The sequence below is a fragment of the Anopheles coustani genome, unplaced genomic scaffold (genome assembly GCF_943734705.1).
Source record: "Anopheles coustani unplaced genomic scaffold, idAnoCousDA_361_x.2 scaffold_13_ctg1, whole genome shotgun sequence".
NCBI lineage: Eukaryota > Metazoa > Arthropoda > Insecta > Diptera > Culicidae > Anopheles > Anopheles coustani.
The window spans coordinates 103,534-173,160 of NW_026525388.1; positions in this window are offsets into that span (position 1 = coordinate 103,534).

Below are 69,627 nucleotides of genomic sequence, written 5' to 3' on the forward strand. Positions count from 1 at the left end.
ATACGTAGAAAGTGCTTTGGAGCCCCTTGGAAGTTGTTTGGATGAGGTTGAAAAAACGTAGAAAGAGCTTTGGAGCCACTTGGAAGTTGTTTGGATGAGGTTGAAAATACGTAGAAAGTGCTTTGGAGCCCCTTGGAAGTTGTTTGGATGAGGTTGAAAAAACGTAGAAAGTGCTTTGGAGCCACTTGGAGGTTGTTTGGATGAGGTTGAAAATACGTAGAAAGTGCTTCGTAGCCGCTTGGAAGTTGTTTGGATGAGGTTGAAAATACGTAGAAAGTGCTTTGGAGCCACTTGGAAGCTGTTTGGATCAGGTTGAAAAAACGTAGAAAGTGCTTCGTAGCCACTTGGAAGTTATTTGGATGAGGTTGAAAATACGTAGAAAGTGCTTTGGAGCCACTTGGAAGTTGTTTGGATGAGGTTGAAAATACGTAGAAAGTGCTTTGGAGCCCCTTGGAAGTTGTTTGGATGAGGTTGAAAATACGTAGAAAGTGCTTTGGAGCCACTTGGAAGTTGTTTGGATGAGGTTGAAAATACGTAGAAAGTGCTTTGGAGCCACTTGGAAGCTGTTTAGATGAGGTTGAAAATACGTAGAAAATGCTTCGTAGCCACTTGGAAGCTGTTTGGATGAGGTTGAAAATACGTAGAAAGTGCTTCGTAGCAACTTGGAAGCTGTTTGGATCAGGTTGAAAATACGTAGAAAGTGCTTCGTAGCCGCTTGGAAGTTGTTTGGATGAGGTTGAAAATACGTAGAAAATGCTTCGTAGCCACTTGGAAGTTGTTTGGATGAGGTTGAAAATACGTAGAAAGTGTTTTGGAGTCCCTTGGAAGTTGTTTGGATGAGGTTGTAAATACGTAGAAAGTGCTTTGGAGTCCCTTGGAAGTTGTTTGGATGAGGTTGAAAATACGTAGAAAGTGCTTCGTAGCCGCTTGAAAGTTATTTGGATGAGGGTGAAAATACGTAGAAAATGCTTTGGAGCCACTTGGAAGCTGTTTGGATGAGGTTGAAAATACGTAGAAAATGCTTCGTAGCCACTTGGAAGCTGTTTGGATGAGGTTGAAAATACGTAGAAAGTGCTTCTTAGCCCCTTGGAAGTTGTTTGGATGAGGTTGAAAATACGTAGAAAGTGCTTCGTAGCCATTTGGAAGTTGTTTAGATAAGGTTGTTAATACGCAAAAAGTGTTTTGGAGTCCCTTGGAAGTTGTTTGGATGAGGTTGAAAATACGTAGAAAGTGCTATGGAGCCCCTTGGAAGCTGTTTGAATGAGGTTGAAAATACGTAGAAAATGCTTCTTAGCCACTTGGAAGCTGTTTGGATGAGGTTGAAAATACGTAGAAAGTGCTTCGTAGCCACTTGGAAGTTGTTTGGATGAGGTTGAAAATACGTAGAAAGTGTTTTGGAGTCCCTTGGAAGTTGTTTGATTGAGGTTGAAAATACGTAGAAAATGCTTCGTAGCCCCTTGGAAGCTGTTTGGATGAGGTTGAAAATACGTAGAAAGTGCTTCGTAGCCACTTGGAAGTTGTTTGGATGAGGTTGAAAATACGTAGAAAGTGTTTTGGAGTCCCATGGAAGTTGTTTGGATGAGGTTGAAAATACGTAGAAAGTGCTTCGTAGCCGCTTGAAAGTTATTTGGATGAGGGTGAAAATACGTAGAAAGTGCTTCGTAGCCACTTGGAAGTTATTTGGATGAGGTTGAAAATACGTAGAAAGTGCTTTTGAGCCACTTGGAAGTTGTTTGGATGAGGTTGAAAATACGTAGAAAGTGCTTTGGAGCCCCTTGGAAGTTGTTTGGATGAGGTTGAAAGTACGTAGAAAGTGCTTCGTAGCAACTTGGAAGCTGTTTGGATGAGGTTGAAAATACGTAGAAAGTGCTTCGTAGCCGCTTGGAAGTTGTTTGGATGAGGTTGAAAATACGTAGAAAGTGCTTTGGAGCCACTTGGAAGCTGTTTGGATCAGGTTGAAAATACGTAGAAAGTGCTTCGTAGCCACTTGGAAGTTATTTGGATGAGGTTGAAAATACGTAGAAAGTGCTTTGGAGCCACTTGGAAGTTGTTTGGATGAGGTTGAAAATACGTAGAAAGTGCTTTGGAGCCCCTTGGAAGTTGTTTGGATGAGGTTGAAAATACGTAGAAAGTGCTTTGGAGCCACTTGGAAGTTGTTTGGATGAGGTTGAAAATACGTAGAAAGTGCTTTGGAGCCACTTGGAAGCTGTTTAGATGAGGTTGAAAATACGTAGAAAATGCTTCGTAGCCACTTGGAAGCTGTTTGGATGAGGTTGAAAATACGTAGAAAGTGCTTCGTAGCAACTTGGAAGCTGTTTGGATCAGGTTGAAAATACGTAGAAAGTGCTTCGTAGCCGCTTGGAAGTTGTTTGGATGAGGTTGAAAATACGTAGAAAATGCTTCGTAGCCACTTGGAAGTTGTTTGGATGAGGTTGAAAATACGTAGAAAGTGTTTTGGAGTCCCTTGGAAGTTGTTTGGATGAGGTTGTAAATACGTAGAAAGTGCTTTGGAGTCCCTTGGAAGTTGTTTGGATGAGGTTGAAAATACGTAGAAAGTGCTTCGTAGCCGCTTGAAAGTTATTTGGATGAGTGTGAAAATACGTAGAAAGTGCTTCGTAGCCACTTGGAAGTTATTTGGATGAGGTTGAAAATACGTAGAAAGTGCTTTGGAGCCACTTGGAAGTTGTTTAGATGATGTTGAAAATACGTAGAAAGTGTTTTGGAGTCCCTTGGAAGTTGTTTGGATAAGGTTGACAATACGTAGAAAGTGCTTCGTAGCAACTTGGAAGCTGTTTGGATGAGGTTGAAAATACGTAGAAAGTGCTTCGTAGCCGCTTGGAAGTTGTTTGGATGACGTTGAAAATACGTAGAAAGTGCTATGGAGCCCCTTGGAAGCTGTTTGAATGAGGTTGAAAATACGTAGAAAGTGCTTCGTAGCCACTTGGAAGTTATTTGGATGAGGTTGAAAATACGTAGAAAGTGCTTTGGAGCCACTTGGAAGTTGTTTGGATGAGGTTGAAAATACGTAGAAAGTGCTTTGGAGCCCCTTGGAAGTTGTTTGGATGAGGTTGAAAGTACGTAGAAAGTGCTTCGTAGCAACTTGGAAGCTGTTTGGATGAGGTTGAAAATACGTAGAAAGTGCTTCGTAGCCGCTTGGAAGTTGTTTGGATGACGTTGAAAATACGTAGAAAGTGCTATGGAGCCCCTTGGAAGCTGTTTGAATGAGGTTGAAAATACGTAGAAAGTGCTTCGTAGCCACTTGGAAGTTATTTGGATGAGGTTGAAAATACGTAGAAAGTGCTTTGGAGCCACTTGGAAGTTGTTTGGATGAGGTTGAAAATACGTAGAAAGTGCTTTGGAGCCCCTTGGAAGTTGTTTGGATGAGGTTGAAAATACGTAGAAAGTGCTTTGGAGCCACTTGGAAGTTGTTTGGATGAGGTTGAAAATACGTAGAAAGTGCTTTGGAGCCACTTGGAAGCTGTTTAGATGAGGTTGAAAATACGTAGAAAGTGCTTCGTAGCCACTTGGAAGCTGTTTGGATGAGGTTGAAAATACGTAGAAAGTGCTTCGTAGCAACTTGGAAGCTGTTTGGATCAGGTTGAAAATACGTAGAAAGTGCTTCGTAGCCGCTTGGAAGTTGTTTGGATGAGGTTGAAAATACGTAGAAAATGCTTCGTAGCCACTTGGAAGTTGTTTGGATGAGGTTGAAAATACGTAGAAAGTGTTTTGGAGTCCCTTGGAAGTTGTTTGGATGAGGTTGTAAATACGTAGAAAGTGCTTTGGAGTCCCTTGGAAGTTGTTTGGATGAGGTTGAAAATACGTAGAAAGTGCTTCGTAGCCGCTTGAAAGTTATTTGGATGAGTGTGAAAATACGTAGAAAGTGCTTCGTAGCCACTTGGAAGTTATTTGGATGAGGTTGAAAATACGTAGAAAGTGCTTTGGAGCCACTTGGAAGTTGTTTGGATGAGGTTGAAAATACGTAGAAAGTGCTATGGAGCCGCTTGGAAGCTGTTTGAATGAGGTTGAAAATACGTAGAAAATGCTTCGTAGCCACTTGGAAGCTGTTTGGATGAGGTTGAAAATACGTAGAAAGTGCTTCGTAGCCGCTTGAAAGTTATTTGGATGAGGTTGAAAATGCGTAGAAAGTGCTTTAGAGCCCCTTGGAAGTTGTTTGGATGAGGTTGAAAATACGTAGAAAGTGCTTCGTAGCCACTTGGAAGTTGTTTAGATGAGGTTGTAAATACGTAGAAAGTGCTTTGGAGTCCCTTGGAAGTTGTTTGGATGAGGTTGAAAATACGTAGAAAGTGCTTCGTAGCCGCTTGGAAGTTGTTTGGATGAGGTTGAAAATACGTAGAAAGTGCTTCGTAGCCACTTGGAAGTTGTTTGGATGAGGTTGAAAATACGTAGAAAGTGTTTTGGAGTCCCTTGGAAGTTGTTTGGATGAGGTTGAAAATACGTAGAAAGTGCTTCGTAGCCGCTTGGAAGCTGTTTGAATGAGGTTGAAAATACGTAGAAAGTGCTTCGTAGCCGCTTGAAGGTTATTTGGATGAGGTTGAAAATGCGTAGAAAGTGCTTTGGAGCCCCTTGGAAGTTGTTTGGATGAGGTTGAAAATACGTAGAAAGTGCTTCGTAGCCACTTGGAAGTTGTTTAGATAAGGTTGTAAATACGTAGAAAGTGTTTTGGAGCCCCTTGGAAGCTGTTTGGATGAGGTTGAAAATACGTAGAAAATGCTTCGTAGCCCCTTGGAAGCTGTTTGAATGAGGTTGAAAATACGTTGAAAATGCTTCGTAGCCCCTTGGAAGCTGTTTGGATGAGGTTGAAAATACGTAGAAAGTGCTTCGTAGCCGCTTGAAAGTTATTTGGATGAGGTTGAAAATGCGTAGAAAGTGCTTTAGAGCCCCTTGGAAGTTGTTTGGATGAGATTGAAAATACGTAGAAAGTGCTTCGTAGCCACTTGGAAGTTGTTTAGATGAGGTTGTAAATACGTAGAAAGTGCTTTGGAGTTCCTTGGAAGTTGTTTGGATGAGGTTGAAAATACGTAGAAAGTGCTTCGTAGCCGCTTGAAAGTTATTTGGATGAGGGTGAAAATACGTAGAAAGTGCTTCGTAGCCACTTGGAAGTTGTTTGGATGAGGTTGAAAATACGTAGAAAGTGCTTTGGAGCCACTTGGAAGCTGTTTGGATGAGGTTGAAAATACGTAGAAAGTGCTATGGAGCCCCTTGGAAGCTGTTTGAATGAGGTTGAGAATACGTAGAAAATGCTTCGTAGCCACTTGGAAGCTGTTTGGATGAGGTTGAAAATACGTAGAAAGTGCTTCGTAGCCACTTGGAAGTTGTTTGGATGAGGTTGAAAATACGTAGAAAGTGCTTCGTAGCCACTTGGAAGTTATTTGGATGAGGTTGAAAATACGTAGAAAGTGCTTCGTAGCCGCTTGAAAGTTATTTGGATGTGGATGAAAATACGTAGAAAATGCTTCGTAGCCACTTGGAAGCTGTTTGGATGAGGTTGAAAATACGTAGAAAGTGCTTCGTAGCCGCTTGAAAGTTATTTGGATGAGGGTGAAAATACGTAGAAAGTGCTTCGTAGCCACTTGGAAGTTATTTGGATGAGGTTGAAAATACGTAGAAAGTGCTTTGGAGCCACTTGGAAGTTGTTTGGATGAGGTTGAAAATACGTAGAAAGTGCTATGGAGCCCCTTGGAAGCTGTTTGAATGAGGTTGAAAATACGTAGAAAATGCTTCGTAGCCACTTGGAAGCTGTTTGGATGAGGTTGAAAATACGTAGAAAGTGCTTCGTAGCCACTTGGAAGTTGTTTGGATGAGGTTGAAAATACGTAGAAAGTGCTTCGTAGCCACTTGGAAGTTATTTGGATGAGGTTGAAAATACGTAGAAAGTGCTTCGTAGCCGCTTGAAAGTTATTTGGATGTGGATGAAAATACGTAGAAAGTGCTTCGTAGCCACTTGGAAGTTATTTTGATGAGGTTGAAAATACGTAGAAAGTGCTTCGTAGCCCCTTTTAAGTTGTTTGGATGAGGTTGAAAATACGTAGAAAGTGCTTTGGAGCCACTTGGAAGCTGTTTGGATCAGGTTGAAAATTCGTAGAAAGTGCTTCGTAGCCGCTTGAAAGTTATTTGGATGAGGTTGAAAATGCGTAGAAAGTGCTTTAGAGCCCCTTGGAAGTTGTTTGGATGAGGTTGAAAATACGTTGAAAGTGCTTCGTAGCCACTTGGAAGTTGTTTAGATAAGGTTTTAAATACGTAGAAAGTGTTTTGGAGCCCCTTGGAAGTTGTTTGGATGAGGTTGAAAATAGGTAGAAAGTGCTATGGAGCCCCTTGGAAGCTGTTTGAATGAGGTTGAAAATACGTAGAAAATGCTTCGTAGCCCCTTTTAAGTTATTTGGATGAGGTTGAAAATACGTAGAAAGTGCTTTGGAGCCACTTGGAAGCTGTTTGGATCAGGTTGAAAATACGTAGAAAGTGCTTCGTAGCCGCTTGAAAGTTATTTGGATGAGGTTGAAAATGCGTAGAAAGTGCTTTAGAGCCCCTTGGAAGTTGTTTGGATGAGGTTGAAAATACGTAGAAAGTGCTTCGTAGCCACTTGGAAGTTGTTTAGATGAGGTTGTAAATACGTAGAAAGTGCTTTGGAGTCCCTTGGAAGTTGTTTGGATGAGGTTGAAAATACGTAGAAAATGCTTCGTCGCCCCTTGGAAGCTGTTTGAATGAGGTTGAAAATACGTTGAAAATGCTTCGTAGCCACTTGGAAGCTGTTTGGATGAGGTTGAAAATACGTAGAAAGTGCTTCGTAGCCGCTTGAAAGTTATTTGGATGTGGATGAAAATACGTAGAAAGTGCTTCGTAGCCCCTTTTAAGTTGTTTGGATGAGGTTGAAAATACGTAGAAAGTGCTTTGGAGCCACTTGGAAGCTGTTTGGATCAGGTTGAAAATTCGTAGAAAGTGCTTCGTAGCCGCTTGAAAGTTATTTGGATGAGGTTGAAAATACGTAGAAAGTGCTTTAGAGCCCCTTGGAAGTCGTTTGGATGAGGTTGAAAATACGTAGAAAGTGCTTCGTAGCCACTTGGAAGTTGTTTAGATAAGGTTGTAAATACGTAGAAAGTGTATTGGAGTCCCTTGGAAGTTGTTTGGATGAGGTTGAAAATAGGTAGAAAGTGCTATGGAGCCCCTTGGAAGCTGTTTGAATGAGGTTGAAAATACGTAGAAAATGCTTCGTAGCCACTTGGAAGCTGTTTGGATGAGGTTGAAAATACGTAGAAAGTGCTTTGGAGCCACTTGGAAGCTGTTTGGATGAGGTTGTAAATACGTAGAAAGTGTTTTGGAGTCCCTTGGAAGTTGTTTGGATGAGGTTGAAAATACGTAGAAAGTGCTTTGGAGCCACTTGGAAGCTGTTTGGATGAGGTTGAAAATACGTAGAAAGTGCTTCGTAGCCACTTGGAAGTTGTTTGGATGAGGTTGAAAATACGTAGAAAGTGCTTCGTAGCCGCTTGAAAGTTATTTGGATGAGGGTGAAAATACGTAGAAAGTGCTTCGTAGCCACTTGGAAGTTATTTGGATGAGGTTGAAAATACGTAGAAAGTGCTTTGGAGCCACTTGGAAGCTGTTTGGATCAGGTTGAAAATACGTAGAAAGTGCTTCGTAGCCGCTTGAAAGTTATTTGGATGAGGTTGAAAATGCGTAGAAAGTGCTTTAGAGCCCCTTGGAAGTTGTTTGGATGAGGTTGAAAATACGTAGAAAGTGCTTCGTAGCCACTTGGAAGTTGTTTAGATAAGGTTGTAAATACGTAGAAAGTGTTTTGGAGTCCCTTGGAAGTTGTTTGGATGAGGTTGAAAATACGTAGAAAATGCTTCGTAGCCCCTTGGAAGCTGTTTGAATGAGGTTGAAAATACGTTGAAAATGCTTCGTAGCCACTTGGAAGCTGTTTGGATGAGGTTGAAAATACGTAGAAAGTGCTTCGTAGCCGCTTGAAAGTTATTTGGATGTGGATGAAAATACGTAGAAAGTGCTTCGTAGCCCCTTTTAAGTTGTTTGGATGAGGTTGAAAATACGTAGAAAGTGCTTTGGAGCCACTTGGAAGCTGTTTGGATCAGGTTGAAAATTCGTAGAAAGTGCTTCGTAGCCGCTTGAAAGTTATTTGGATGAGGTTGAAAATACGTAGAAAGTGCTTTAGAGCCCCTTGGAAGTTGTTTGGATGAGGTTGAAAATACGTAGAAAGTGCTTCGTAGCCACTTGGAAGTTGTTTAGATAAGGTTGTAAATACGTAGAAAGTGTATTGGAGTCCCTTGGAAGTTGTTTGGATGAGGTTGAAAATAGGTAGAAAGTGCTATGGAGCCCCTTGGAAGCTGTTTGAATGAGGTTGAAAATACGTTGAAAATGCTTCGTAGCCACTTGGAAGCTGTTTGGATGAGGTTGAAAATACGTAGAAAGTGCTTCGTAGCCGCTTGAAAGTTATTTGGATGTGGATGAAAATACGTAGAAAGTGCTTCGTAGCCCCTTTTAAGTTGTTTGGATGAGGTTGAAAATACGTAGAAAGTGCTTTGGAGCCACTTGGAAGCTGTTTGGATCAGGTTGAAAATTCGTAGAAAGTGCTTCGTAGCCGCTTGAAAGTTATTTGGATGAGGTTGAAAATACGTAGAAAGTGCTTTAGAGCCCCTTGGAAGTTGTTTGGATGAGGTTGAAAATACGTAGAAAGTGCTTTGGAGCCACTTGGAAGCTGTTTGGATGAGGTTGTAAATACGTAGAAAGTGTTTTGGAGTCCCTTGGAAGTTGTTTGGATGAGGTTGAAAATACGTAGAAAGTGCTTTGGAGCCACTTGGAAGTTGTTTGGATGAGGTTGAAAATACGTAGAAAGTGCTTCGTAGCCACTTGGAAGTTGTTTGGATGAGGTTGAAAATACGTAGAAAATGCTTCGTAGCCACTTGGAAGCTGTTTGGATGAGGTTGAAAATACGTAGAAAGTGCTTTGGAGCCACTTGGAAGCTGTTTGGATGAGGTTGTAAATACGTAGAAAGTGTTTTGGAGTCCCTTGGAAGTTGTTTGGATGAGGTTGAAAATACGTAGAAAGTGCTTTGGAGCCACTTGGAAGCTGTTTGGATGAGGTTGAAAATACGTAGAAAGTGCTTCGTAGCCACTTGGAAGTTATTTGGATGAGGTTGAAAATACGTAGAAAGTGCTTTGGAGCCACTTGGAAGCTGTTTGGATCAGGTTGAAAATACGTAGAAAGTGCTTCGTAGCCGCTTGAAAGTTATTTGGATGAGGTTGAAAATGCGTAGAAAGTGCTTTAGAGCCCCTTGGAAGTTGTTTGGATGAGGTTGAAAATACGTAAAAAGTGCTTCGTAGCCACTTGGAAGTTGTTTAGATGAGGTTGTAAATACGTAGAAAGTGTTTTGGAGTCCCTTGGAAGTTTTTTGGATGGGGTTGAAAATACGTAGAAAGTGTTTTGGAGCCCCTTGGAAGTTGTTTGGATGAGGTTGAAAATACGTAGAAAGTGCTTTGGAGCCACTTGGAAGCTGTTTGGATCAGGTTGAAAATACGTAGAAAGTGCTTCGTAGCCGCTTGGAAGTTATTTGGATGAGGTTGAAAAAACGTAGAAAGTGCTTTGGAGCCACTTGGAAGCTGTTTGGATCAGGTTGAAAATACGTAGAAAATGCTTTGGAGCCACTTGGAAGTTGTTTGGATGAGGTTGAAAATACGTAGAAAGTGCTATGGAGCCCCTTGGAAGCTGTTTGAATGAGGTTGAAAATACGTAGAAAATGCTTCTTAGCCACTTGGAAGCTGTTTGGATGAGGTTGAAAATACGTAGAAAGTGCTTCGTAGCCACTTGGAAGTTGTTTAGATAAGGTTGTAAATACGTAGAAAGTGTTTTGGAGTCCCTTGGAAGTTGTTTGGATGTGGTTGAAAATAGGTAGAAAGTGCTATGGAGCCCCTTGGAAGCTGTTTGAATGAGGTTGAAAATACGTAGAAAATGCTTCGTAGCCACTTGGAAGCTGTTTGGATGAGGTTGAAAATACGTAGAAAGTGCTTCGTAGCCGCTTGAAAGTTATTTGGATGTGGATGAAAATACGTAGAAAGTGCTTCGTAGCCCCTTTTAAGTTGTTTGGATGAGGTTGAAAATACGTAGAAAATGCTTCGTAGCCCCTTGGAAGCTGTTTGAATGAGGTTGAAAATACGTTGAAAATGCTTCGTAGCCACTTGGAAGCTGTTTGGATGAGGTTGAAAATACGTAGAAAGTGCTTCGTAGCCGCTTGAAAGTTATTTGGATGTGGATGAAAATACGTAGAAAGTGCTTCGTAGCCCCTTTTAAGTTGTTTGGATGAGGTTAAAAATACGTAGAAAGTGCTTTGGAGCCACTTGGAAGTTGTTTGGATGAGGTTGAAAATACGTAGAAAGTGTTTTGGAGTCCTTTGGAAGTTGTTTGGATGAGGTTGAAAATACGTAGAAAATGCTTCGTAGCCACTTGGAAGCTGTTTGGATGAGGTTGAAAATACGTAGAAAGTGCTTTAGAGCCACTTGGAAGCTGTTTGGATGAGGTTGTAAATACGTAGAAAGTGTTTTGGAGTCCCTTGGAAGTTGTTTGGATGAGGTTGAAAATACGTAGAAAGTGCTTTTAGCCACTTGGAAGCTGTTTGGATGAGGTTGAAAATACGTAGAAAATGCTTCGTAGCCACTTGGAAGCTGTTTGGATCAGGTTGAAAATACGTAGAAAGTGCTTCGTAGCCGCTTGAAAGTTATTTGGATGAGGTTGAAAATGCGTAGAAAGTGCTTTAGAGCCCCTTGGAAGTTGTTTGGATGAGGTTGAAAAAACGTAAAAAGTGCTTCGTAGCCACTTGGAAGCTGTTTGGATGAGGTTGAAAATACGTAGAAAGTCTTTTGGAGCCCCTTGGAAGTTGTTTGGATGAGGTTGAAAATACGTAGAAAGTGCTTTGGACCCACTTGGAAGCTGTTTGGATCAGGTTGAAAATACGTAGAAAATGCTTTGGAGCCACTTGGAAGTTGTTTGGATGAGGTTGAAAATACGTAGAAAGTGCTTTGGAGCCCCTTGGAAGTTGTTTGGATGAGGTTGAAAATACGTAGAAAGTGCTTCGTAGCCGCTTGAAAGTTATTTGGATGAGGGTGAAAATACGTAGAAAGTGCTTCGTAGCCACTTGGAAGTTGTTTAGATAAGGTTGTAAATACGTAGAAAATGCTTTGGAGCCACTTGGAAGTTGTTTGGATGAGGTTGAAAATACGTAGAAAGTGCTATGGAGCCCCTTGGAAGCTGTTTGGATCAGGTTGAAAATACGTAGAAAGTGCTTCGTAGCCACTTGGAAGTTATTTGGATGAGGTTGAAAATACGTAGAAAGTGCTTTGGAGCCACTTGGAAGTTGTTTGGATGAGGTTGAAAATACGTAGAAAGTGTTTTGGAGCCCCTTGGAAGTTGTTTGGATGAGGTTGAAAATACGTAGAAAGTGTTTTGGAGCCACTTGGAAGCTGTTTGGATCAGGTTGAAAATACGTAGAAAGTGCTTTGTAGCCGCTTGAAAGTTATTTGGATGAGGGTGAAAATACGTAGAAAGTGCTTCGTAGCCACTTGGAAGTTATTTGGATGAGGTTGAAAATACGTAGAAAGTGCTTTGGAGCCACTTGGAAGCTGTTTGGATCAGGTTGAAAATACGTAGAAAATGCTTTGGAGCCACTTGGAAGTTGTTTGGATGAGGTTGAAAATACGTAGAAAGTGCTTTGGAGCCCCTTGGAAGTTGTTTGGATGAGGTTGAAAATACGTAGAAAGTGCTTCGTAGCCGCTTGAAAGTTATTTGGATGAGGGTGAAAATACGTAGAAAGTGCTTCGTAGCCACTTGGAAGTTGTTTAGATGAGGTTGTAAATACGTAGAAAGTGTTTTGGAGTCCCTTGGAAGTTGTTTGGATGTGGTTGAAAATAGGTAGAAAGTGCTATGGAGCCCCTTGGAAGCTGTTTGAATGAGGTTGAAAATACGTAGAAAATGCTTCGTAGCCACTTGGAAGCTGTTGGGATGAGGTTAAAAATACGTAGAAAGTGCTTTGGAGCCACTTGGAAGTTGTTTGGATGAGGTTGAAAATACGTAGAAAGTGTTTTGGAGTCCTTTGGAAGTTGTTTGGATGAGGTTGAAAATACGTAGAAAATGCTTCGTAGCCACTTGGAAGCTGTTTGGATGAGGTTGAAAATACGTAGAAAGTGCTTTAGAGCCACTTGGAAGCTGTTTGGATGAGGTTGAAAATACGTAGAAAGTGCTTCGTAGCCACTTGGAAGTTATTTGGATGAGGTTGAAAATACGTAGAAAGTGCTTCGTAGCCACTTGGAAGCTGTTTGGATGAGGTTGAAAATACGTAGAAAGTGCTTCGTAGCCACTTGGAAGTTGTTTAGATGAGGTTGTAAATACGTAGAAAGTGTTTTGGAGTCCCTTGGAAGTTGTTTTAATGAAGTTGAAAATACGTAGAAAGTGTTTTGGAGCCCCTTGGAAGTTGTTTGGATGAGGTTGAAAATACGTAGAAAGTGCTTTGGACCCACTTGGAAGCTGTTTGGATCAGGTTGAAAATACGTAGAAAATGCTTTGGAGCCACTTGGAAGTTGTTTGGATGAGGTTGAAAATACGTAGAAAGTGCTTTGGAGCCCCTTGGAAGTTGTTTGGATGAGGTTGAAAATACGTAGAAAGTGCTTCGTAGCCGCTTGAAAGTTATTTGGATGAGGTTGAAAATACGTAGAAAGTGCTTTGGACCCACTTGGAAGCTGTTTGGATCAGGTTGAAAATACGTAGAAAATGCTTTGGAGCCACTTGGAAGTTGTTTGGATGAGGTTGAAAATACGTAGAAAGTGCTATGGAGCCCCTTGGAAGCTGTTTGAATGAGGTTGAAAATAAGTAGAAAATGCTTCGTAGCCACTTGGAAGTTGTTTAGATAAGGTTGTAAATACGTAAAAAGTGTTTTGGAGTCCCTTGGAAGTTGTTTGGATGAGGTTGAAAATACGTAGAAAGTGCTATGGAGCCCCTTGGAAGCTGTTTGATTGAGGTTGAAAATACGTAGAAAATGCTTCTTAGCCACTTGGAAGCTGTTTGGATGAGGTTGAAAATACTTAGAAAGTGCTTCGTAGCCACTTGGAAGTTGTTTGGATGAGGTTGAAAATACGTAGAAAGTGTTTTGGAGTCCCTTGGAAGTTGTTTGAATGAGGTTGAAAATACGTAGAAAATGCTTCGTAGCCCCTTGGAAGCTGTTTGGATGAGGTTGAAAATACGTAGAAAGTGCTTCGTAGCCACTTGGAAGTTGTTTGGATGAGGTTGAAAATACGTAGAAAGTGTTTTGGAGCCCCTTGGAAGTTGTTTGGATGAGGTTGAAAATACGTAGAAAGTGCTTCGTAGCCGCTTGAAAGTTATTTGGATGAGGTTGAAAATACGTAGAAAATGCTTTGGAGCCACTTGGAAGCTGTTTGGATGAGGTTGAAAATACGTAGAAAGTGTTTTGGAGCCCCTTGGAAGTTGTTTGGATGAGGTTGAAAATACGTAGAAAGTGCTTCGTAGCCACTTGGAAGTTATTTTGATGAGGTTGAAAATACGTAGAAAGTGCTTTGGAGCCCCTTGGAAGTTGTTTGGATGAGGTTGAAAAAACGTAGAAAGTGCTTTGGAGCCACTTGGAAGCTCTTTGGATGAGGTTGAAAGTACGTAGAAAGTGCTTTTGAGCCACTTGGAAGTTGTTTGGATGAGGTTGAAAATACGTAGAAAGTGCTTCGTAGCCACTTGGAAGTTATTTTGATGAGGTTGAAAATACGTAGAAAGTGCTTTGGAGCCACTTGGAAGTTATTTGGATGAGGTTGAAAAAACGTAGAAAGTGCTTTGGAGCCACTTGGAAGTTGTTTGGATGAGGTTGAAAATACGTAGAAAGTGCTTTGGAGCTCCTTGGAAGTTGTTTGGATGAGGTTGAAAAAACGTAGAAAGTGCTTTGGAGCCACTTGGAAGCTCTTTGGATGAGGTTGAAAATACGTAGAAAGTGCTTTGGAGCCACTTGGAAGTTATTTTGATGAGGTTGAAAATACGTAGAAAGTGCTTTGGAGCCACTTGGAAGTTGTTTGGATGAGGTTGAAAATACGTAGAAAGTGCTTCGTAGCCACTTGGAAGTTATTTTGATGACGTTGAAAAAACGTAGAAAGTGCTTTGGAGCCACTTGGAAGCTCTTTAAATGAGGTTGAAAATACGTAGAAAGTGCTTTGGAGCCCCTTGGAAGTTGTTTGGATGAGGTTGAAAATACGTAGAAAGTGCTTCGTAGCCACTTGGAAGTTATTTGGATGAGGTTGAAAATACGTAGAAAGTGCTTTGGAGCCACTTGGAAGTTGTTTGGATGAGGTTGAAAAAACGTAGAAAGTGCTTTGGAGCCACTTGGAAGCTCTTTGGATGAGGTTGAAAATACGTAGAAAGTGCTTTGGAGCCCCTTGGAAGTTATTTTGATGAGGTTGAAAATACGTAGAAAGTGCTTTGGAGCCCCTTGGAAGTTGTTTGGATGAGGTTGAAAATACGTAGAAAGTGCTTCGTAGCCACTTGGAAGTTATTTTGATGACGTTGAAAATACGTAGAAAGTGCTTTGGAGCCACTTGGAAGTTGTTTGGATGAGGTTGAAAATACGTAGAAAGTGCTTCGTAGCCACTTGGAAGTTATTTTGATGAGGTTGAAAATACGTAGAAAGTGCTTTGGAGCCACTTGGAAGCTCTTTAAATGAGGTTGAAAATACTTAGAAAGTGCTTTGGAGCCCCTTGGAAGTTGTTTGGATGAGGTTGAAAATACGTAGAAAGTGCTTCGTAGCCACTTGGAAGTTATTTGGATCAGGTTGAAAATACGTAGAAAGTGCTTTGGAGCCACTTGGAAGTTGTTTGGATGAGGTTGAAAAAACGTAGAAAGTGCTTTGGAGCCCCTTGGAAGTTGTTTGGATGAGATTGAAAAAACGTAGAAAGTGCTTTGGAGCCACTTGGAAGCTCTTTGGATGAGGTTGAAAATACGTAGAAAGTGCTTTGGAGCCACTTGGAAGTTGTTTGGATGAGGTTGAAAATACGTAGAAAGTGCTTCGTAGCCACTTGGAAGTTATTTTGATGACGTTGAAAATACGTAGAAAGTGCTTTGGAGCCACTTGGAAGTTGTTTGGATGAGGTTGAAAATACGTAGAAAGTGCTTCGTAGCCACTTGGAAGTTATTTTGATGAGGTTGAAAATACGTAGAAAGTGCTTTGGAGCCACTTGGAAGCTCTTTAAATGAGGTTGAAAATACGTAGAAAGTGCTTTGAAGCCCCTTGGAAGTTGTTTGGATGAGGTTGAAAATACGTAGAAAGTGCTTTGGAGCCACTTGGAAGTTGTTTGGATGAGGTTGAAAATACGGAGAAAGTGCTTTGGAGCCACTTGGAAGTTGTTTGGATGAGGTTGAAAATACGTAGAAAGTGCTTTGGAGCCACTTGGAAGTTATTTGGATGAGGTTGAAAAAACGTAGAAAGTGCTTTGGAGCCACTTGGAAGTTGTTTGGATGAGGTTGAAAATACGTAGAAAGTGCTTTGGAGCCCCTTGGAAGTTGTTTGGATGAGGTTGAAAAAACGTAGAAAGTGCTTTGGAGCCCCTTGGAAGTTATTTTGATGAGGTTGAAAATACATAGAAAGTGCTTTGGAGCCACTTGGAAGTTGTTTGGATGAGGTTGAAAATACGTAGAAAGTGCTTTGGAGCCACTTGGAAGTTGTTTGGATGAGGTTGAAAAAACGTAGAAAGTGCTTTGGAGCCACTTGGAAGTTGTTTGGATGAGGTTGAAAAAACGTAGAAAGTGCTTTGGAGCCACTTGGAAGCTCTTTGGATGAGGTTGAAATTACGTAGAAAGTGCTTTGGAGCCCCTTGGAAGTTGTTTGGATGAGGTTGAAAAAACGTAGAAAGTGCTTTGGAGCCACTTGGAAGCTCTTTGGATGAGGTTGAAAATACGTAGAAAGTGCTTTGGTGCCCCTTGGAAGTTGTTTGGATGAGGTTGAAAAAACGTAGAAAGTGCTTTGGAGCCACTTGAAAGTTGTTTGGATGAGGTTGAAAAAACGTAGAAAGTGCTTTGGAGCCACTTGGAAGTTGTTTGGATGAGGTTGAAAATACGTAGAAAGTGCTTCGTAGCCACTTGGAAGTTATTTTGATGACGTTGAAAATACGTAGAAAGTGCTTTGGAGCCACTTGGAAGTTTTTTCGATGAGGTTGAAAATACGTAGAAAGTGCTTCGTAGCCACTTGGAAGTTATTTTGATGAGGTTGAAAATACGTAGAAAGTGCTTTGGAGCCACTTGGAAGCTCTTTAAATGAGGTTGAAAATACATAGAAAGTGCTTTGGAGCCCCTTGGAAGTTGTTTGGATGAGGTTGAAAATACGTAGAAAGTGCTTTGGAGCTCCTTGGAAGTTGTTTGGATGAGGTTGAAAAAACGTAGAAAGTGCTTTGGAGCCACTTGGAAGCTCTTTGGATGAGGTTGAAAATACGTAGAAAGTGCTTTGGAGCCCCTTGGAAGTTATTTTGATGAGGTTGAAAATACGTAGAAAGTGCTTTGGAGCCACTTGGAAGTTGTTTGGATGAGGTTGAAAATACGTAGAAAGTGCTTCGTAGCCACTTGGAAGTTATTTTGATGACGTTGAAAAAACGTAGAAAGTGCTTTGGAGCCACTTGGAAGCTCTTTAAATGAGGTTGAAAATACGTAGAAAGTGCTTTGGAGCCCCTTGGAAGTTGTTTGGATGAGGTTGAAAATACGTAGAAAGTGCTTCGTAGCCACTTGGAAGTTATTTGGATGAGGTTGAAAATACGTAGAAAGTGCTTTGGAGCCACTTGGAAGTTATTTGGATGAGGTTGAAAAAACGTAGAAAGTGCTTTGGAGCCACTTGGAAGCTCTTTGGATGAGGTTGAAAATACGTAGAAAGTGCTTTGGAGCCCCTTGGAAGTTATTTTGATGAGGTTGAAAATACGTAGAAAGTGCTTTGGAGCCCCTTGGAAGTTGTTTGGATGAGGTTGAAAATACGTAGAAAGTGCTTCGTAGCCACTTGGAAGTTATTTTGATGACGTTGAAAATACGTAGAAAGTGCTTTGGAGCCACTTGGAAGTTGTTTGGATGAGGTTGAAAATACGTAGAAAGTGCTTCGTAGCCACTTGGAAGTTATTTTGATGAGGTTGAAAATACGTAGAAAGTGCTTTGGAGCCACTTGGAAGTTGTTTGGATGAGGTTGAAAATACGTAGAAAGTGCTTCGTAGCCACTTGGAAGTTGTTTGGATGAGGTTGAAAAAACGTAGAAAGTGCTTCGTAGCCACTTGGAAGTTATTTTGATGACGTTGAAAATACGTAGAAAGTGCTTTGGAGCCACTTGGAAGCTCTTTGGATGAGGTTGAAAATACGTAGAAAGTGCTTTGGAGCCCCTTGGAAGTTGTTTGGCTGAGGTTGAAAATACGTAGAAAGTGCTTTGGAGCCACTTGGAAGTTGTTTGGATGAGGTTGAAAATACGTAGAAAGTGCTTCGTAGCCACTTGGAAGTTATTTGGATGAGGTTGAAAATACGTAGAAAGTGCTTTGGAGCCCCTTGGAAGTTGTTTGGATGAGGTTGAAAAAACGTAGAAAGTGCTTTGGAGCCACTTGGAAGTTGTTTGGATGAGGTTGAAAATACGTAGAAAGTGCTTTGGAGCCCCTTGGAAGTTGTTTGGATGAGGTTGAAAAAACGTAGAAAGTGCTTTGGAGCCCCTTGGAAGTTATTTTGATGAGGTTGAAAATACATAGAAAGTGCTTTGGAGCCACTTGGAAGTTGTTTGGATGAGGTTGAAAAAACGTAGAAAGTGCTTTGGAGCCACTTGGAAGTTGTTTGGATGAGGTTGAAAAAACGTAGAAAGTGCTTTGGAGCCACTTGGAAGTTGTTTGGATGAGGTTGAAAAAACGTAGAAAGTGCTTTGGAGCCACTTGGAAGCTCTTTGGATGAGGTTGAAAATACGTAGAAAGTGCTTTGGTGCCCCTTGGAAGTTGTTTGGATGAGGTTGAAAAAACGTAGAAAGTGCTTTGGAGCCACTTGGAAGCTCTTTGGATGAGGTTGAAAATACGTAGAAAGTGCTTTGGTGCCCCTTGGAAGTTGTTTGGATGAGGTTGAAAAAACGTAGAAAGTGCTTTGGAGCCACTTGAAAGTTGTTTGGATGAGGTTGAAAAAACGTAGAAAGTGCTTTGGAGCCACTTGGAAGTTGTTTGGATGAGGTTGAAAATACGTAGAAAGTGCTTCGTAGCCACTTGGAAGTTATTTTGATGACGTTGAAAATACGTAGAAAGTGCTTTGGAGCCACTTGGAAGTTTTTTCGATGAGGTTGAAAATACGTAGAAAGTGCTTCGTAGCCACTTGGAAGTTATTTTGATGAGGTTGAAAATACGTAGAAAGTGCTTTGGAGCCACTTGGAAGCTCTTTAAATGAGGTTGAAAATACATAGAAAGTGCTTTGGAGCCCCTTGGAAGTTGTTTGGATGAGGTTGAAAATACGTAGAAAGTGCTTTGGAGCTCCTTGGAAGTTGTTTGGATGAGGTTGAAAAAACGTAGAAAGTGCTTTGGAGCCACTTGGAAGCTCTTTGGATGAGGTTGAAAATACGTAGAAAGTGCTTTGGAGCCCCTTGGAAGTTATTTTGATGAGGTTGAAAATACGTAGAAAGTGCTTTGGAGCCACTTGGAAGTTGTTTGGATGAGGTTGAAAATACGTAGAAAGTGCTTCGTAGCCACTTGGAAGTTATTTTGATGACGTTGAAAAAACGTAGAAAGTGCTTTGGAGCCACTTGGAAGTTGTTTGGATGAGGTTGAAAATACGTAGAAAGTGCTTCGTAGCCACTTGGAAGTTATTTGGATGAGGTTGAAAATACGTAGAAAGTGCTTTGGAGCCACTTGGAAGCTCTTTAAATGAGGTTGAAAATACGTAGAAAGTGCTTTGGAGCCCCTTGGAAGTTGTTTGGATGAGGTTGAAAATACGTAGAAAGTGCTTCGTAGCCACTTGGAAGTTATTTGGATGAGGTTGAAAATACGTAGAAAGTGCTTTGGAGCCACTTGGAAGTTATTTGGATGAGGTTGAAAAAACGTAGAAAGTGCTTTGGAGCCACTTGGAAGCTCTTTGGATGAGGTTGAAAATACGTAGAAAGTGCTTTGGAGCCCCTTGGAAGTTATTTTGATGAGGTTGAAAATACGTAGAAAGTGCTTTGGAGCCCCTTGGAAGTTGTTTGGATGAGGTTGAAAATACGTAGAAAGTGCTTCGTAGCCACTTGGAAGTTATTTTGATGACGTTGAAAATACGTAGAAAGTGCTTTGGAGCCACTTGGAAGTTGTTTGGATGAGGTTGAAAATACGTAGAAAGTGCTTCGTAGCCACTTGGAAGTTATTTTGATGAGGTTGAAAATACATAGAAAGTGCTTTGGAGCCCCTTGGAAGTTGTTTGGATGAGGTTGAAAATACGTAGAAAGTGCTTTGGAGCCCCTTGGAAGTTGTTTGGATGAGGTTGAAAAAACGTAGAAAGTGCTTCGTAGCCACTTGGAAGTTATTTTGATGACGTTGAAAATACGTAGAAAGTGCTTTGGAGCCACTTGGAAGCTCTTTGGATGAGGTTGAAAATACGTAGAAAGTGCTTTGGAGCCCCTTGGAAGTTGTTTGGCTGAGGTTGAAAATACGTAGAAAGTGCTTTGGAGCCACTTGGAAGTTGTTTGGATGAGGTTGAAAATACGTAGAAAGTGCTTCGTAGCCACTTGGAAGTTATTTGGATGAGGTTGAAAATACATAGAAAGTGCTTTGGAGCCCCTTGGAAGTTGTTTGGATGAGGTTGAAAAAACGTAGAAAGTGCTTTGGAGCCACTTGGAAGTTGTTTGGATGAGGTTGAAAATACGTAGAAAGTGCTTTGGAGCCCCTTGGAAGTTGTTTGGATGAGGTTGAAAAAACGTAGAAAGTGCTTTGGAGCCCCTTGGAAGTTATTTTGATGAGGTTGAAAATACATAGAAAGTGCTTTGGAGCCACTTGGAAGTTGTTTGGATGAGGTTGAAAAAACGTAGAAAGTGCTTTGGAGCCACTTGGAAGTTGTTTGGATGAGGTTGAAAAAACGTAGAAAGTGCTTTGGAGCCACTTGGAAGTTGTTTGGATGAGGTTGAAAAAACGTAGAAAGTGCTTTGGAGCCACTTGGAAGCTCTTTGGATGAGGTTGAAATTACGTAGAAAGTGCTTTGGAGCCCCTTGGAAGTTGTTTGGATGAGGTTGAAAAAACGGAGAAAGTGCTTTGGAGCCACTTGGAAGCTCTTTGGATGAGGTTGAAAATACGTAGAAAGTGCTTTGGTGCCCCTTGGAAGTTGTTTGGATGAGGTTGAAAAAACGTAGAAAGTGCTTTGGAGCCACTTGAAAGTTGTTTGGATGAGGTTGAAAAAACGTAGAAAGTGCTTTGGAGCCACTTGGAAGTTGTTTGGATGAGGTTGAAAATACGTAGAAAGTGCTTCGTAGCCACTTGGAAGTTATTTTGATGACGTTGAAAATACGTAGAAAGTGCTTTGGAGCCACTTGGAAGTTTTTTCGATGAGGTTGAAAATACGTAGAAAGTGCTTCGTAGCCACTTGGAAGTTATTTTGATGAGGTTGAAAATACGTAGAAAGTGCTTTGGAGCCACTTGGAAGCTCTTTAAATGAGGTTGAAAATACATAGAAAGTGCTTTGGAGCCCCTTGGAAGTTGTTTGGATGAGGTTGAAAATACGTAGAAAGTGCTTTGGAGCTCCTTGGAAGTTGTTTGGATGAGGTTGAAAAAACGTAGAAAGTGCTTTGGAGCCACTTGGAAGCTCTTTGGATGAGGTTGAAAATACGTAGAAAGTGCTTTGGAGCCCCTTGGAAGTTATTTTGATGAGGTTGAAAATACGTAGAAAGTGCTTTGGAGCCACTTGGAAGTTGTTTGGATGAGGTTGAAAATACGTAGAAAGTGCTTCGTAGCCACTTGGAAGTTATTTTGATGACGTTGAAAAAACGTAGAAAGTGCTTTGGAGCCACTTGGAAGTTGTTTGGATGAGGTTGAAAATACGTAGAAAGTGCTTCGTAGCCACTTGGAAGTTATTTTGATGAGGTTGAAAATACGTAGAAAGTGCTTTGGAGCCACTTGGAAGCTCTTTAAATGAGGTTGAAAATACGTAGAAAGTGCTTTGGAGCCCCTTGGAAGTTGTTTGGATGAGGTTGAAAATACGTAGAAAGTGCTTCGTAGCCACTTGGAAGTTATTTGGATGAGGTTGAAAATACGTAGAAAGTGCTTTGGAGCCACTTGGAAGTTATTTGGATGAGGTTGAAAAAACGTAGAAAGTGCTTTGGAGCCACTTGGAAGCTCTTTGGATGAGGTTGAAAATACGTAGAAAGTGCTTTGGAGCCCCTTGGAAGTTATTTTGATGAGGTTGAAAATACGTAGAAAGTGCTTTGGAGCCCCTTGGAAGTTGTTTGGATGAGGTTGAAAATACGTAGAAAGTGCTTCGTAGCCACTTGGAAGTTATTTTGATGACGTTGAAAATACGTAGAAAGTGCTTTGGAGCCACTTGGAAGTTGTTTGGATGAGGTTGAAAATACGTAGAAAGTGCTTCGTAGCCACTTGGAAGTTATTTTGATGAGGTTGAAAATACATAGAAAGTGCTTTGGAGCCCCTTGGAAGTTGTTTGGATGAGGTTGAAAATACGTAGAAAGTGCTTTGGAGCCACTTGGAAGTTGTTTGGATGAGGTTGAAAAAACGTAGAAAGTGCTTCGTAGCCACTTGGAAGTTATTTTGATGACGTTGAAAATACGTAGAAAGTGCTTTGGAGCCACTTGGAAGCTCTTTGGATGAGGTTGAAAATACGTAGAAAGTGCTTTGGAGCCCCTTGGAAGTTGTTTGGCTGAGGTTGAAAATACGTAGAAAGTGCTTTGGAGCCACTTGGAAGTTGTTTGGATGAGGTTGAAAATACGTAGAAAGTGCTTCGTAGCCACTTGGAAGTTATTTGGATGAGGTTGAAAATACATAGAAAGTGCTTTGGAGCCCCTTGGAAGTTGTTTGGATGAGGTTGAAAAAACGTAGAAAGTGCTTTGGAGCCCCTTGGAAGTTGTTTGGCTGAGGTTGAAAATACGTAGAAAGTGCTTTGGAGCCACTTGGAAGTTGTTTGGATGAGGTTGAAAATACGTAGAAAGTGCTTTGGTGCCCCTTGGAAGTTGTTTGGATGAGGTTGAAAAAACGTAGAAAGTGCTTTGGAGCCACTTGGAAGTTGTTTGGATGAGGTTGAAAAAACGTAGAAAGTGCTTTGGAGCCACTTGGAAGTTGTTTGGATGAGGTTGAAAATACGTAGAAAGTGCTTTGGAGCCCCTTGGAAGTTGTTTGGATGAGGTTGAAAATACGTAGAAAGTGCTTCGTAGCCGCTTGAAAGTTATTTGGATGTGGATGAAAATACGTAGAAAGTGCTTCGTAGCCCCTTTTAAGTTGTTTGGATGAGGTTGAAAAAACGTAGAAAGTGCTTTGGAGCCCCTTGGAAGTTGTTTGGCTGAGGTTGAAAATACGTAGAAAGTGCTTTGGAGCCACTTGGAAGTTGTTTGGATGAGGTTGAAAATACGTAGAAAGTGCTTTGGTGCCCCTTGGAAGTTGTTTGGATGAGGTTGAAAAAACGTAGAAAGTGCTTTGGAGCCACTTGGAAGTTGTTTGGATGAGGTTGAAAAAACGTAGAAAGTGCTTTGGAGCCACTTGGAAGTTGTTTGGATGAGGTTGAAAATACATAGAAAGTGCTTTGGAGCCCCTTGGAAGTTGTTTGGATGAGGTTGAAAAAACGTAGAAAGTGCTTTGGAGCCACTTGGAAGCTCTTTGGATGAGGTTGAAAATACGTAGAAAGTGCTTTGGAGCCCCTTGGAAGTTATTTTGATGAGGTTGAAAATACATAGAAAGTGCTTTGGAGCCCCTTGGAAGTTGTTTGGATGAGGTTGAAAATACGTAGAAAGTGCTTTGGAGCCCCTTGGAAGTTGTTTGGATGAGGTTGAAAAAACGTAGAAAGTGCTTCGTAGCCACTTGGAAGTTATTTTGATGACGTTGAAAATACGTAGAAAGTGCTTTGGAGCCACTTGGAAGCTCTTTGGATGAGGTTGAAAATACGTAGAAAGTGCTTCGTAGCCCCTTGGAAGTTGTTTGGCTGAGGTTGAAAATACGTAGAAAGTGCTTTGGAGCCACTTGGAAGTTGTTTGGATGAGGTTGAAAATACGTAGAAAGTGCTTTGGTGCCCCTTGGAAGTTGTTTGGATGAGGTTGAAAAAACGTAGAAAGTGCTTTGGAGCCACTTGGAAGTTGTTTGGATGAGGTTGAAAAAACGTAGAAAGTGCTTTGGAGCCACTTGGAAGTTGTTTGGATGAGGTTGAAAATACGTAGAAAGTGCTTCGTAGCCACTTGGAAGTTATTTTGATGACGTTGAAAATACGTAGAAAGTGCTTTGGAGCCACTTGGAAGTTTTTTCGATGAGGTTGAAAATACGTAGAAAGTGCTTCGTAGCCACTTGGAAGTTATTTTGATGAGGTTGAAAATACGTAGAAAGTGCTTTGGAGCCACTTGGAAGCTCTTTAAATGAGGTTGAAAATACATAGAAAGTGCTTTGGAGCCCCTTGGAAGTTGTTTGGATGAGGTTGAAAATACGTAGAAAGTGCTTCGTAGCCACTTGGAAGTTATTTGGATGAGGTTAAAAATACGTAGAAAGTGCTTTGGAGCCACTTGGAAGCTCTTTAAATGAGGTTGAAAATACATAGAAAGTGCTTTGGAGCCCCTTGGAAGTTGTTTGGATGAGGTTGAAAATACGTAGAAAGTGCTTCGTAGCCACTTGGAAGTTATTTGGATGAGGTTGAAAATACATAGAAAGTGCTTTGGAGCCCCTTGGAAGTTGTTTGGATGAGGTTGAAAATACATAGAAAGTGCTTTGGAGCCCCTTGGAAGTTATTTTGATGAGGTTGAAAATACATAGAAAGTGCTTTGGAGCCACTTGGAAGTTGTTTGGATGAGGTTGAAAATACGTAGAAAGTGCTTTGGAGCCCCTTGGAAGTTGTTTGGATGAGGTTGAAAAAACGTAGAAAGTGCTTTGGAGCCACTTGGAAGCTCTTTGGATGAGGTTGAAAATACGTAGAAAGTGCTTTGGAGCCCCTTGGAAGTTATTTTGATGAGGTTGAAAATACATAGAAAGTGCTTTGGAGCCCCTTGGAAGTTGTTTGGATGAGGTTGAAAATACGTAGAAAGTGCTTTGGAGCCCCTTGGAAGTTGTTTGGATGAGGTTGAAAATACGTAGAAAGTGCTTCGTAGCCACTTGGAAGTTATTTTGATGACGTTGAAAATACGTAGAAAGTGCTTTGGAGCCACTTGGAAGCTCTTTGGATGAGGTTGAAAATACGTAGAAAGTGCTTTGGAGCCCCTTGGAAGTTGTTTGGCTGAGGTTGAAAATACGTAGAAAGTGCTTTGGAGCCACTTGGAAGTTGTTTGGATGAGGTTGAAAATACGTAGAAAGTGCTTCGTAGCCACTTGGAAGTTATTTGGATGAGGTTGAAAATACATAGAAAGTGCTTTGGAGCCCCTTGGAAGTTGTTTGGATGAGGTTGAAAAAACGTAGAAAGTGCTTTGGAGCCACTTGGAAGTTGTTTGGATGAGGTTGAAAAAACGTAGAAAGTGCTTTGGAGCCACTTGGAAGTTATTTGGATGAGGTTGAAAAAACGTAGAAAGTGCTTTGGAGCCCCTTGGAAGTTGTTTGGCTGAGGTTGAAAATACGTAGAAAGTGCTTTGGAGCCACTTGGAAGTTGTTTAGATGAGGTTGAAAATACGTAGAAAGTGCTTCGTAGCCGCTTGAAAGTTATTTGGATGAGGTTGAAAAAACGTAGAAAGTGCTTTGGAGCCCCTTGGAAGTTGTTTGGCTGAGGTTGAAAATACGTAGAAAGTGCTTTGGAGCCACTTGGAAGTTGTTTGGATGAGGTTGAAAATACGTAGAAAGTGCTTTGGTGCCCCTTGGAAGTTGTTTGGATGAGGTTGAAAAAACGTAGAAAGTGCTTTGGAGCCACTTGGAAGTTGTTTGGATGAGGTTGAAAAAACGTAGAAAGTGCTTTGGAGCCACTTGGAAGTTGTTTGGATGAGGTTGAAAATACGTAGAAAGTGCTTTGGAGCCCCTTGGAAGTTGTTTGGATGAGGTTGAAAAAACGTAGAAAGTGCTTTGGAGCCACTTGGAAGCTCTTTGGATGAGGTTGAAAATACGTAGAAAGTGCTTTGGAGCCACTTGGAAGTTGTTTGGATGAGGTTGAAAATACGTAGAAAGTGCTTTGGAGCCCCTTGGAAGTTGTTTGGATGAGGTTGAAAAAACGTAGAAAGTGCTTTGGAGCCACTTGGAAGCTCTTTGGATGAGGTTGAAAATACGTAGAAAGTGCTTTGGAGCCCCTTTGAAGTTGTTTGGCTGAGGTTGAAAATACGTAGAAAGTGCTTTGGAGCCACTTGGAAGTTGTTTGGATGAGGTTGAAAATACGTAGAAAGTGCTTTGGTGCCCCTTGGAAGTTGTTTGGATGAGGTTGAAAAAACGTAGAAAGTGCTTTGGAGCCACTTGGAAGTTGTTAGGATGAGGTTGAAAATACGTAAAAAGTGCTTCGTAGCCACTTGGAAACTGTTTGGATGAGGTTGAAAATACGTAGAAAATGCTTTGGAGCCACTTGGAAGTTGTTTGGATGAGGTTGAAAATACGTAGAAAGTGCTTCGTAGCCGCTTGAAAGTTATTTGGATGTGGATGAAAATACGTAGAAAATGCTTCGTAGCCACTTGGAAGTTGTTTAGATGAGGTTGTAAATACGTAGAAAGTGCTTTGGAGTCCCTTGGAAGTTGTTTGGATGAGGTTGAAAATACGTAGAAAGTGCTTCGTAGCCACTTGGAAGTTATTTTGATGAGGTTGAAAATACGTAGAAAGTGCTTTGAAGCCACTTGGAAGTTGTTTGGATGGGGTTGAAAATACATAGAAAGTGCTTTGGAGCCCCTTGGAAGTTGTTTGGATGAGGTTGAAAATACGTAGAAAGTGCTTCGTAGCCACTTGGAAGTTATTTGGATGAGGTTGAAAATACGTAGAAAGTGCTTTGGAGCCACTTGGAAGCTCTTTAAATGAGGTTGAAAATACATAGAAAGTGCTTTGGAGCCCCTTTGAAGTTGTTTGGATGAGGTTGAAAATACGTAGAAAGTGCTTCGTAGCCACTTGGAAGTTATTTGGATGAGGTTGAAAATACATAGAAAGTGCTTTGGAGCCCCTTGGAAGTTGTTTGGATGAGGTTGAAAATACGTAGAAAGTGCTTTGGAGCCCCTTGGAAGTTATTTTGATGAGGTTGAAAATACATAGAAAGTGCTTTGGAGCCACTTGGAAGTTGTTTGGATGAGGTTGAAAATACGTAGAAAGTGCTTTGGAGCCCCTTGGAAGTTGTTTGGATGAAGTTGAAAAAACGTAGAAAGTGCTTTGGAGCCACTTGGAAGCTCTTTGGATGAGGTTGAAAATACGTAGAAAGTGCTTTGGAGCCCCTTGGAAGTTATTTTGATGAGGTTGAAAATACATAGAAAGTGCTTTGGAGCCCCTTGGAAGTTGTTTGGATGAGGTTGAAAATACGTAGAAAGTGCTTTGGAGCCCCTTGGAAGTTGTTTGGATGAGGTTGAAAAAACGTAGAAAGTGCTTTGGAGCCACTTGGAAGTTGTTTGGATGAGGTTGAAAATACGTAGAAAGTGCTTTGGAGCCCCTTGGAAGTTGTTTGGATGAGGTTGAAAAAACGTAGAAAGTGCTTTGGAGCCACTTGGAAGCTCTTTGGATGAGGTTGAAAATACGTAGAAAGTGCTTTGGAGCCCCTTTGAAGTTGTTTGGCTGAGGTTGAAAATACGTAGAAAGTGCTTTGGAGCCACTTGGAAGTTGTTTGGATGAGGTTGAAAATACGTAGAAAGTGCTTTGGTGCCCCTTGGAAGTTGTTTGGATGAGGTTGAAAAAACGTAGAAAGTGCTTTGGAGCCACTTGGAAGTTGTTAGGATGAGGTTGAAAATACGTAAAAAGTGCTTCGTAGCCACTTGGAAACTGTTTGGATGAGGTTGAAAATACGTAGAAAGTGCTTTGGAGCCACTTGGAAGTTGTTTGGATGAGGTTGAAAATACGTAGAAAGTGCTTCGTAGCCGCTTGAAAGTTATTTGGATGTGGATGAAAATACGTAGAAAATGCTTCGTAGCCACTTGGAAGTTGTTTAGATGAGGTTGTAAATACGTAGAAAGTGCTTTGGAGTCCCTTGGAAGTTGTTTGGATGAGGTTGAAAATACGTAGAAAGTGCTTCGTAGCCACTTGGAAGTTATTTTGATGAGGTTGAAAATACGTAGAAAGTGCTTTGAAGCCACTTGGAAGTTGTTTGGATGAGGTTGAAAATACGTAGAAAGTGCTTTGGAGCCCCTTGGAAGTTATTTTGATGAGGTTGAAAATACATAGAAAGTGCTTTGGAGCCACTTGGAAGTTGTTTGGATGAGGTTGAAAATACGTAGAAAGTGCTTTGGAGCCCCTTGGAAGTTGTTTGGATGAAGTTGAAAAAACGTAGAAAGTGCTTTGGAGCCACTTGGAAGCTCTTTGGATGAGGTTGAAAATACGTAGAAAGTGCTTTGGAGCCCCTTGGAAGTTATTTTGATGAGGTTGAAAATACATAGAAAGTGCTTTGGAGCCCCTTGGAAGTTGTTTGGATGAGGTTGAAAAAACGTAGAAAGTGCTTTGGAGCCACTTGGAAGCTCTTTGGATGAGGTTGAAAATACGTAGAAAGTGCTTTGGAGCCACTTGGAAGTTGTTTGGATGAGGTTGAAAATACGTAGAAAGTGCTTTGGAGCCCCTTGGAAGTTGTTTGGATGAGGTTGAAAAAACGTAGAAAGTGCTTTGGAGCCACTTGGAAGCTCTTTGGATGAGGTTGAAAATACGTAGAAAGTGCTTTGGAGCCCCTTTGAAGTTGTTTGGCTGAGGTTGAAAATACGTAGAAAGTGCTTTGGAGCCACTTGGAAGTTGTTTGGATGAGGTTGAAAATACGTAGAAAGTGCTTTGGTGCCCCTTGGAAGTTGTTTGGATGAGGTTGAAAAAACGTAGAAAGTGCTTTGGAGCCACTTGGAAGTTGTTAGGATGAGGTTGAAAATACGTAAAAAGTGCTTCGTAGCCACTTGGAAACTGTTTGGATGAGGTTGAAAATACGTAGAAAATGCTTTGGAGCCACTTGGAAGTTGTTTGGATGAGGTTGAAAATACGTAGAAAGTGCTTCGTAGCCGCTTGAAAGTTATTTGGATGTGGATGAAAATACGTAGAAAATGCTTCGTAGCCACTTGGAAGTTGTTTAGATGAGGTTGTAAATACGTAGAAAGTGCTTTGGAGTCCCTTGGAAGTTGTTTGGATGAGGTTGAAAATACGTAGAAAGTGCTTCGTAGCCACTTGGAAGTTATTTTGATGAGGTTGAAAATACGTAGAAAGTGCTTTGAAGCCACTTGGAAGTTGTTTGGATGGGGTTGAAAATACATAGAAAGTGCTTTGGAGCCCCTTGGAAGTTGTTTGGATGAGGTTGAAAATACGTAGAAAGTGCTTCGTAGCCACTTGGAAGTTATTTGGATGAGGTTGAAAATACGTAGAAAGTGCTTTGGAGCCACTTGGAAGCTCTTTAAATGAGGTTGAAAATACATAGAAAGTGCTTTGGAGCCCCTTTGAAGTTGTTTGGATGAGGTTGAAAATACGTAGAAAGTGCTTCGTAGCCACTTGGAAGTTATTTGGATGAGGTTGAAAATACATAGAAAGTGCTTTGGAGCCCCTTGGAAGTTGTTTGGATGAGGTTGAAAATACGTAGAAAGTGCTTTGGAGCCCCTTGGAAGTTATTTTGATGAGGTTGAAAATACATAGAAAGTGCTTTGGAGCCACTTGGAAGTTGTTTGGATGAGGTTGAAAATACGTAGAAAGTGCTTTGGAGCCCCTTGGAAGTTGTTTGGATGAAGTTGAAAAAACGTAGAAAGTGCTTTGGAGCCACTTGGAAGCTCTTTGGATGAGGTTGAAAATACGTAGAAAGTGCTTTGGAGCCCCTTGGAAGTTATTTTGATGAGGTTGAAAATACATAGAAAGTGCTTTGGAGCCCCTTGGAAGTTGTTTGGATGAGGTTGAAAATACGTAGAAAGTGCTTTGGAGCCCCTTGGAAGTTGTTTGGATGAGGTTGAAAAAACGTAGAAAGTGCTTCGTAGCCACTTGGAAGTTATTTTGATGACGTTGAAAATACGTAGAAAGTGCTTTGGAGCCACTTGGAAGCTCTTTAAATGAGGTTGAAAATACATAGAAAGTGCTTTGGAGCCCCTTGGAAGTTGTTTGGATGAGGTTGAAAATACGTAGAAAGTGCTTCGTAGCCACTTGGAAGTTATTTGGATGAGGTTGAAAATACATAGAAAGTGCTTTGAAGCCCCTTGGAAATTGTTTGGATGAGGTTGAAAAAACGTAGAAAGTGCTTTGGAGCCACTTGGAAGTTGTTTGGATGAGGTTGAAAAAACGTAGAAAGTGCTTTGGAGCCACTTGGAAGTTGTTTGGATGAGGTTGAAAATACGTAGAAAGTGCTTTGGAGCCCCTTGGAAGTTGTTTGGATGAGGTTGAAAAAACGTAGAAAGTGCTTTGGAGCCACTTGGAAGCTCTTTGGATGAGGTTGAAAATACGTAGAAAGTGCTTTGGAGCCCCTTGGAAGTTATTTTGATGAGGTTGAAAATACATAGAAAGTGCTTTGGAGCCCCTTGGAAGTTGTTTGGATGAGGTTGAAAAAACGTAGAAAGTGCTTCGTAGCCACTTGGAAGTTATTTTGATGACGTTGAAAATACGTAGAAAGTGCTTTGGAGCCGCTTGGAAGCTCTTTGGATGAGGTTGAAAATACGTAGAAAGTGCTTTGGAGCCCCTTGGAAGTTGTTTGGCTGAGGTTGAAAATACGTAGAAAGTGCTTTGGAGCCACTTGGAAGTTGTTTGGATGAGGTTGAAAATACGTAGAAAGTGCTTTGGTGCCCCTTGGAAGTTGTTTGGATGAGGTTGAAAAAACGTAGAAAGTGCTTTGGAGCCACTTGGAAGTTGTTTGGATGAGGTTGAAAAAACGTAGAAAGTGCTTTGGAGCCACTTGGAAGTTGTTTGGATGAGGTTGAAAATACGTAGAAAGTGCTTCGTAGCCACTTGGAAGTTATTTTGATGACGTTGAAAATACGTAGAAAGTGCTTTGGAGCCACTTGGAAGTTTTTTCGATGAGGTTGAAAATACGTAGAAAGTGCTTCGTAGCCACTTGGAAGTTATTTTGATGAGGTTGAAAATACGTAGAAAGTGCTTTGGAGCCACTTGGAAGCTCTTTAAATGAGGTTGAAAATACATAGAAAGTGCTTTGGAGCCCCTTGGAAGTTGTTTGGATGAGGTTGAAAATACGTAGAAAGTGCTTTGGAGCCACTTGGAAGTTGTTTGGATGAGGTTGAAAATACGTAGAAAGTACTTCGTAGCCTCTTGGAAGTTATTTTGATGACGTTGAAAATACGTAGAAAGTGCTTTGGAGCCACTTGGAAGTTTTTTCGATGAGGTTGAAAATACGTAGAAAGTGCTTCGTAGCCACTTGGAAGTTATTTTGATGAGGTTGAAAATACGTAGAAAGTGCTTTGGTGCCCCTTGGAAGTTGTTTGGATGAGGTTGAAAAAACGTAGAAAGTGCTTTGGAGCCACTTGGAAGCTCTTTGGATAAGGTTGAAAATACGTAGAAAGTGCTTTGGAGCCACTTGGAAGTTGTTTGGATGAGGTTGAAAATACATAGAAAGTGCTTTGGAGCCACTTGGAAGTAGTTTGGATGAGGTTGAAAATACGTAGAAAGTGCTTTGGAGCCACTTGGAAGTTGTTTGGATGAATTTGAAAATACGTAGAAAGTGCTTTGGAGCCACTTGGAAGCTGTTTGGATGAGGTTGAAAAAACGTAGAAAGTGCTTTGGAGCCACTTGGAAGTTGTTTGAATGAGGTTGAAAAAACGTAGAAAGTGCTTTGGAGCCACTTGGAAGTTTTTTCGATGAGGTTGAAAATACGTAGAAAGTGCTTCGTAGCCACTTGGAAGTTATTTTGATGACGTTGAAAATACGTAGAAAGTGCTTTGGAGCCACTTGGAAGTTTTTTCGATGAGGTTGAAAATACGTAGAAAGTGCTTCGTAGCCACTTGGAAGTTATTTTGATGAGGTTGAAAATACGTAGAAAGTGCTTTGGAGCCACTTGGAAGCTCTTTAAATGAGGTTGAAAATACATAGAAAGTGCTTTGGAGCCCCTTGGAAGTTGTTTGGATGAGGTTGAAAATACGTAGAAAGTGCTTCGTAGCCACTTGGAAGTTGTTTGGATGAGGTTGAAAATACGTAGAAAGTGCTTTGGAGCCACTTGGAAGTTGTTTGGATGAGGTTGAAAATACGGAGAAAGTGCTTTGGAGCCACTTGGAAGTTGTTTGGATGAGCTTGAAAATACGTAGAAAGTGCTTTGGAGCCACTTGGAAGTTAGTTGGATGAGGTTGAAAAAACGTAGAAAGTGCTTTGGAGCCACTTGGAAGCTCTTTGGATGAGGTTGAAAATACGTAGAAAGTGCTTTGGAGCCCCTTGGAAGTTATTTTGATGAGGTTGAAAATACATAGAAAGTGCTTTGGAGCCCCTTGGAAGTTGTTTGGATGAGGTTGAAAATACGTAGAAAGTGCTTTGGAGCCACTTGGAAGTTGTTTGGATGAGGTTGAAAAAACGTAGAAAGTGCTTTGGGGCCACTTGGAAGCTCTTTGGATGAGGTTGAAAATACGTAGAAAGTGCTTTGGAGCCACTTGGAAGTTGTTTGGATGAGGTTGAAAATACGTAGAAAGTGCTTTGGAGCCACTTGGAAGTTATTTGGATGAGGTTGAAAAAACGTAGAAAGTGCTTTGGAGCCACTTGGAAGTTGTTTGGATGAGGTTGAAAATACGTAGAAAGTGCTTTGGAGCCCCTTGGAAGTTGTTTGGATGAGGTTGAAAAAACGTAGAAAGTGCTTTGGAGCCACTTGGAAGCTCTTTGGATGAGGTTGAAAATACGTAGAAAGTGCTTTGGTGCCCCTTGGAAGTTGTTTGGATGAGGTTGAAAAAACGTAGAAAGTGCTTTGGAGCCACTTGGAAGTTGTTTGGATGAGGTTGAAAAAACGTAGAAAGTGCTTTGGAGCCACTTGGAAGCTCTTTGGATGAGGTTGAAAATACGTAGAAAGTGCTTTGGTGCCCCTTGGAAGTTGTTTGGATGAGGTTGAAAAAACGTAGAAAGTGCTTTGGAGCCACTTGGAAGTTGTTTGGATGAGGTTGAAAATACGTAGAAAGTGCTTCGTAGCCACTTGGAAGTTATTTTGATGAGGTTGAAAATACGTAGAAAGTGCTTCGTAGCCACTTGGAAGTTATTTTGATGAGGTTGAAAATATGTAGAAAGTGCTTTGGAGCAACTTGGAAGTTGTTTGGATGAGGTTGAAAATACGTAGAAAGTGCTTTGGAGCCACTTGGAAGCTCTTTGGATGAGGTTGAAAATACGTAGAAAGTGCTTTGGTGCCCCTTGGAAGTTGTTTGGATGAGGTTGAAAAAACGTAGAAAGTGCTTTGGAGCCACTTGGAAGTTGTTTGGATGAGGTTGAAAATACGTAGAAAGTGCTTCGTAGCCACTTGGAAGTTATTTTGATGACGTTGAAAATACGTAGAAAGTGCTTTGGAGCCACTTGGAAGTTGTTTGGATGAGGTTGAAAATACGTAGAAAGTGCTTCGTAGCCACTTGGAAGTTATTTTGATGAGGTTGAAAATACGTAGAAAGTGCTTTGGAGCCCCTTGAAAGTTGTTTGGATGAGGTTGAAAAAACGTAGAAAGTGCTTTGGAGCAACTTGGAAGCTCTTTGGATGAGGTTGAAAATACGTAGAAAGTGCTTTGGTGCCCCTTGGAAGTTGTTTGGATGAGGTTGAAAAAACGTAGAAAGTGCTTTGGAGCCACTTGGAAGTTGTTTGGATGAGGTTGAAAAAACGTAGAAAGTGCTTTGGAGCCACTTGGAAGCTCTTTGGATGAGGTTGAAAATACGTAGAAAGTGCTTTGGAGCCACTTGGAAGTTGTTTGGATGAGGTTGAAAATACGTAGAAAGTGCTTCGTAGCCACTTGGAAGTTATTTTGATGAGGTTGAAAATACGTAGAAAGTGCTTTGGAGCCACTTGGAAGTTATTTTTATGAGGTTGAAAAAACGTAGAAAGTGCTTTGGAGCCACTTGGAAGTTGTTTGGATGAGGTTGAAAATTCGTAGAAAGTGCTTTGGAGCCACTTGGAAGTTATTTTGATGAGGTTGAAAATACGTAGAAAGTGCTTTGGAGCCACTTGGAAGTTGTTTGGATGAGGTTGAAAATACGTAGAAAGTGCTTCGTAGCCACTTGGAAGTTATTTTGATGACGTTGAAAATACGTAGAAAGTGCTTTGGAGCCACTTGGAAGTTGTTTGGATGAGGTTGAAAATACGTAGAAAGTGCTTCGTAGCCACTTTGAAGTTATTTTGATGAGGTTGAAAATACGTAGAAAGTGCTTTGGAGCCCCTTGGAAGTTGTTTGGATGAGGTTGAAAAAACGTAGAAAGTGCTTTGGAGCAACTTGGAAGCTCTTTGGATGAGGTTGAAAATACGTAGAAAGTGCTTTGGTGCCCCTTGGAAGTTGTTTGGATGAGGTTGAAAAAACGTAGAAAGTGCTTTGGAGCCACTTGGAAGTTGTTTGGATGAGGTTGAAAATACGTAGAAAGTGCTTTGGAGCCACTTGGAAGCTCTTTGGATGAGGTTGAAAATACGTAGAAAGTGCTTTGGAGCCACTTGGAAGTTGTTTGGATGAGGTTGAAAATACGTAGAAAGTGCTTCGTAGCCACTTGGAAGTTATTTTGATGAGGTTGAAAATACGTAGAAAGTGCTTTGGAGCCACTTGGAAGTTATTTGGATGAGGTTGAAAAAACGTAGAAAGTGCTTTGGAGCCACTTGGAAGTTATTTTGATGACGTTGAAAATACGTAGAAAGTGCTTTGGAGCCACTTGGAAGTTGTTTGGATGAGGTTGAAAATACGTAGAAAGTGCTTCGTAGCCACTTGGAAGTTATTTTGATGAGGTTGAAAATACGTAGAAAGTGCTTTGGAGCTCCTTGGAAGTTGTTTGGATGAGGTTGAAAAAACGTAGAAAGTGCTTTGGAGCAACTTGGAAGCTCTTTGGATGAGGTTGAAAATACGTAGAAAGTGCTTTGGAGCCCCTTGGAAGTTGTTTGGATGAGGTTGAAAATACGTAGAAAGTGCTTCGTAGCCACTTGGAAGTTATTTTGATGAGGTTGAAAATACGTAGAAAGTGCTTTGGAGCCCCTTTGAAGCTGTTTGGATGAGGTTGAAAATACGTAGAAAGTGCTTCGTAGCCACTTGAAAGTTATTTTGATGAGGTTGAAAATACGTAGAAAGTGCTTTGGATCCCCTTGGAAGTTGTTTGGATGAGGTTGAAAAAACGTAGAAAGTGCTTTGGAGCCACTTGGAAGTTGTTTGGATGAGGTTGAAAATACGTAGAAAGTGCTTTGGAGCCCCTTGGAAGTTGTTTGGATGAGGTTGAAAAAACGTAGAAAGTGCTTTGGAGCCACTTGGAAGCTCTTTGGATGAGGTTGAAAATACGTAGAAAGTGCTTTGGAGCCCCTTGGAAGTTGTTTGGATGAGGTTGAAAATACGTAGAAAGTGCTTTGGAGCCACTTGGCAGCTGTTTGGATGTGGTTGAAAAAACGTAGAAAGTGCTTTGGAGCCCCTTGGAAGTTGTTTGGATGAGGTTGAAAATACGTAGAAAGTGCTTCGTAGCCCCTTGGAAGTTGTTTGGATGAGGTTGAAAATACGTAGAAAGTGCTTTGGAGCCACTTGGAAGTTGTTTGGATGAGGTTGAAAATACGTGGAAAGTGCTTTGGAGCCCCTTGGAAGTTGTTTGGATGAGGTTGAAAAAACGTAGAAAGTGCTTTGGAGCCACTTGGAAGATGTTTTAATGAGGTTGAAAATACGTAGAAAGTGCTTTGGAGCCCCTTGGAAGTTGTTTGGATGAGGTTGAAAATACGTAGAAAGTGCTCCGTAGCCACTTGGAGGCTGTTTGGATGAGGTTGAAAATATGTAGAAAGTGCTTTGTAGCCCCTTGGAAGTTGTTTGGATGAGGTTGAAAATACGTAGAAAGTGCTTCGTAGCCCCTTGGAAGTTGTTTGGATGAGGTTGAAAATACGTAGAAAGTGCTTTGGAGCCCCTTGGAAGTTGTTTGGATGAGGTTGAAAATACGTAGAAAGTGCTTTGGAGCCACTTGGAAGTTGTTTGGATGAGGTTGAAAATACGTAGAAAGTGCTTTGGAGCCACTTGGAAGTTGTTTGGATGAGGTTGAAAATACGTAGAAAGTGCTTTGGAGCCACTTGGCAGCTGTTTGGATGTGGTTGAAAATACGTAGAAAGTGCTTTGCAGCCCCTTGGAAGTTGTTTGGATGAGGTTGAAAATACGTAGAAAGTGCTTCGTAGCCCCTTGGAAGTAGTTTGGAGGAGGTTGAAAATACGTAGAAAGTGCTTTGGAGCCCCTTGGAAGTTGTTTGGATGAGGTTGAAAATACGTAGAAAGTGCTTTGGAGCCACTTGGAAGTTGTTTGGATGAGGTTGAAAATACGTAGAAAGTGCTTTGGAGCCACTTGGAAGTTGTTTGGATGAGGTTGAAAATACGTAGAAAGTGCTTTGGAGCCACTTGGCAGCTGTTTGGATGTGGTTGAAAATACGTAGAAAGTGCTTTGGAGCCCCTTGGAAGTTGTTTGGATGAGGTTGAAAATACGTAGAAAGTGCTTCGCAGCCCCTTGGAAGTAGTTTGGAGGAGGTTGAAAATACGTAGAAAGTGCTTTGGAGCCCCTTGGAAGTTGTTTGGATGAGGTTGAAAATACGTAGAAAGTGCTTTGGAGCCACTTGGAAGTTGTTTGGATGAGGTTGAAAATACGTAGAAAGTGCTTTGGAGCCACTTGGAAGTTGTTTGGATGAGGTTGAAAATACGTAGAAAGTGCTTTGGAGCCACTTGAAAGTTGTTTGGATGAGGTTGAAAATACGTAGAAAGTGCTTTGGAGCCACTTGGAAGTTGTTTGGATGAGGTTGAAAATACGTAGAAAGTGCTTCGTAGCCACTTGGAAGTTATTTGGATGAGGTTGAAAATACGTAGAAAGTGCTTCGTAGCCCCTTGGAAGTTGTTTGGATGAGGTTGAAAATACATAGAAAGTGCTTCGTAGCCGCTTGGAAGTTGTTTGGATGAGGTTGCAAATACGTAGAAAGTGCTTTGGAGCCCCTTGGAAGTTGTTTGGATGAGGTTGAAAATACGTAGAAAGTGCTTTGGAGCCACTTGGAAGTTGTTTGGATGAGGTTGAAAATACGTAGAAAGTGCTTCGTAGCCCCTTGGAAGTTGTTTGGATGAGGTTGAAAATACGTAGAAAGTGCTTCGTAGCCCCTTGGAAGTTGTTTGGATGAGGTTGAAAATACGTAGAAAGTGCTTTGGAGCCCCTTGGAAGTTGTTTGGATGAGGTTGAAAATACGTAGAAAGTGCTTTGGAGCCACTTGGAAGTTGTTTGGATGAGGTTGAAAATACGTAGAAAGTGCTTCGTAGCCCCTTGGAAGTTGTTTGGATGAGGTTGAAAATACGTAGAAAGTGCTTCGTAGCCACTTGGAAGTTATTTGGATGAGGTTGAAAATACGTAGAAAGTGCTTCGTAGCCCCTTGGAAGTTGTTTGGATGAGGTTGAAAATACGTAGAAAGTGCTTTGGAGCCCCTTGGAAGTTGTTTGGATGAGGTTGAAAAAACGTAGAAAGTGCTTTGGAGCCACTTGGAAGTTGTTTGGATGAGGTTGAAAATACGTAGAAAGTGCTTCGTAGCCCCTTGGAAGTTGTTTGAATGAGGTTGAAAATACGTAGAAAGTGCTTTGGAGCCACTTGGAAGTTGTTTGGATGAGGTTGCAAATACGTAGAAAGTGCTTTGGAGCCCCTTGGAAGTTGTTTGGATGAGGTTGAAAATACGTAGAAAGTGCTTTGGAGCCACTTGGAAGTTGTTTGGATGAGGTTGAAAATACGTAGAAAGTGCTTCGTAGCCCCTTGGAAGTTGTTTGGATGAGGTTGAAAATACGTAGAAAGTGCTTCGTAGCCCCTTGGAAGTTGTTTGGATGAGGTTGAAAATACGTAGAAAGTGCTTTGGAGCCACTTGGAAGCTGTTTGGATGAGGTTGAAAATACGTAGAAAGTGCTTTGGAGCCACTTGGAAGTTGTTTGGATGAGGTTGAAAATACGTAGAAAGTGCTTTGGAGCCCCTTGGAAGTTGTTTGGATGAGGTTGAAAATACGTAGAAAGTGCTTTGGAGGCACTTGGAAGTTATTTGGATGAGGTTGAAAATACGTAGAAAGTGCTTCGTAGCCCCTTGGAAGTTGTTTGGATGAGGTTGAAAATACGTAGAAAGTGCTTCGTAGCCCCTTGGAAGTTGTTTGGATGAGGTTGAAAATACGTAGAAAGTGCTTTGGAGCCACTTGGAAGTTATTTGGATGAGGTTGAAAATACGTAGAAAGTGCTTTGGAGCCACTTGGAAGCTGTTTGGATGAGGTTGAAAATACGTAGAAAGTGCTTTGGAGCCCCTTGGAAGTTGTTTGGATGAGGTTGAAAAAACGTAGAAAGTGCTTTGGAGCCACTTGGAAGTTGTTTGGATGAGGTTGAAAATACGTAGAAAGTGCTTTGGAGCCCCTTGGAAGTTATTTGGATGAGGTTGAAAATACGTAGAAAGTGCTTCGTAGCCCCTTGGAAGTTGTTTGGATGAGGTTGAAAATACGTAGAAAGTGCTTTGGAGCCCCTTGGAAGTTGTTTGGATGAGGTTGAAAAAACGTAGAAAGTGCTTCGTAGCCCCTTGGAAGTTGTTTGGATGAGGTTGAAAATACGTAGAAAGTGCTTCGTAGCCCCTTGGAAGTTGTTTGGATGAGGTTGAAAATACGTAGAAAGTGCTTTGGAGCCACTTGGAAGTTGTTTGGATGAGGTTGAAAAAACGTAGAAAGTGCTTTGGAGCCACTTGGCAGCTGTTTGGATGTGGTTGAAAATACGTAGAAAGTGCTTCGTAGCCCCTTGGAAGTTATTTGGATGAGGTTGAAAATACGTAGAAAGTGCTTCGTAGCCCCTTGGAAGTTGTTTGGATGAGGTTGAAAAAACGTAGAAAGTGCTTTGGAGCCACTTGGAAGTTGTTTGGATGAGGTTGAAAATACGTAGAAAATGCTTTGGAGCCACTTGGAAGTTGTTTGGATGAGGTTGAAAATACGTAGAAAGTGCTTTGGAGCCCCTTGGAAGTTGTTTGGATGAGGTTGAAAAAACGTAGAAAGTGCTTCGTTGCCCCTTGGAAGTTGTTTGGATGAGGTTGAAAATACGTAGAAAGTGCTTTGGAGCCACTTGGAAGTTGTTTGGATGAGGTTGAAAAAACGTAGAAAGTGCTTTGGAGCCACTTGGAAGTTGTTTGGATGAGGTTGAAAATACGTAGAAAATGCTTTGGAGCCACTTGGAAGTTGTTTGGATGAGGTTGAAAATACGTAGAAAGTGCTTCGTAGCCCCTTGGAAGTTGTTTGGATGAGGTTGAAAATACGTAGAAAGTGCTTTGGAGCCACTTGGAAGTTGTTTGGATGAGGTTGAAAATACGTAGAAAGTGCTTTGGAGCCCCTTGGAAGTTGTTTGGATGAGGTTGAAAAAACGTAGAAAGTGCTTTGGAGCCACTTGGAAGTTGTTTGGATGAGGTTGAAAATACGTAGAAAGTGCTTTGGAGCCCCTTGGAAGTTGTTTGGATGAGGTTGAAAATACGTAGAAAGTGCTTTGGAGCCACTTGGAAGTTGTTTGGATGAGGTTGAAAATACGTAGAAAGTGCTTTGGAGCCACTTGGAAGCTCTTTGGATGTGGTTGAAAATACGTAGAAAGTGCTTCGTAGCCCCTTGGAAGTTATTTGGATGAGGTTGAAAATACGTAGAAAGTGCTTCGTAGCCCCTTGGAAGTTGTTTGGATGAGGTTGAAAATACGTAGAAAGTGCTTTGGAGCCACTTGGAAGTTGTTTGGATGAGGTTGAAAATACGTAGAAAGTGCTTTGGAGCCACTTGGAAGTTGTTTGGATGAGGTTGAAAATACGTAGAAAGTGCTTTGGAGCCACTTGGAAGCTCTTTGGATGTGGTTGAAAATACGTAGAAAGTGCTTCGTAGCCCCTTGGAAGTTATTTGGATGAGGTTGAAAATACGTAGAAAGTGCTTCGTAGCCCCTTGGAAGTTGTTTGGATGAGGTTGAAAATACGTAGAAAGTGCTTCGTAGCCCCTTGGAAGTTGTTTGGATGAGGTTGAAAATACGTAGAAAGTGCTTCGTAGCCCCTTGGAAGTTGTTTGGATGAGGTTGAAAATACGTAGAAAATGCTTTGGAGCCACTTGGAAGTTGTTTGGATGAGGTTGAAAATACGTAGAAAGTGCTTTGGAGCCCCTTGGAAGTTGTTTGGATGAGGTTGAAAAAACGTAGAAAGTGCTTCGTAGCCCCTTGGAAGTTGTTTGGATGAGGTTGAAAATACGTAGAAAGTGCTTCGTAGCCCCTTGGAAGTTGTTTGGATGAGGTTGAAAATACGTAGAAAGTGCTTTGGAGCCACTTGGAAGTTGTTTGGATGAGGTTGAAAATACGTAGAAAGTGCTTTGGAGCCACTTGGAAGTTGTTTGGATGAGGTTGAAAATACGTAGAAAGTGCTTTGGAGCCCCTTGGAAGTTGTTTGGATGAGGTTGAAAATACGTAGAAAGTGCTTTGGAGCCCCTTGGAAGTTGTTTGGATGAGGTTGAAAATACGTAGAAAGTGCTTTGGAGCCACTTGGAAGTTGTTTGGATGAGGTTGAAAATACGTAGAAAGTGCTTCGTAGCCACTTGGAAGTTATTTGGATGAGGTTGAAAATACGTAGAAAGTGCTTTGGAGCCACTTGGAAGTTGTTTGGATGAGGTTGAAAATACGTAGGAAGTGCTTTGGAGCCACTTGGCAGCTGTTTGGATGTGGTTGAAAATACGTAGAAAGTGCTTTGGAGCCCCTTGGAAGTTGTTTGGATGAGGTTGAAAATACGTAGAAAGTGCTTTGGAGCCCCTTGGAAGTTGTTTGGATGAGGTTGAAAATACGTAGAAAGTGCTTTGGAGCCACTTGGAAGTTGTTTGGATGAGGTTGAAAATACGTAGAAAGTGCTTTGGAGCCCCTTGGAAGTTGTTTGGATGAGGTTGAAAATACGTAGAAAGTGCTTTGGAGCCACTTGGAAGTTGTTTGGATGAGGTTGAAAATACGTAGAAAGTGCTTCGTAGCCCCTTGGAAGTTATTTAGATGAGGTTGAAAATACGTAGAAAGTGCTTCGTAGCCACTTGGAAGTTATTTGGATGAGGTTGAAAATACGTAGAAAGTGCTTCGTAGCCACTTGGAAGTTATTAAGATGAGGTTGAAAATACGTAGAAAGTGCTTTATAGCCCCTTGGAAGTTGTTTGGATGAGGTTGAAAATACGTAGAAAGTGCTTCGTAGCCACTTGGAAGTTATTTGGATGAGGTTGAAAATACGTAGAAAGTGCTTCGTAGCCACTTGGAAGTTATTTGGATGAGGTTGAAAATACGTAGAAAGTGCTTTGGAGCCACTTGGAAGTTATTTGGATGAGGTTGAAAATACGTAGAAAGTGCTTTGGAGCCACTTGGAAGTTGTTTGGATGAGGTTGAAAATACGTAGAAAGTGCTTTGGAGCCCCTTGGAAGTTGTTTGGATGAGGTTGAAAATACGTAGAAAGTGCTTCGTAGCCCCTTGGAAGTTGTTTGGATGAGGTTGAAAATACGTAGAAAGTGCTTTGGAGCCCCTTGGAAGTTGTTTGGATGAGGTTGAAAAAACGTAGAAAGAGCTTTGGAGCCACTTGGAAGTTGTTTGGATGAGGTTGAAAATACGTAGAAAGTGCTTTGGAGCCCCTTGGAAGTTGTTTGGATGAGGTTGAAAAAACGTAGAAAGTGCTTTGGAGCCACTTGGAAGTTGTTTGGATGAGGTTGAAAATACGTAGAAAGTGCTTTGGAGCCCCTTGGATGTTGTTTGGATGAGGTTGAAAATACGTAGAAAGTGCTTTGGAGCCACTTGGAAGTTGTTTGGATGAGGTTGAAAATACGTAGAAAGTGCTTCGTAGCCACTTGGAAGTTATTTGGATGAGGTTGAAAATACGTAGAAAGTGCTTCGTAGCCCCTTGGAAGTTGTTTGGATGAGATTGAAAATACGTAGAAAGTGCTTCGTAGCCACTTGGAAGTTATTTGGATGAGGTTGAAAATACGTAGAAAGTGCTTCGTAGCCCCTTGGAAGTTGTTTGGATGAGGTTGAAAATACGTAGAAAGTGCTTTGGAGCCACTTGGAAGTTGTTTGGATGAGGTTGAAAATACGTAGAAAGTGCTTTGGAGCCCCTTGGAAGTTGTTTGGATGAGGTTGAAAATACGTAGAAAGTGCTTCGTAGCCCCTTGGAAGTTGTTTGGATGAGGTTGAAAATACGTAGGAAGTGCTTTGGAGCCCCTTGGAAGTTGTTTGGATGAGGTTGAAAATACGTAGAAAGTGCTTTGGAGCCCCTTGGAAGTTGTTTGGATGAGGTTGAAAATACGTAGAAAGTGCTTTGGAGCCACTTGGAAGTTGTTTGGATGAGGTTGAAAATACGTAGAAAGTGCTTTGGAGCCCCTTGGAAGTTGTTTGGATGAGGTTGAAAAAACGTAGAAAGTGCTTTGGAGCCACTTGGAAGTTGTTTGGATGAGGTTGAAAATACGTAGAAAGTGCTTTGGAGCCCCTTGGAAGTTGTTTGGATGAGGTTGAAAATACGTAGAAAGTGCTTTGGAGCCACTTGGAAGTTGTTTGGATGAGGTTGAAAATACGTAGAAAGTGCTTCGTAGCCACTTGGAAGTTATTTTGATGAGGTTGAAAATACGTAGAAAGTGCTTTGGAGCCCCTTGGAAGCTGTTTGGATGAGGTTGAAAATACATAGAAAGTGCTTTGGAGCCACTTGGAAGTTGTTTGGATGAGGTTGAAAAAACGTAGAAAGTGCTTTGGAGCCACTTAGAAGCTCTTTGGATGAGGTTGAAAATACGTAGAAAGTGCTTTGGAGCCCCTTGGAAGTTGTTTGGATGAGGTTGAAAATACGTAGAAAGTGCTTTGGAGCCACTTGGAAGTTGTTTGGATGAGGTTGAAAATACGTAGAAAGTGCTTCGTAGCCACTTGGAAGCTGTTTGGATGAGGTTGAAAATACATAGAAAGTGCTTCGTAGCCACTTGGAAGTTATTTTGATGAGGTTGAAAATACGTAGAAAGTGCTTTGGAGCCCCTTGCAAGCTGTTTGGATGAGGTTGAAAATACATAGAAAGTGCTTCGTAGCCACTTGGAAGTTATTTGGATGAGGTTGAAAATACGTAGAAAGTGCTTCGTAGCCACTTGGAAGTTATTTTAATGAGGTTGAAAATACGTAGAAAGTGCTTTGGAGCCCCTTGGAAGCTGTTTGGATGAGGTTGAAAATACATAGAAAGTGCTTTGGAGCCACTTGGAAGTTGTTTGGATGAGGTTGAAAATACGTAGAAAGTGCTTCGTAGCCACTTGGAAGTTATTTTAATGAGGTTGAAAATACGTAGAAAGTGCTTCGTAGCCCCTTGGAAGTTGTTTGGATGAGGTTGAAAATACGTAGAAAGTGCTTCGTAGCCACTTGGAAGTTATTTGGATGAGGTTGAAAATACGTAGAAAGTGCTTCGTAGCCCCTTGGAAGTTGTTTGGATGAGGTTGAAAATACGTAGAAAGTGCTTTGGAGCCACTTGGAAGTTGTTTGGATGAGGTTGAAAATACGTAGAAAGTGCTTTGGAGCCCCTTGGAAGTTGTTTGGATGAGGTTGAAAATACGTAGAAAGTGCTTCGTAGCCCCTTGGAAGTTGTTTGGATGAGGTTGAAAATACGTAGGAAGTGCTTTGGAGCCCCTTGGAAGTTGTTTGGATGAGGTTGAAAATACGTAGAAAGTGCTTTGGAGCCCCTTGGAAGTTGTTTGGATGAGGTTGAAAATACGTAGAAAGTGCTTTGGAGCCACTTGGAAGTTGTTTGGATGAGGTTGAAAATACGTAGAAAGTGCTTTGGAGCCCCTTGGAAGTTGTTTGGATGAGGTTGAAAATACGTAGAAAGTGCTTCGTAGCCACTTGGAAGTTGTTTGGATGAGGTTGAAAATACGTAGAAAGTGCTTTGGAGCCCCTTGGAAGTTGTTTGGATGAGGTTGAAAATACGTAGAAAGTGCTTTGGAGCCACTTGGAAGTTGTTTGGATGAGGTTGAAAATACGTAGAAAGTGCTTCGTAGCCACTTGGAAGTTATTTGGATGAGGTTGAAAATACGTAAAAAGTGCTTTGGAGCCCCTTGGAAGTTGTTTGGATGAGGTTGAAAATACGTAGAAAGTGCTTTGGAGCCACTTGGAAGTTATTTGGATGAGGTTGAAAATACGTAGAAAGTGCTTCGTAGCCACTTGGAAGTTATTTGGATGAGGTTGAAAATACGTAGAAAGTGCTTCGTAGCCCCTTGGAAGTTATTTTGATGAGGTTGAAAATACGTAGAAAGTGCTTTGGAGCCCCTTGGAAGTTGTTTGGATGAGGTTGAAAAAACGTAGAAAGTGCTTTGGAGCCACTTGGAAGTTGCTTGGATGAGGTTGAAAATACGTAGAAAGTGCTTTGGAGCCCCTTGGAAGTTGTTTGGATGAGGTTGAAAAAACGTAGAAAGTGCTTTGGAGCCACTTGGAAGCTCTTTGGATGAGGTTGAAAATACGTAGAAAGTGCTTTGGAGCCCCTTGGAAGTTGTTTGGATGAGGTTGAAAATACGTAGAAAGTACTTCGTACCCACTTGGAAGTTATTTTGATGAGGTTGAAAATACGTAGAAAGTGCTTTGGAGCCCCTTGGAAGCTGTTTGGATGAGGTTGAAAATACATAGAAAGTGCTTTGGAGCCACTTGGAAGTTGTTTGGATGAGGTTGAAAATACGTAGAAAGTGCTTCGTAGCCACTTGGAAGTTATTTGGATGAGGTTGTAAATACGTAGAAAGTGCTTCGTAGCCACTTGGAAGTTATTTTGATGACGTTGAAAATACGTAGAAAGTGCTTTGGAGCCCCTTGGAAGTTGTTTGGATGAGGTTGAAAAAACGTAGAAAGTGCTTTGGAGCCACTTGGAAGTTGTTTGGATGAGGTTGAAAATACGTAGAAAGTGCTTTGGAGCCCCTTGGAAGTTGTTTGGATGAGGTTGAAAATACGTAGAAAGTGCTTTGGAGCCCCTTGGAAGCTGTTTGGATGAGGTTGAAAATACATAGAAAGTGCTTTGGAGCCACTTGGAAGTTGTTTGGATGAGGTTGAAAAAACGTAGAAAGTGCTTTGGAGCCACTTAGAAGCTCTTTGGATGAGGTTGAAAATACGTAGAAAGTGCTTTGGAGCCCCTTGGAAGTTGTTTGGATGAGGTTGAAAATACGTAGAAAGTGCTTTGGAGCCACTTGGAAGTTGTTTGGATGAGGTTGAAAATACGTAGAAAGTGCTTCGTAGCCACTTGGAAGCTGTTTGGATGAGGTTGAAAATACGTAGAAAGTGCTTTGGAGCCCCTTGGAAGCTGTTTGGATGAGGTTGAAAATACATAGAAAGTGCTTTGGAGCCACTTGGAAGTTGTTTGGATGAGGTTGAAAATACGTAGAAAGTGCTTCGTAGCCACTTGGAAGTTATTTGGATGAGGTTGAAAATACGTAAAAAGTGCTTTGGAGCCCCTTGGAAGTTGTTTGGATGAGGTTGAAAATACATAGAAAGTGCTTTGGAGCCACTTGGAAGTTGTTTGGATGAGGTTGAAAATACGTAGAAAGTGCTTCGTAGCCACTTGGAAGTTATTTGGATGAGGTTGAAAATACGTAAAAAGTGCTTTGGAGCCCCTTGGAAGTTGTTTGGATGAGGTTGAAAATACGTAGAAAGTGCTTTGGAGCCACTTGGAAGTTATTTGGATGAGGTTGAAAATACGTAGAAAGTGCTTCGTAGCCACTTGGAAGTTATTTGGATGAGGTTGAAAATACGTAGAAAGTGCTTCGTAGCCCCTTGGAAGTTATTTTGATGAGGTTGAAAATACGTAGAAAGTGCTTTGGAGCCCCTTGGAAGTTGTTTGGATGAGGTTGAAAAAACGTAGAAAGTGCTTTGGAGCCACTTGGAAGCTCTTTGGATGAGGTTGAAAATACGTAGAAAGTGCTTTGGAGCCACTTGGAAGTTGTTTGGATGAGGTTGAAAATACGTAGAAAGTGCTTTGGAGCCCCTTGGAAGTTGTTTGGATGAGGTTGAAAATACGTAGAAAGTGCTTTGGAGCCCCTTGGAAGCTGTTTGGATGAGGTTGAAAATACGTAGAAAGTGCTTTGGAGCCCCTTGGAAGTTGTTTGGATGAGGTTGAAAATACGTAGAAAGTGCTTTGGAGCCCCTTGGAAGTTGTTTGGATGAGGTTGAAAATACGTAGAAAGTGCTTCGTAGCCACTTGGAAGTTATTTGGATGAGGTTGAAAATACGTAAAAAGTGCTTTGGAGCCCCTTGGAAGTTGTTTGGATGAGGTTGAAAATACGTAGAAAGTGCTATGGAGCCCCTTGGAAGCTGTTTGAATGAGGTTGAAAATACGTAGAAAATGCTTCGTAGCCACTTGGAAGTTGTTTGGATGAGGTTGAAAATACGTAGAAAGTGCTATGGAGCCCCTTGGAAGCTGTATGAATGAGGTTGAAAATACGTAGAAAATGCTTCGTAGCCACTTGGAAGCTGTTTGGATGAGGTTGAAAATACGTAGAAAGTGCTTTGGAGCCACTTGGAAGCTGTTTGGATGAGGTTGTAAATACGTAGAAAGTGTTTTGGAGTCCCTTGGAAGTTGTTTGGATGAGGTTGAAAATACGTAGAAAGTGCTTTGGAGCCACTTGGAAGCTGTTTGGATGAGGTTGAAAATACGTAGAAAGTGCTTCGTAGCCACTTGGAAGCTGTTTGGATGAGGTTGAAAATACGTAGAAAATGCTTCGTAGCCACTTGGAAGCTGTTTGGATGAGGTTGAAAATACGTAGAAAGTGCTTTGGAGCCACTTGGAAGCTGTTTGGATGAGGTTGTAAATACGTAGAAAGTGTTTTGGAGTCCCTTGGAAGTTGTTTGGATGAGGTTGAAAATACGTAGAAAGTGCTTTGGAGCCACTTGGAAGCTGTTTGGATGAGGTTGAAAATACGTAGAAAGTGCTTCGTAGCCACTTGGAAGTTATTTGGATGAGGTTGAAAATACGTAGAAAGTGCTTCGTAGACGCTTGAAAGTTATTTGGATGTGGATGAAAATACGTAGAAAGTGCTTCGTAGCCCCTTGGAAGTTGTTTGGATGAGGTTGAAAATACGTAGAAAGTGCTTTGGAGCCACTTGGAAGCTGTTTGGATAAGGTTGAAAATTCGTAGAAAGTGCTTCGTAGCCGCTTGAAAGTTATTTGGATGAGGTTGAAAATGCGTAGAAAGTGCTTTAGAGCCCCTTGGAAGTTGTTTGGATGAGGTTGAAAATACGTAGAAAGTGCTTCGTAGCCACTTGGAAGTTGTTTAGATAAGGTTGTAAATACGTAGAAAGTGCTTTAGAGTCCCTTGGAAGCTGTTTGAATGAGGTTGAAAATACGTAGAAAATGCTTCGTAGCCACTTGGAAGCTGTTTGGATGAGGTTGAAAATACGTAGAAAGTGTTTTGGAGTCCTTTGGAAGTTGTTTGGATGAGGTTGAAAATACGTAGAAAATGCTTCGTAGCCACTTGGAAGCTGTTTGGATCAGGTTGAAAATACGTAGAAAGTGCTTCGTAGCCACTTGGAAGTTATTTGGATGAGGTTGAAAAAACGTAGAAAGTGCTTTGGAGCCACTTGGAAGCTGTTTGGATGAGGTTGAAAATACGTAGAAAATGCTTCGTAGCCACTTGGAAGCTGTTTGGATGAGGTTGAAAATACGTAGAAAGTGCTTCGTAGCCCCTTGGAAGTTGTTTGGATGAGGTTGAAAAAACGTAGAAAGTGCTTCGTAGCCACTTGGAAGTTGTTTGGATGAGGTTGAAAATACGTAGAAAGTGCTTTGGAGCCACTTGGAAGCTGTTTGGATGAGGTTGTAAATACGTAGAAAGTGTTTTGGAGTCCCTTGGAAATTGTTTGGATGAGGTTGAAAAAACGTAGAAAGTGCTTTGAAGCCACTTGGAAGTTGTTTGGATGGGGTTGAAAATACATAGAAAGTGCTTTGGAGCCCCTTGGAAGTTGTTTGGCTGAGGTTGAAAATACGTAGAAAGTGCTTTGGAGCCACTTGGAAGCTGTTTGGATGAGGTTGTAAATACGTAGAAAGTGTTTTGGAGTCCCTTGGAAGTTGTTTGGATGAGGTTGAAAATACGTAGAAAGTGCTTTGGAGCCACTTGGAAGCTGTTTGGATGAGGTTGAAAATACGTAGAAAATGCTTCGTAGCCACTTGGAAGCTGTTTGGATGAGGTTGAAAATACGTAGAAAGTGCTTCGTAGCCACTTGGAAGTTATTTGGATGAGGTTGAAAAAACGTAGAAAGTGCTTTGGAGCCACTTGGAAGCTGTTTGGATCAGGTTGAAAATACGTAGAAAGTGCTTCGTAGCCGCTTGAAAGTTATTTGGATGAGGTTGAAAATGCGTAGAAAGTGCTTTAGAGCCCCTTGGAAGTTGTTTGGATGAGGTTGAAAATACGTAGAAAGTGCTTCGTAGCCACTTGGAAGTTGTTTAGATGAGGTTGAAAATACGTAGAAAGTGTTTTGGAGTCCCTTGGAAGTTGTTTGAATGAGGTTGAAAATACGTAGAAAGTGTTTTGGAGCCCCTTGGAAGTTGTTTGGATGAGGTTGAAAATACGTAGAAAGTGCTTTGGAGCCACTTGGAAGCTGTTTGAATCAGGTTGAAAATACGTAGAAAGTGCTTCGTAGCCGCTTGAAAGTTATTTGGATGAGGGTGAAAATACGTAGAAAGTGCTTCGTAGCCACTTGGAAGTTATTTGGATGAGGTTGAAAATACGTAGAAAGTGCTTTGGAGCCACTTGGAAGTTGTTTGGATGAGGTTGAAAATACGTAGAAACTGCTTCGTAGCCACTTGGAAGCTGTTTGGATCAGGTTGAAAATACGTAGAAAGTGTTTTGGAGTCCCTTGGAAGTTGTTTGCATGAGGTTGAAAATACGTAGAAAGTGCTTCGTAGCCGCTTGAAAGTTATTTGGATGAGGGTGAAAATACGTAGAAAGTGCTTCGTAGCCACTTGGAAGTTATTTGGATGAGGTTGAAAATACGTAGAAAGTACTTTGGAGCCACTTGGAAGTTGTTTGGATGAGGTTGAAAATACGTAGAAACTGCTTCGTAGCCACTTGGAAGCTGTTTGGATCAGGTTGAAAATACGTAGAAAGTGTTTTGGAGTCCCTTGGAAGTTGTTTGCATGAGGTTGAAAATACGTAGAAAGTGCTTCGTAGCAACTTGGAAGCTGTTTGGATGAGGTTGAAAATACGTAGAAAGTGCTTCGTAGCCGCTTGGAAGTTGTTTGGATGAGGTTGAAAATACGTAGAAACTGCTTCGTAGCCACTTGGAAGCTGTTTGGATCAGGTTGAAAATACGTAGAAAGTGTTTTGGAGTCCCTTGGAAGTTGTTTGCATGAGGTTGAAAATACGTAGAAAGTGCTTCGTAGCCGCTTGAAAGTTATTTGGATGAGGGTGAAAATACGTAGAAAGTGCTTCGTAGCCACTTGGAAGTTATTTGGATGAGGTTGAAAATACGTAGAAAGTGCTTCGTAGCCGCTTGGAAGTTGTTTGGATGAGGTTGAAAATACGTAGAAAGTGCTTTGGAGCCACTTGGAAGCTGTTTGGATCAGGTTGAAAATACGTAGAAAGTGTTTTGGAGTCCCTTGGAAGTTGTTTGGATGAGGTTGAAAATACAAAGAAAGTGCTTTGGAGCCCCTTGGAAGTTGTTTGGATGAGGTTGAAAATACGTAGAAAGTGCTTCGTAGCAACTTGGAAGCTGTTTGGATGAGGTTGAAAATACGTAGAAAGTACTTTGGAGCCACTTGGAAGTTGTTTGGATGAGGTTGAAAATACGTAGAAACTGCTTCGTAGCCACTTGGAAGCTGTTTGGATCAGGTTGAAAATACGTAGAAAGTGTTTTGGAGTCCCTTGGAAGTTGTTTGCATGAGGTTGAAAATACGTAGAAAGTGCTTCGTAGCAACTTGGAAGCTGTTTGGATGAGGTTGAAAATACGTAGAAAGTGCTTCGTAGCCGCTTGGAAGTTGTTTGGATGAGGTTGAAAATACGTAGAAAGTGCTTTGGAGCCACTTGGAAGCTGTTTGGATCAGGTTGAAAATACGTAGAAAGTGTTTTGGAGTCCCTTGGAAGTTGTTTGGATGAGGTTGAAAATACAAAGAAAGTGCTTTGGAGCCCCTTGGAAGTTGTTTGGATGAGGTTGAAAATACGTAGAAAGTGCTTCGTAGCAACTTGGAAGCTGTTTGGATGAGGTTGAAAATACGTAGAAAGTGCTTTGGAGCCACTTGGAAGCTGTTTGGATCAGGTTGAAAATACGTAGAAAGTGCTTCGTAGCCGCTTGAAAGTTGTTTGGATGAGGGTGAAAATACGTAGAAAGTGCTTCGTAGCCACTTGGAAGTTATTTTGATGAGGTTGAAAATACGTAGAAAGTGCTTTGGAGCCACATGGAAGCTGTTTGGATCAGGTTGAAAATACGTAGAAAGTGTTTTGGAGTCCCTTGGAAGTTGTTTGGATGAGGTTGAAAATACAAAGAAAGTGCTTTGGAGCCCCTTGGAAGTTGTTTGGATGAGGTTGAAAATACGTAGAAAGTGCTTCGTAGCAACTTGGAAGCTGTTTGGATGAGGTTGAAAATACGTAGAAAGTGCTTCGTAGCCGCTTGGAAGTTGTTTGGATGAGGTTGAAAATACGTAGAAAGTGCTATGGAGCCCCTTGGAAGCTGTTTGAATGAGGTTGAAAATACGTAGAAAATGCTTCGTAGCCGCTTGGAAGCTGTTTGGATGAGGTTGAAAATACGTAGAAAGTGCTTTGGAGCCACTTGGAAATTGTTTGGATGAGGTTGAAAATACGTAGAAAGTGCTTTGGAGCCACTTGGAAGCTGTTTAGATGAGGTTGAAAATACGTAGAAAATGCTTCGTAGCCACTTGGAAGTTGTTTGGATGAGGTTGAAAATACGTAGAAAGTGCTTTGGAGCCACTTGGAAGTTGTTTGGATGAGGTTGAAAATACGTAGAAAGTGCTTTGGAGCCACTTGGAAGCTGTTCGGATCAGGTTGAAAATACGTAGAAAGTGCTTCGTAGCCGCTTGAAAGTTATTTGGATGTGGATGAAAATACGTAGAAAGTGCTTCGTAGCCCCTTGGAAGTAGTTTGGATGAGGTTGAAAATACGTAGAAAGTGCTTTGGAGCCACTTGGAAGTTGTTTGGATGAGGTTGAAAATACGTAGAAAGTGCTTTGGAGCCCCTTGGAAGCTGTTTGGATGAGGTTGAAAATACGTTGAAAATGCTTCGTAGCCACTTGGAAGCTGTTTGGATGAGGTTGAAAATACGTAGAAAGTGCTTCGTAGCCACTTGGAAGTTATTTGGATGAGGTTGAAAATACGTAGAAAGTGCTTCGTAGCCGCTTGAAAGTTATTTGGATGTGGTTGAAAATACGTAGAAAGTGCTTCGTAGCCCCTTGGAAGTTGTTTGGATGAGGTTGAAAATACGTAGAAAGTGCTTTGGAGCCACTTGGAAGCTGTTTGGATCAGGTTGAAAATTCGAAGAAAGTGCTTCGTAGCCGCTTGAAAGTTATTTGGATGAGGTTGAAAATGCGTAGAAAGTGCTTTAGAGCCCCTTGGAAGCTGTTTGGATGAGGTTGAAAATACGTAGAAAGTGCTTCGTAGCCACTTGGAAGTTGTTTGGATGAGGTTGAAAATACGTAGAAAGTGTTTTGGAGTCCTTTGGAAGTTGTTTGGATGTGGTTGAAAATAGGTAGAAAGTGCTATGGAGCCCCTTGGAAGCTGTTTGAATGAGGTTGAAAATACGTAGAAAATGCTTCGTAGCCACTTGGAAGCTGTTTGGATGAGGTTGAAAATACGTAGAAAATGCTTCGTAGCCACTTGGAAGCTGTTTGGATGAGGTTGAAAATACGTAGAAAGTGCTTCGTAGCCACTTGGAAGTTGTTTGGATGAGGTTGAAAATACGTAGAAAGTGTTTTGGAGTCCCTTGGAAGTTGTTTGATTGAGGTTGAAAATACGTAGAAAATGCTTCGTAGCCCCTTGGAAGCTGTTTGGATGAGGTTGAAAATACGTAGAAAGTGCTTCGTAGCCACTTGGAAGTTGTTTGGATGAGGTTGAAAATACGTAGAAAGTGTTTTGGAGTCCCTTGGAAGTTGTTTGGATGAGGTTGAAAATACGTAGAAAGTGCTTTGGAGCCCCTTGGAAGTTGTTTGGATGAGGTTGAAAATACGTAGAAAGTGCTTCGTAGCCACTTGGAAGTTGTTTAGATGAGGTTGTAAATACGTAGAAAGTGTTTTGGAGTGCCTTGGAAGTTGTTTTAATGAGGTTGAAAATACGTAGAAAGTGTTTTGGAGCACCTTGGAAGTTGTTTGGATGAGGTTGAAAATACGTAGAAAGTGCTTTGGACCCACTTGGAAGCTGTTTGGATCAGGTTGAAAATACGTAGAAAATGCTTTGGAGCCACTTGGAAGTTGTTTGGATGAGGTTGAAAATACGTAGAAAGTGCTTTGGAGCCCCTTGGAAGTTGTTTGGATGAGGTTGAAAATACGTAGAAAGTGCTTCGTAGCCGCTTGAAAGTTATTTGGATGAGGGTGAAAATACGTAGAAAGTGCTTCGTAGCCACTTGGATGTTGTTTAGATAAGGTTGTAAATACGTAGAAAATGCTTTGGAGCCACTTGGAAGTTGTTTGGATGAGGTTGAAAATACGTAGAAAGTGCTATGGAGCCCCTTGGAAGCTGTTTGAATGAGGTTGAAAATACGTAGAAAATGCTTCGTAGCCACTTGGAAGCTGTTTGGATGAGGTTGAAAATACGTAGAAAGTGCTTTGGAGCCCCTTGGAAGTTGTTAGGATGAGGTTGAAAATACGTAGAAAGTGCTTCGTAGCCACTTGGAAGTTATTTGGATGAGGTTGAAAATACGTAGAAAGTGCTTTGGAGCCACTTGGAAGCTGTTTGGATCAGGTTGAAAATACGTAGAAAATGCTTTGGAGCCACTTGAAAGTTGTTTGGATGAGGTTGAAAATACGTAGAAAGTGCTTTGGAGCCCCTTGGAAGTTGTTTGGATGAGGTTGAAAATACGTAGAAAGTGCTTCGTAGCCGCTTGAAAGTTATTTGGATGAGGGTGAAAATACGTAGAAAGTGCTTCGTAGCCACTTGGAAGTTGTTTAGATAAGGTTGTAAATACGTAGAAAATGCTTTGGAGCCACTTGGAAGTTGTTTGGATGAGGTTGAAAATACGTAGAAAGTGCTATGGAGCCCCTTGGAAGTTGTTTGATTGAGGTTGAAAATACGTAGAAAATGCTTCGTAGCCCCTTGGAAGCTGTTTGGATGAGGTTGAAAATACGTAGAAAGTGCTTCGTAGCCACTTGGAAGTTGTTTAGATAAGGTTGTAAATACGTAAAAAGTGTTTTGGAGTCCCTTGGAAGTTGTTTGGATGAGGTTGAAAATACGTAGAAAGTGCTATGGAGCCCCTTGGAAGTTGTTTGATTGAGGTTGAAAATACGTAGAAAATGCTTCGTAGCCCCTTGGAAGCTGTTTGGATGAGGTTGAAAATACGAAAAAGTGCTTCGTAGCCACTTGGAAGTTGTTTGGATGAGGTTGAAAATACGTAGAAAAAGTTTTGGAGTCCCTTGGAAGTTGTTTGGATGAGGTTGAAAATACGTAGAAAGTGCTTCGTAGCCGCTTGAAAGTTATTTGGATGAGGTTGAAAATACGTAGAAAATGCTTTGGAGCCACTTGGAAGCTGTTTGGATGAGGTTGAAAATACGTAGAAAATGCTTCGTAGCCACTTGGAAGCTGTTTGGATGAGGTTGAAAATACGTAGAAAGTGCTTCGTAGCCACTTGGAAGTTGTTTAGATAAGGTTGTAAATACGCAAAAAGTGTTTTGGAGTCCCTTGGAAGTTGTTTGGATGAGGTTGAAAATACGTAGAAAGTGCTATGGAGCCCCTTGGAAGCTGTTTGAATGAGGTTGAAAATACGTAGAAAATGCTTCTTAGCCACTTGGAAGCTGTTTGGATGAGGTTGAAAATACGTAGAAAGTGCTTCGTAGCCACTTGGAAGTTGTTTGGATGAGGTTGAAAATACGTAGAAAGTGTTTTGGAGTCCCTTGGAAGTTGTTTGATTGAGGTTGAAAATACGTAGAAAATGCTTCGTAGCCCCTTGGAAGCTGTTTGGATGAGGTTGAAAATACGTAGAAAGTGCTTCGTAGCCACTTGGAAGTTGTTTGGATGAGGTTGAAAATACGTAGAAAGTGTTTTGGAGTCCCTTGGAAGTTGTTTGGATGAGGTTGAAAATACGTAGAAAGTGCTTCGTAGCCGCTTGAAAGTTATTTGGATGAGGGTGAAAATACGTAGAAAGTGCTTCGTAGCCACTTGGAAGTTATTTGGATGAGGTTGAAAATACGTAGAAAGTGCTTTGGAGCCACTTGGAAGCTGTTTGGATGAGGTTGAAAATACGTAGAAAATGCTTCGTAGCCACTTGGAAGCTGTTTGGATCAGGTTGAAAATACGTAGAAAGTGCTTCGTAGCCGCTTGAAAGTTATTTGGATGAGGGTGAAAATACGTAGAAAGTGCTTCGTAGCCACTTGGAAGTTATTTGGATGAGGTTGAAAATACGTAGAAAGTGCTTTTGAGCCACTTGGAAGTTGTTTGGATGAGGTTGAAAATACGTAGAAAGTGCTTTGGAGCCCCTTGGAAGTTGTTTGGATGAGGTTGAAAGTACGTAGAAAGTGCTTCGTAGCAACTTGGAAGCTGTTTGGATGAGGTTGAAAATACGTAGAAAGTGCTTCGTAGCCGCTTGGAAGTTGTTTGGATGAGGTTGAAAATACGTAGAAAGTGCTTTGGAGCCACTTGGAAGCTGTTTGGATCAGGTTGAAAAAACGTAGAAAGTGCTTCGTAGCCACTTGGAAGTTGTTTGGATGAGGTTGAAAATACGTAGAAAGTGCTTTGGAGCCACTTGGAAGTTGTTTGGATGAGGTTGAAAATACGTAGAAAGTGCTTTGGAGCCCCTTGGAAGTTGTTTGGATGAGGTTGAAAATACGTAGAAAGTGCTTTGGAGCCACTTGGAAGTTGTTTGGATGAGGTTGAAAATACGTAGAAAGTGCTTTGGAGCCACTTGGAAGCTGTTTAGATGAGGTTGAAAATACGTAGAAAATGCTTCGTAGCCACTTGGAAGCTGTTTGGATGAGGTTGAAAATACGTAGAAAGTGCTTCGTAGCAACTTGGAAGCTGTTTGGATCAGGTTGAAAATACGTAGAAAGTGCTTCGTAGCCGCTTGGAAGTTGTTTGGATGAGGTTGAAAATACGTAGAAAATGCTTCGTAGCCACTTGAAAGTTGTTTGGATGAGGTTGAAAATACGTAGAAAGTGTTTTGGAGTCCCTTGGAAGTTGTTTGGATGAGGTTGTAAATACGTAGAAAGTGCTTTGGAGTCCCTTGGAAGTTGTTTGGATGAGGTTGAAAATACGTAGAAAGTGCTTCGTAGCCGCTTGAAAGTTATTTGGATGAGGGTGAAAATACGTAGAAAGTGCTTCGTAGCCACTTGGAAGTTATTTGGATGAGGTTGAAAATACGTAGAAAGTGTTTTGGAGTCCCTTGGAAGTTGTTTAGATGATGTTGAAAATACGTAGAAAGTGTTTTGGAGTCCCTTGGAAGTTGTTTGGATAAGGTTGACAATACGTAGAAAGTGCTTCGTAGCAACTTGGAAGCTGTTTGGATGAGGTTGAAAATACGTAGAAAGTGCTTCGTAGCCACTTGGAAGTTATTTGGATGAGGTTGAAAATACGTAGAAAGTGCTTTGGAGCCACTTGGAAGCTGTTTGGATCAGGTTGAAAAAACGTAGAAAGTGCTTCGTAGCCACTTGGAAGTTATTTGGATGAGGTTGAAAATACGTAGAAAGTGCTTTGGAGCCACTTGGAAGTTGTTTGGATGAGGTTGAAAATACGTAGAAAGTGCTTTGGAGCCCCTTGGAAGTTGTTTGGATGAGGTTGAAAATACGTAGAAAGTGCTTTGGAGCCACTTGGAAGTTGTTTGGATGACGTTGAAAATATGTAGAAAGTGCTATGGAGCCCCTTGGAAGCTGTTTGAATGAGGTTGAAAATACGTAGAAAATGCTTCGTAGCCACTTGGAAGCTGTTTGGATGAGGTTGAAAATACGTAGAAAGTGCTTCGTAGCAACTTGGAAGCTGTTTGGATCAGGTTGAAAATACGTAGAAAGTGCTTCGTAGCCGCTTGGAAGTTGTTTGGATGAGGTTGAAAATACGTAGAAAATGCTTCGTAGCCACTTGGAAGTTGTTTGGATGAGGTTGAAAATACGTAGAAAGTGTTTTGGAGTCCCTTGGAAGTTGTTTGGATGAGGTTGTAAATACGTAGAAAGTGCTTTGGAGTCCCTTGGAAGTTGTTTGGATGAGGTTGAAAATACGTAGAAAGTGCTTCGTAGCCGCTTGAAAGTTATTTGGATGAGGGTGAAAATACGTAGAAAGTGCTTCGTAGCCACTTGGAAGTTATTTGGATGAGGTTGAAAATACGTAGAAAGTGCTTTGGAGCCACTTGGAAGTTGTTTGGATGAGGTTGAAAATACGTAGAAAGTGCTATGGAGCCGCTTGGAAGCTGTTTGAATGAGGTTGAAAATACGTAGAAAATGCTTCGTAGCCACTTGGAAGCTGTTTGGATGAGGTTGAAAATACGTAGAAAGTGCTTCGTAGCCGCTTGAAAGTTATTTGGATGAGGTTGAAAATGCGTAGAAAGTGCTTTAGAGCCCCTTGGAAGTTGTTTGGATGAGGTTGAAAATACGTAGAAAGTGCTTCGTAGCCACTTGGAAGTTGTTTGGATGAGGTTGAAAATACGTAGAAAGTGCTTTGGAGTCCCTTGGAAGTTGTTTGGATGAGGTTGAAAATACGTAGAAAGTGCTTCGTAGCCGCTTGGAAGTTGTTTGGATGAGGTTGAAAATACGTAGAAAGTGCTTCGTAGCCACTTGGAAGTTGTTTGGATGAGGTTGAAAATATGTAGAAAGTGTTTTGGAGTCCCTTGGAAGTTGTTTGGATGAGGTTGAAAATACGTAGAAAGTGCTTCGTAGCCGCTTGGAAGCTGTTTGAATGAGGTTGAAAATACGTAGAAAGTGCTTCGTAGCCGCTTGAAGGTTATTTGGATGAGGTTGAAAATGCGTAGAAAGTGCTTTGGAGCCCCTTGGAAGTTGTTTGGATGAGGTTGAAAATACGTAGAAAGTGCTTCGTAGCCACTTGGAAGTTGTTTAGATAAGGTTGTAAATACGTAGAAAGTGTTTTGGAGCCCCTTGGAAGCTGTTTGAATGAGGTTGAAAATACGTAGAAAATGCTTCGTAGCCCCTTGGAAGCTGTTTGGATGAGGTTGAAAATACGTAGAAAGTGCTTCGTAGCCGCTTGAAGGTTATTTGGATGAGGTTGAAAATGCGTAGAAAGTGCTTTAGAGCCCCTTGGAAGTTGTTTGGATGAGATTGAAAATACGTAGAAAGTGCTTCGTAGCCACTTGGAAGTTGTTTAGATGAGGTTGTAAATACGTAGAAAGTGCTTTGGAGTTCCTTGGAAGTTGTTTGGATGAGGTTGAAAATACGTAGAAAGTGCTTCGTAGCCGCTTGAAAGTTATTTGGATGAGGGTGAAAATACGTAGAAAGTGCTTCGTAGCCACTTGGAAGTTATTTGGATGAGGTTGAAAATACGTAGAAAGTGCTTTGGAGCCACTTGGAAGTTGTTTGGATGAGGTTGAAAATACGTAGAAAGTGCTATGGAGCCCCTTGGAAGCTGTTTGAATGAGGTTGAGAATACGTAGAAAATGCTTCGTAGCCACTTGGAAGCTGTTTAGATGAGGTTGAAAATACGTAGAAAGTGCTTCGTAGCCACTTGGAAGTTGTTTGGATGAGGTTGAAAATACGTAGAAAGTGCTTCGTAGCCACTTGGAAGTTATTTGGATGAGGTTGAAAATACGTAGAAAGTGCTTCGTAGCCGCTTGAAAGTTATTTGGATGAGGTTGAAAATACGTAGAAAATGCTTCGTAGCCACTTGGAAGCTGTTTGGATGAGGTTGAAAATACGTAGAAAGTGCTTCGTAGCCGCTTGAAAGTTATTTGGATGAGGGTGAAAATACGTAGAAAGTGCTTCGTAGCCACTTGGAAGTTATTTGGATGAGGTTGAAAATACGTAGAAAGTGCTTTGGAGCCACTTGGAAGTTGTTTGGATGAGGTTGAAAATACGTAGAAAGTGCTATGGAGCCGCTTGGAAGCTGTTTGAATGAGGTTGAAAATACGTAGAAAATGCTTCGTAGCCACTTGGAAGCTGTTTGGATGAGGTTGAAAATACGTAGAAAGTGCTTCGTAGCCGCTTGAAAGTTATTTGGATGAGGTTGAAAATGCGTAGAAAGTGCTTTAGAGCCCCTTGGAAGTTGTTTGGATGAGGTTGAAAATACGTAGAAAGTGCTTCGTAGCCACTTGGAAGTTGTTTAGATGAGGTTGTAAATACGTAGAAAGTGCTTTGGAGTCCCTTGGAAGTTGTTTGGATGAGGTTGAAAATACGTAGAAAGTGCTTCGTAGCCGCTTGGAAGTTGTTTGGATGAGGTTGAAAATACGTAGAAAGTGCTTCGTAGCCACTTGGAAGTTGTTTGGATGAGGTTGAAAATACGTAGAAAGTGTTTTGGAGTCCCTTGGAAGTTGTTTGGATGAGGTTGAAAATACGTAGAAAGTGCTTCGTAGCCGCTTGGAAGCTGTTTGAATGAGGTTGAAAATACGTAGAAAGTGCTTCGTAGCCGCTTGAAGGTTGTTTGGATGAGGTTGAAAATGCGTAGAAAGTGCTTTGGAGCCCCTTGGAAGTTGTTTGGATGAGGTTGAAAATACGTAGAAAGTGCTTCGTAGCCACTTGGAAGTTGTTTAGATAAGGTTGTAAATACGTAGAAAGTGTTTTGGAGCCCCTTGGAAGCTGTTTGAATGAGGTTGAAAATACGTAGAAAGTGCTTCGTAGCCGCTTGGAAGCTGTTTGAATGAGGTTGAAAATACGTAGAAAGTGCTTCGTAGCCGCTTGAAGGTTATTTGGATGAGGTTGAAAATGCGTAGAAAGTGCTTTAGAGCCCCTTGGAAGTTGTTTGGATGAGATTGAAAATACGTAGAAAGTGCTTCGTAGCCACTTGGAAGTTGTTTAGATGAGGTTGTAAATACGTAGAAAGTGCTTTGGAGTTCCTTGGAAGTTGTTTGGATGAGGTTGAAAATACGTAGAAAGTGCTTCGTAGCCGCTTGAAAGTTATTTGGATGAGGGTGAAAATACGTAGAAAGTGCTTTGGAGCCACTTGGAAGTTGTTTGGATGAGGTTGAAAATACGTAGAAAGTGCTATGGAGCCCCTTGGAAGCTGTTTGAATGAGGTTGAGAATACGTAGAAAATGCTTCGTAGCCACTTGGAAGCTGTTTGGATGAGGTTGAAAATACGTAGAAAGTGCTTCGTAGCCACTTGGAAGTTGTTTGGATGAGGTTGAAAATACGTAGAAAGTGCTTCGTAGCCACTTGGAAGTTATTTGGATGAGGTTGAAAATACGTAGAAAGTGCTTCGTAGCCGCTTGAAAGTTATTTGGATGTGGATGAAAATACGTAGAAAATGCTTCGTAGCCACTTGGAAGCTGTTTGGATGAGGTTGAAAATACGTAGAAAGTGCTTCGTAGCCGCTTGAAAGTTATTTGGATGAGGGTGAAAATACGTAGAAAGTGCTTCGTAGCCACTTGGAAGTTATTTGGATGAGGTTGAAAATACGTAGAAAGTGCTTTGGAGCCACTTGGAAGTTGTTTGGATGAGGTTGAAAATACGTAGAAAGTGCTATGGAGCCCCTTGCAAGCTGTTTGAATGAGGTTGAAAATACGTAGAAAATGCTTCGTAGCCACTTGGAAGCTGTTTGGATGAGGTTGAAAATACGTAGAAAGTGCTTCGTAGCCACTTGGAAGTTGTTTGGATGAGGTTGAAAATACGTAGAAAGTGCTTCGTAGCCACTTGGAAGTTATTTGGATGAGGTTGAAAATACGTAGAAAGTGCTTCGTAGCCGCTTGAAAGTTATTTGGATGTGGATGAAAATACGTAGAAAATGCTTCGTAGCCACTTGGAAGCTGTTTGGATGAGGTTGAAAATACGTAGAAAGTGCTTCGTAGCCGCTTGAAAGTTATTTGGATGAGGGTGAAAATACGTAGAAAGTGCTTCGTAGCCACTTGGAAGTTATTTGGATGAGGTTGAAAATACGTAGAAAGTGCTTTGGAGCCACTTGGAAGTTGTTTGGATGAGGTTGAAAATACGTAGAAAGTGCTATGGAGCCGCTTGGAAGCTGTTTGAATGAGGTTGAAAATACGTAGAAAATGCTTCGTAGCCACTTGGAAGCTGTTTGGATGAGGTTGAAAATACGTAGAAAGTGCTTCGTAGCCGCTTGAAAGTTATTTGGATGAGGTTGAAAATGCGTAGAAAGTGCTTTAGAGCCCCTTGGAAGTTGTTTGGATGAGGTTGAAAATACGTAGAAAGTGCTTCGTAGCCACTTGGAAGTTGTTTAGATGAGGTTGAAAATACGTAGAAAGTGCTTTGGAGTCCCTTGGAAGTTGTTTGGATGAGGTTGAAAATACGTAGAAAGTGCTTCGTAGCCGCTTGGAAGTTGTTTGGATGAGGTTGAAAATACGTAGAAAGTGCTTCGTAGCCACTTGGAAGTTGTTTGGATGAGGTTGAAAATACGTAGAAAGTGCTTCGTAGCCGCTTGGAAGCTGTTTGAATGAGGTTGAAAATACGTAGAAAGTGCTTCGTAGCCGCTTGAAGGTTATTTGGATGAGGTTGAAAATGCGTAGAAAGTGCTTTGGAGCCCCTTGGAAGTTGTTTGGATGAGGTTGAAAATACGTAGAAAGTGCTTCGTAGCCACTTGGAAGTTGTTTAGATAAGGTTGTAAATACGTAGAAAGTGTTTTGGAGCCCCTTGGAAGCTGTTTGAATGAGGTTGAAAATACGTAGAAAGTGCTTCGTAGCCGCTTGGAAGCTGTTTGAATGAGGTTGAAAATACGTAGAAAGTGCTTCGTAGCCGCTTGAAGGTTATTTGGATGAGGTTGAAAATGCGTAGAAAGTGCTTTAGAGCCCCTTGGAAGTTGTTTGGATGAGATTGAAAATACGTAGAAAGTGCTTCGTAGCCACTTGGAAGTTGTTTAGATGAGGTTGTAAATACGTAGAAAGTGCTTTGGAGTTCCTTGGAAGTTGTTTGGATGAGGTTGAAAATACGTAGAAAGTGCTTCGTAGCCACTTGGAAGTTATTTGGATGAGGTTGAAAATACGTAGAAAGTGCTTTGGAGCCACTTGGAAGTTGTTTGGATGAGGTAGAAAATACGTAGAAAGTGCTATGGAGCCCCTTGGAAGCTGTTTGAATGAGGTTGAGAATACGTAGAAAATGCTTCGTAGCCACTTGGAAGCTGTTTGGATGAGGTTGAAAATACGTAGAAAGTGCTTCGTAGCCACTTGGAAGTTGTTTGGATGAGGTTGAAAATACGTAGAAAGTGCTTCGTAGCCACTTGGAAGTTATTTGGATGAGGTTGAAAATACGTAGAAAGTGCTTCGTAGCCGCTTGAAAGTTATTTGGATGTGGATGAAAATACGTAGAAAATGCTTCGTAGCCACTTGGAAGCTGTTTGGATGAGGTTGAAAATACGTAGAAAGTGCTTCGTAGCCGCTTGAAAGTTATTTGGATGAGGGTGAAAATACGTAGAAAGTGCTTCGTAGCCACTTGGAAGTTATTTGGATGAGGTTGAAAATACGTAGAAAGTGCTTTGGAGCCACTTGGAAGTTGTTTGGATGAGGTTGAAAATACGTAGAAAGTGCTATGGAGCCCCTTGGAAGCTGTTTGAATGAGGTTGAAAATACGTAGAAAATGCTTCGTAGCCACTTGGAAGCTGTTTGGATGAGGTTGAAAATACGTAGAAAGTGCTTCGTAGCCACTTGGAAGTTGTTTGGATGAGGTTGAAAATACGTAGAAAGTGCTTCGTAGCCACTTGGAAGTTATTTGGATGAGGTTGAAAATACGTAGAAAGTGCTTCGTAGCCGCTTGAAAGTTATTTGGATGTGGATGAAAATACGTAGAAAATGCTTCGTAGCCACTTGGAAGCTGTTTGGATGAGGTTGAAAATACGTAGAAAGTGCTTCGTAGCCCCTTTTAAGTTGTTTGGATGAGGTTGAAAATACGTAGAAAGTGCTTTGGAGCCACTTGGAAGCTGTTTGGATCAGGTTGAAAATTCGTAGAAAGTGCTTCGTAGCCGCTTGAAAGTTATTTGGATGAGGTTGAAAATGCGTAGAAAGTGCTTTAGAGCCCCTTGGAAGTTGTTTGGATGAGGTTGAAAATACGTTGAAAGTGCTTCGTAGCCACTTGGAAGTTGTTTAGATAAGGTTTTAAATACGTAGAAAGTGTTTTGGAGTCCCTTGGAAGTTGTTTGGATGAGGTTGAAAATAGGTAGAAAGTGCTATGGAGCCCCTTGGAAGCTGTTTGAATGAGGTTGAAAATACGTAGAAAGTGCTTCGTAGCCCCTTTTAAGTTATTTTAATGAGGTTGAAAATACGTAGAAAGTGCTTTGGAGCCACTTGGAAGCTGTTTGGATCAGGTTGAAAATACGTAGAAAGTGCTTCGTAGCCGCTTGAAAGTTATTTGGATGAGGTTGAAAATGCGTAGAAAGTGCTTTAGAGCCCCTTGGAAGTTGTTTGGATGAGGTTGAAAATACGTAGAAAGTGCTTCGTAGCCACTTGGAAGTTGTTTAGATGAGGTTGTAAATACGTAGAAAGTGCTTTGGAGTCCCTTGGAAGTTGTTTGGATGAGGTTGAAAATACGTAGAAAGTGCTTCGTAGCCGCTTGAAAGTTATTTGGATGAGGGTGAAAATACGTAGAAAGTGCTTCGTAGCCACTTGGAAGTTATTTGGATGAGGTTGAAAATACGTAGAAAGTGCTTTGGAGCCACTTGGAAGCTGTTTGGATCAGGTTGAAAATACGTAGAAAGTGCTTCGTAGCCGCTTGAAAGTTATTTGGATGAGGTTGAAAATGCGTAGAAAGTGCTTTAGAGCCCCTTGGAAGTTGTTTGGATGAGGTTGAAAATACGTAGAAAGTGCTTCGTAGCCACTTGGAAGTTGTTTAGATAAGGTTGTAAATACGTAGAAAGTGTTTTGGAGTCCCTTGGAAGTTGTTTGGATGAGGTTGAAAATACGTAGAAAATGCTTCGTAGCCCCTTGGAAGCTGTTTGAATGAGGTTGAAAATACGTTGAAAATGCTTCGTAGCCACTTGGAAGCTGTTTGGATGAGGTTGAAAATACGTAGAAAGTGCTTCGTAGCCGCTTGAAAGTTATTTGGATGTGGATGAAAATACGTAGAAAGTGCTTCAAAGCCCCTTTTAAGTTGTTTGGATGAGGTTGAAAATGCGTAGAAAGTGCTTTGGAGCCACTTGGAAGCTGTTTGGATCAGGTTGAAAATTCGTAGAAAGTGCTTCGTAGCCGCTTGAAAGTTATTTGGATGAGGTTGAAAATGCGTAGAAAGTGCTTTAGAGCCCCTTGGAAGTTGTTTGGATGAGGTTGAAAATACGTAGAAAGTGCTTCGTAGCCACTTGGAAGTTGTTTAGATAAGGTTGTAAATACGTAGAAAGTGTATTGGAGTCCCTTGGAAGTTGTTTGGATGAGGTTGAAAATAGGTAGAAAGTGCTATGGAGCCCCTTGGAAGCTGTTTGAATGAGGTTGAAAATACGTAGAAAATGCTTCGTAGCCACTTGGAAGCTGTTTGGATGAGGTTGAAAATACGTAGAAAGTGCTTTGGAGCCACTTGGAAGCTGTTTGGATGAGGTTGTAAATACGTAGAAAGTGTTTTGGAGTCCCTTGGAAGTTGTTTGGATGAGGTTGAAAATACGTAGAAAGTGCTTTGGAGCCACTTGGAAGCTGTTTGGATGAGGTTGAAAATACGTAGAAAGTGCTTCGTAGCCACTTGGAAGTTGTTTGGATGAGGTTGAAAATACGTAGAAAATGCTTCGTAGCCACTTGGAAGCTGTTTGGATGAGGTTGAAAATACGTAGAAAGTGCTTTGGAGCCACTTGGAAGCTGTTTGGATGAGGTTGTAAATACGTAGAAAGTGTTTTGGAGTCCCTTGGAAGTTGTTTGGATGAGGTTGAAAATACGTAGAAAGTGCTTTGGAGCCACTTGGAAGCTGTTTGGATGAGGTTGAAAATACGTAGAAAATGCTTCGTAGCCACTTGGAAGCTGTTTGGATGAGGTTGAAAATACGTAGAAAGTGCTTCGTAGCCACTTGGAAGTTATTTGGATGAGGTTGAAAATACGTAGAAAGTGCTTTGGAGCCACTTGGAAGCTGTTTGGATCAGGTTGAAAATACGTAGAAAGTGCTTCGTAGCCGCTTGAAAGTTATTTGGATGAGGTTGAAAATGCGTAGAAAGTGCTTTAGAGCCCCTTGGAAGTTGTTTGGATGAGGTTGAAAATACGTAAAAAGTGCTTCGTAGCCACTTGGAAGTTGTTTAGATGAGGTTGTAAATACGTAGAAAGTGTTTTGGAGTCCCTTGGAAGTTTTTTGGATGAGTTGAAAATACGTAGAAAGTGTTTTGGAGCCCCTTGGAAGTTGTTTGGATGAGGTTGAAAATACGTAGAAAGTGCTTTGGAGCCACTTGGAAGCTGTTTGGATCAGGTTGAAAATACGTAGAAAGCGCTTCGTAGCCGCTTGGAAGTTATTTGGATGAGGTTGAAAATACGTAGAAAGTGCTTTGGAGCCACTTGGAAGCTGTTTGGATCAGGTTGAAAATACGTAGAAAATGCTTTGGAGCCACTTGGAAGTTGTTTGGATGAGGTTGAAAATACGTAGAAAGTGCTATGGAGCCCCTTGGAAGCTGTTTGAATGAGGTTGAAAATACGTAGAAAATGCTTCTTAGCCACTTGGAAGCTGTTTGGATGAGGTTGAAAATACGTAGAAAGTGCTTCGTAGCCACTTGGAAGTTGTTTAGATAAGGTTGTAAATACGTAGAAAGTGTTTTGGAGTCCCTTGGAAGTTGTTTGGATGTGGTTGAAAATAGGTAGAAAGTGCTATGGAGCCCCTTGGAAGCTGTTTGAATGAGGTTGAAAATACGTAGAAAATGCTTCGTAGCCACTTGGAAGCTGTTTGGATGAGGTTGAAAATACGTAGAAAATGCTTCGTAGCCACTTGGAAGCTGTTTGGATGAGGTTAAAAATACGTAGAAAGTGCTTTGGAGCCACTTGGAAGTTGTTTGGATGAGGTTGAAAATACGTAGAAAGTGTTTTGGAGTCCTTTGGAAGTTGTTTGGATGAGGTTGAAAATACGTAGAAAATGCTTCGTAGCCACTTGGAAGCTGTTTGGATGAGGTTGAAAATACGTAGAAAGTGCTTTAGAGCCACTTGGAAGCTGTTTGGATGAGGTTGTAAATACGTAGAAAGTGTTTTGGAGTCCCTTGGAAGTTGTTTGGATGAGGTTGAAAATACGTAGAAAGTGCTTTGGAGCCACTTGGAAGCTGTTTGGATGAGGTTGAAAATACGTAGAAAATGCTTCGTAGCCACTTGGAAGCTGTTTGGATCAGGTTGAAAATACGTAGAAAGTGCTTTGGAGCCACTTGGAAGTTGTTTGGATGAGGTTGAAAATACGTAGAAAGTGCTTTGGAGCCCCTTGGAAGTTGTTTGGATGAGGTTGAAAATACGTAGAAAGTGCTTCGTAGCCGCTTGAAAGTTATTTGGATGAGGTTGAAAATGCGTAGAAAGTGCTTTAGAGCCCCTTGGAAGTTGTTTGGATGAGGTTGAAAATACGTAAAAAGTGCTTCGTAGCCACTTGGAAGTTGTTTTAATGAGGTTGAAAATACGTAGAAAGTGTTTTGGAGCCCCTTGGAAGTTGTTTGGATGAGGTTGAAAATACGTAGAAAGTGCTTTGGACCCACTTGGAAGCTGTTTGGATCAGGTTGAAAATACGTAGAAAATGCTTTGGAGCCACTTGGAAGTTGTTTGGATGAGGTTGAAAATACGTAGAAAGTGCTTTGGAGCCCCTTGGAAGTTGTTTGGATGAGGTTGAAAATACGTAGAAAGTGCTTCGTAGCCGCTTGAAAGTTATTTGGATGAGGGTGAAAATACGTAGAAAGTGCTTCGTAGCCACTTGGAAGTTGTTTAGATAAGGTTGTAAATACGTAGAAAATGCTTTGGAGCCACTTGGAAGTTGTTTGGATGAGGTTGAAAATACGTAGAAAGTGCTATGGAGCCCCTTGGAAGCTGTTTGAATGAGGTTGAAAATACGTAGAAAATGCTTCGTAGCCACTTGTAAGCTGTTTGGATCAGGTTGAAAATACGTAGAAAGTGCTTCGTAGCCACTTGGAAGTTATTTGGATGAGGTTGAAAATACGTAGAAAGTGCTTTGGAGCCACTTGGAAGTTGTTTGGATGAGGTTGAAAATACGTAGAAAGTGTTTTGGAGCCCCTTGGAAGTTGTTTGGATGAGGTTGAAAATACGTAGAAAGTGTTTTGGAGCCACTTGGAAGCTGTTTGGATCAGGTTGAAAATACGTAGAAAGTGCTTTGTAGCCGCTTGAAAGTTATTTGGATGAGGGTGAAAATACGTAGAAAGTGCTTCGTAGCCACTTGGAAGTTATTTGGATGAGGTTGAAAATACGTAGAAAGTGCTTTGGAGCCACTTGGAAGCTGTTTGGATCAGGTTGAAAATACGTAGAAAATGCTTTGGAGCCATTTGGAAGTTGTTTGGATGAGGTTGAAAATACGTAGAAAGTGCTTTGGAGCCCCTTGGAAGTTGTTTGGATGAGGTTGAAAATACGTAGAAAGTGCTTCGTAGCCGCTTGAAAGTTATTTGGATGAGGGTGAAAATACGTAGAAAGTGCTTCGTAGCCACTTGGAAGTTGTTTAGATGAGGTTGTAAATACGTAGAAAGTGTTTTGGAGTCCCTTGGAAGTTGTTTGGATGTGGTTGAAAATAGGTAGAAAGTGCTATGGAGCCCCTTGGAAGCTGTTTGAATGAGGTTGAAAATACGTAGAAAATGCTTCGTAGCCACTTGGAAGCTGTTTGGATGAGGTTGAAAATACGTAGAAAGTGCTTCGTAGCCACTTGGAAGTTATTTGGATGAGGTTGAAAATACGTACAAAGTGCTTTGGAGCCACTTGGAAGTTGTTTGGATGAGGTTGAAAATACGTAGGAAGTGCTTTGGAGCCACTTGGCAGCTGTTTGGATGTGGTTGAAAATACGTAGAAAGTGCTTTGGAGCCCCTTGGAAGTTGTTTGGATGAGGTTGAAAATACGTAGAAAGTGCTTTGGAGCCCCTTGGAAGTTGTTTGGATGAGGTTGAAAATACGTAGAAAGTGTTTTGGAGTCCTTTGGAAGTTGTTTGGATGAGGTTGAAAATACGTAGAAAATGCTTCGTAGCCACTTGGAAGCTGTTTGGATGAGGTTGAAAATACGTAGAAAGTGCTTTAGAGCCACTTGGAAGCTGTTTGGATGAGGTTGTAAATACGTAGAAAGTGTTTTGGAGTCCCTTGGAAGTTGTTTGGATGAGGTTGAAAATACGTAGAAAGTGCTTTGGAGCCACTTGGAAGCTGTTTGGATGAGGTTGAAAATACGTAGAAAATGCTTCGTAGCCACTTGGAAGCTGTTTGGATGAGGTTGAAAATACGTAGAAAGTGCTTCGTAGCCACTTGGAAGTTGTTTAGATGAGGTTGTAAATACGTAGAAAGTGTTTTGGAGTCCCTTGGAAGTTGTTTTAATGAAGTTGAAAATACGTAGAAAGTGCTTTGGAGCCACTTGGAAGTTGTTTGGATGAGGTTGAAAATACGTAGAAAGTGCTTCGTAGCCACTTGAAAGTTATTTGGATGAGGTTGAAAATGCGTAGAAAGTGCTTTAGAGCCCCTTGGAAGTTGTTTGGATGAGGTTGAAAATACGTAGAAAGTGCTTCGTAGCCACTTGGAAGTTGTTTAGATGAGGTTGTAAATACGTAGAAAGTGTTTTGGAGTCCCTTGGAAGTTGTTTTAATGAAGTTGAAAATACGTAGAAAGTGCTTTGGAGCCACTTGGAAGTTGTTTGGATGAGGTTGAAAATACGTAGAAAGTGCTTCGTAGCCACTTGGAAGTTATTTTGATGAGGTTGAAAATACGTAGAAAGTGCTTTGGAGCCACTTGGAAGTTATTTGGATGAGGTTGAAAAAACGTAGAAAGTGCTTTGGAGCCACTTGGAAGTTGTTTGGATGAGGTTGAAAATACGTAGAAAGTGCTTTGGAGCTCCTTGGAAGTTGTTTGGATGAGGTTGAAAAAACGTAGAAAGTGCTTTGGAGCCACTTGGAAGCTCTTTGGATGAGGTTGAAAATACGTAGAAAGTGCTTTGGAGCCCCTTGGAAGTTATTTTGATGAGGTTGAAAATACGTAGAAAGTGCTTTGGAGCCACTTGGAAGTTGTTTGGATGAGGTTGAAAATACGTAGAAAGTGCTTCGTAGCCACTTGGAAGTTATTTTGATGACGTTGAAAAAACGTAGAAAGTGCTTTGGAGCCACTTGGAAGCTCTTTAAATGAGGTTGAAAATACGTAGAAAGTGCTTTGGAGCCCCTTGGAAGTTGTTTGAATGAGGTTGAAAATACGTAGAAAGTGCTTTGGAGCCACTTGGAAGTTGTTTGGATGAGGTTGAAAATACGTAGAAAGTGCTTCGTAGCCACTTGGAAGTTATTTTGATGAGGTTGAAAATACGTAGAAAGTGCTTTGGAGCCACTTGGAAGTTATTTGGATGAGGTTGAAAAAACGTAGAAAGTGCTTTGGAGCCACTTGGAAGTTGTTTGGATGAGGTTGAAAATACGTAGAAAGTGCTTTGGAGCTCCTTGGAAGTTGTTTGGATGAGGTTGAAAAAACGTAGAAAGTGCTTTGGAGCCACTTGGAAGCTCTTTGGATGAGGTTGAAAATACGTAGAAAGTGCTTTGGAGCCCCTTGGAAGTTATTTTGATGAGGTTGAAAATACGTAGAAAGTGCTTTGGAGCCACTTGGAAGTTGTTTGGATGAGGTTGAAAATACGTAGAAAGTGCTTCGTAGCCACTTGGAAGTTATTTTGATGACGTTGAAAAAACGTAGAAAGTGCTTTGGAGCCACTTGGAAGCTCTTTAAATGAGGTTGAAAATACGTAGAAAGTGCTTTGGAGCCCCTTGGAAGCTGTTTGGATGAGGTTGAAAATACATAGAAAGTGCTTTAGAGCCACTTGGAAGTTGTTTGGATGAGGTTGAAAAAACGTAGAAAGTGCTTTGGAGCCACTTAGAAGCTCTTTGGATGAGGTTGAAAATACGTAGAAAGTGCTTTGGAGCCCCTTGGAAGTTGTTTGGATGAGGTTGAAAATACGTAGAAAGTGCTTTGGAGCCACTTGGAAGTTGTTTGGATGAGGTTGAAAATACGTAGAAAGTGCTTCGTAGCCACTTGGAAGCTGTTTGGTTGAGGTTGAAAATACATAGAAAGTGCTTCGTAGCCACTTGGAAGTTATTTGGATGAGGTTGAAAATACGTAGAAAGTGCTTTGGAGCCCCTTGGAAGCTGTTTGGATGAGGTTGAAAATACATAGAAAGTGCTTCGTAGCCACTTGGAAGTTATTTGGATGAGGTTGAAAATACGTAGAAAGTGCTTCGTAGCCACTTGGAAGTTATTTTAATGAGGTTGAAAATACGTAGAAAGTGCTTTGGAGCCCCTTGGAAGCTGTTTGGATGAGGTTGAAAATACATAGAAAGTGCTTTGGAGCCACTTGGAAGTTGTTTGGATGAGGTTGAAAATACGTAGAAAGTGCTTCGTAGCCACTTGGAAGTTATTTTGATGAGGTTGAAAATACGTAGAAAGTGCTTTGGAGCCCCTTGGAAGCTGTTTGGATGAGGTTGAAAATACATAGAAAGTGCTTTGGAGCCACTTGGAAGTTGTTTGGATGAGGTTGAAAATACGTAGAAAGTGCTTCGTAGCCACTTGGAAGTTATTTTGATGAGGTTGAAAATACGTAGAAAGTGCTTTGGAGCCCCTTGGAAGTTGTTTGGATGAGGTTGAAAAAACGTAGAAAGTGCTTTGGAGCCTCTTGGAAGTTGTTTGGATGAGGTTGAAAATACGTAGAAAGTGCTTTGGAGCCCCTTGGAAGTTGTTTGGATGAGGTTGAAAAAACGTAGAAAGTGCTTTGGAGCCACTTGGAAGCTGTTTGGATGAGGTTGAAAATACATAGAAAGTGCTTTGGAGCCACTTGGAAGTTGTTTGGATGAGGTTGAAAATACGTAGAAAGTGCTTCGTAGCCACTTGGAAGTTATTTTGATGAGGTTGAAAATACGTAGAAAGTGCTTTGGAGCCCCTTGGAAGTTGTTTGG